At 50.9% G+C, this 69,819-nt stretch overlaps 2 protein-coding genes across 8 annotated transcripts; both read left to right on the top strand.

The window, feature by feature from the left end:
* Nucleotides 1–13,078: 13,078 nt before the first annotated feature.
* Cabp1 (calcium binding protein 1) lies at nucleotides 13,079–38,516 on the top strand. Of its 2 annotated transcripts, none has more exons than XM_059249114.1 (6): nucleotides 13,079–13,675; nucleotides 32,326–32,356; nucleotides 32,848–32,991; nucleotides 36,292–36,401; nucleotides 36,602–36,749; nucleotides 38,075–38,516. In XM_059249114.1, exons 1-6 carry the CDS (start codon nucleotides 13,079–13,081, stop codon nucleotides 38,098–38,100), a joined length of 1,056 nt encoding a protein of 351 aa, XP_059105097.1. In that variant the 3' UTR covers nucleotides 38,101–38,516. The 2 variants fall into 2 exon arrangements, with proteins under 2 accessions (XP_059105097.1, XP_059105099.1); XM_059249116.1 differs by lacking the exon at nucleotides 13,079–13,675 and adding an exon at nucleotides 26,819–27,223.
* An 8,839-nt stretch (nucleotides 38,517–47,355) lies between these two features.
* Mlec (malectin) lies at nucleotides 47,356–63,091 on the top strand. Of its 6 annotated transcripts, none has more exons than XM_059249871.1 (5): nucleotides 47,356–47,380; nucleotides 55,169–55,347; nucleotides 55,829–56,005; nucleotides 56,087–56,144; nucleotides 57,828–63,091. In XM_059249871.1, the coding sequence occupies exons 2-5, from the start codon at nucleotides 55,183–55,185 to the stop codon at nucleotides 58,055–58,057; spliced, it is 630 nt and encodes a 209-aa protein (XP_059105854.1). In that variant the 5' UTR covers nucleotides 47,356–47,380; nucleotides 55,169–55,182; the 3' UTR covers nucleotides 58,058–63,091. The 6 variants fall into 6 exon arrangements, with proteins under 6 accessions (XP_059105854.1, XP_059105848.1, XP_059105850.1 ...); XM_059249865.1 differs by lacking the exon at nucleotides 47,356–47,380 and adding an exon at nucleotides 47,912–48,365; XM_059249867.1 differs by lacking the exon at nucleotides 47,356–47,380 and adding an exon at nucleotides 48,907–48,983.
* The last annotated feature ends 6,728 nt before the right edge of the window (nucleotides 63,092–69,819 follow it).

Genomic DNA, 69,819 nt, shown 5'->3' with positions numbered 1-69,819 from the left:
GTATACCATCATACCTGGTTTAGACTGCCCCTGCATTTGAGAGAGGCATTGCGCGGTGCCCTTCCGGGGCCAGAGGAAACCCGACCACGGAGGGAAATGGCCCCCATCAGGCAGCGCGGCAAGCCCTTCGCTGGTGTTGGACATTAAGGAGCCAGTGCGGTGGGCCCAGCTGGCGAGACAGACATTCCCCGGGAAGTGCAGATTGTGTGGAGATGGCAGGGATCTGAGTTTTAATGTGGAGGAGAGTGTGCAGCAGGGCCAGGGAATGCTCAGGCCTTCGAGGCAGAAGCAGCAAGGAGGCTTGAGAATACGGATGCTTGAGGAGCCAGGCTGTGTGAAGAAATCTGGACTTGATCCCAAGAGCAGTGGGGAGCCACTGAAGCTGTGGATGGGAGCTTTATAATCCTGCACTGAGAAGTGTTTTCACTTGGCTTTCTGCTTTGAAAAAAAGTGGATTTTGATTTGTATACTTGCCAGGCTGATTTTTTTTTGTGTGTTTTTTTGTGGGTTTTCTTTTTCTTTTTCTTTTTTTCAGATATAGAAAATAAGAAAGCGATGGAATGTGTGTTTATTTTCAGGGTTAAATGTGCCTAACAGATGCAAATTGCCTGAGTTTTCTGTGTAGTCTATAAATGGCAATTTCCTTATCTTTCCTCTAAATTCCATTCCATAATTTCTGCTATTTCAGGAGCATGGAAGACGAGCAAGCCTCCCTGCAGACTGAAGATAAATTCCACTGGAAGGACACTGAGTCGATGTGCCTCGCAATCTGATTGGCTCTAAACATCAAAAGGTGGTTATTTGACTAACTTATTATGCAGATAGCAAGCTTCCTCATGATCACGAAACATACCGTTTGATTTATGGAAATGAAATTTGCATCTAACTTTTCAAAATATTGTTTTTAAATTATGGTGTGTGTTGGCGGGGTCTGTGCACATGAGAGGAGCCAGAGGCACCGGCGTCCCTGGAGCTGGAGTTGTAAGTCCCTGGGAGGGGTGCCGGGAACTGAACTCGGATCTTCTGAGAGCTTCCTAACTGAGCCATCCCCTCTAGCCCCAGCTTTGTTTGTTTTTGTTTTTTGAAAGACAGGGTCTCAATATGTGGCCCACCCAGGCTGCAAACCTTCGCTCTTCCTGATTCAGCCTCCCGACTTCGGGAGTACACCTGTTAGCACCACATCCGGCTGCATCCGCCCTGTTGAGGTCTTGTTTGTTTTCTACATTGCTTCCCGTGTGTGGGTTGGGGTGTTGGGCACGTCTGTGGGGGCCAAAGAACAGCTTCAGGGAGTTGGTTCTCTCCTTCCTTCCACCGTGTACTGAACTCAGGTCAGGCTTGGTAGCAAACGCCCTTACCCACCGAGGCCACCTCACCAGCCCAAATTTACCTCTTTGAAAGTACACTTATTTAATACAAAGAAGACCAAACCTGCTCAGCTCACGTTCCTTGTTGCTCACACACGTACACACACCCCAACTTACTGGCCACATAGACTCTCGAATATTAGTGGATTGGTTTAAATACTGGAATATATTTCCCCTTAAATCTTGACTCAGGGGCATCAGTTCTGGAGTTTTCTCTTTATAGTTGTTAACATGAATTTTGATGGCACGAAAAAGCTTGTTCTCCGGATTATATTTAGCTCATACAAACTCCACTGCACAATTATGTTGTAAAGAGAAATTAGACTTTCTCTTTACGTTGTTATTATAGCTTTGGGAAAAGGTGAATGCATAGACGGAACTACACAAAGCTGTAGCATGCTGTATTATTAATGTTGCTTTTTTTTTAAAGTTTAACATGGTGGAGGGCCTACGACAGGCTGATGCGGTGTGGTCGGTGTAGACAGGGTCTACATAAGAAACAGATGGCATGCTCAAATTGGATAATTAGAGGAGGGTTTAATCAAGGGACGATTGACAAGGTTTGGGTAGGGTACAAGGGAACTCTAGGATGGGTACAGTGCCCAAGGAGCTAGAAATAGCCTTCTCCAGTCTTAGATGTGAAGTCTAGGAAGAAGTTACAGATCCCAGAAAGAGAGCGTTCTGGGGACCAGGCTCCTTTGGGGAGGGGGAGACCTGCTATATGAAGACACCACCAACCTGAGGCACTGTGGGAGGGAGGGGGCTGGGGGAATTCATCTCCTCGTTTATACCCTTTCTGCCTGCTGCTCCCAAGGGCTGGAGGGTGAGGGAGCAGAGCCCCAGGGCAGAAAGCAGCATGGAGAAGAGTGGGCAGGTGGATCCCATACTAGAGGTTTAATTTCCATGTTGAATAAAGGTGATGGGGGGTGGGGCGCTACAATGGCTCCGTGGGTAAAGTGGTTGCCGCCAAGCCTGAAGACCAGAGTTTGGTGGCTAGTGCCCTGAACACATCACGGTGGAAGGAGAGAACCGACGTTAATTTTGTTGTCCTTTGTCCTACACACACACTTAGACACACACACACACACACACATACACACACACACACAATTAAAAATAAAATAAATCTTTAACAAAGGAAAGCTTGCCTCCTCTCTCAAAGCACTTGTTTGGAGTTCTGCATAGTAATATGATCGCATGGGTCTCAGGATTAGATGTTACTTCCCGGAAAGCAAGGGAGGCCAGGCAAAGCAAGCAGGTTTCGAAGCTCGAGAGGGCCAGTGGCAATTACGTCCCTTGCTATGGCTGTGCCCTTTAGTTAGCAGGGGAACAGTCATTTTTCAAGCAGAGAAACCAGAAAAGGATTTGCCAGCACAGCTCTGGAAATGGCCTTGCTTTTATGAATGGAATGAATTGTGGTCTTGCATTTTTTTTTTCTTATGCATCTATTTATTCCGCAGGGGGAAGCTGTGTGCCTTTGCCTCTGTATGCACATGTGGAGGTCAAGGGACAATTTGCTGAAGTCAGTTTTTTTTTCCTTCCAGCCTGTGGGTCCCAGGGGTCCAACCCAGGTGGGTCATCAGGCTCCAGCACAAGCGTCTTTACCCTCTGAGCCAACTGTCCCTGTCCTGGTCTTGTGTGTCTGGAAACACTCCCTTCTTTGCTGAGGTCCTCCAGGAGGAGGAGGGGACCGATCTCCTTTAGTGACGTGACTTTGACAAACAAATCAATCCGTTCCATTTGCTTCCTTCTTTTGAAAACAAGCAATCCTCCAGCGTTACATAATCGCATCTTCATGGCTCGCTGGCTTGTTCTGTCCTCCTGAGGAATCGGCAGATGGTGCCAACGCGGAGACCCGCGCACACGCACACGCCTCGCCAGCCTCTTGAGAGTGGCTCTCTCGCAGTGTCTGTCTCTCTACTGTGGGGTCCCTTGCTGGCATTTTTTTCTCTGGATCAGGCTGCACTTTCTCCTTCCTTAGGCACCGCGGGCTTCTTGCCTTTGGCGACCATTCCAAGATTAATTGAAAATGCGGAAAGCTTGTAAAAAGGGAACAGAAAAAGCAAAGTGGAAAGGACAGAGAATATTATGTTCGATCCCCCCCTCCCCAATACCACCAAAGCCCTCCTCTGTTTTAGCTAGAGATGTCTTGTCTTCATTCAGCCTGGTCCCTGTCGTCTGGATCCTTAAGCTAAAAGGAGGGTTGGAACAGGGCTGCCTGAGCTCAGAGGGTAGAGAGATCTGCCCAGGGGCATCTCAAAGTGTCTCCAGCCAGGCGGCGGTGGCATGCGCCTTTAATCCCAGCACTTGGGAGGCAGAGCCAGGCGGATCTCTGTGAGTTTGAGGCCAGCCTGGTCTACAGAGCGAGATCCAGGAAAGGCGCAGAGCTACAGAGAAACCCTGTCTCGAAAGACCAAAAAAAAAAAAACCAAAAAAAACAAAAAATAAATAAATAGATAGTCTCGCAAAGCCAGTCACATCCTTGTAGAAATGGTGGATCCCTAGATAGGGCAATGACTTGAGATCCACCCTTACATCCAGTGATGTCAGCGTTGCTTTGGAGAACTTCTCTCATGACTCTGCGAGGTGAGAAGCTCCCAGCTCGGCCCAGACAGAACCACAGTATTCAGATGTTCTTGCGGAGGAAGCACTGTGGTCTGTGCCAGCTCTCAGAAGCAAAGCCCCCCCCCCCCTCCCGCTTCCTGCATGTTTGAATACGGAATGCTTCCCTGCCCAGAGGTAAGCACACCTTTGAGTTTCTAGGTGCCTCAGTTAATGCTTCGGTCTGTGGAGAGGCTCCAGCTGTAGGAAACTTCAGGCCAATCTGCCTTTCCACGCCGGCCGCGCCGAGGGCTTCTTTGTTACCAACCGTGCAGAACCAGTAGGTCGGCCGGCTGGGTGCAGGGCCAGGCGTCGCTCCAAGAGCCACAGATGGAAACTCCAGGCAATTAAAACACAGAACCCTCCTGCCTGTGGCAAAAACATGGCTGGGCCTTGAAGGTCATCTGTCCTATGCTTGGAGGCCACTCAGGGTCCTGGCTGTGTATACAGAGGAAATGACCTGTCTGAGGGAGAAAAATTAGCTATGTAGGATGGTCCTTTGGATTTGATCCAAAAACCTCTACTGAATCTAAGCACAGGGGACTGATTTTTTTTCCCCCCAGAGTTGAGGACCAAACCCAGGGCCTTGCGCTTGCTAGGTAAGTACTCTACCACTGAGCTAAATCCCCAAACCCTTGATTTTCTACTATTTTCCTTTAGAGACAGGCTCTCAGGTATCCCAGGCTGGCCTGGAACTTGTCATATGGTCCAAGATGACCTTGAACCCCTGATCCTGCTGCCTCTACCTAATGGATGTTGAGGTTGCAGGCATATGCCCCCACACCCAGATGTATACATTCTGGGGCTGAATCCAGGGCTTTGTGCGTGCTAGGCAATCAGTCTACCTAATGAGCTACATCTCAACCACTAAGACTAATTACAATTCTCCGTAATTTCTTTTGAGACAGGTCTCTCATGTAGCTCAGACTAGCTTTGAACTTGTTATATAGCCAAGGATGACCTTGGGCTACTTGATCCCCCCCCCCCCCCCCCCGGCCTCCACCTCCCAGTGCTGGCTTTACAGGTGTGTGCTCCCACTCCCACATTGATTTTGATTCTTTTCATTTGTTATTCTCTCCCTGAGAGCCGATGAGATCGCTCCGAGGGTAAACACACCAGTCGCCAAGCTAAACAACCCAGCTTAGATTCCCAAGACTCACATGGTGGAGAGACGGAACCCCGAAAACCAGCCTCTGCCCCCCTATGTGCATTGCCATGGCATGTGCTGTGTGCAAACATATACACTAGACAAATGTAATACATTTAAAAATAAATGTTAGGGCTGGAGAGACGGCTCAGCGGTTAAGAGCACTGACTGCTCTTCCAGAGGACCCAGGTTCAATTCCCAGCACCCACATGGCAGCTCACAACTGTCTGTAACTCCAGTTCCGGGGGATCTGACACCCACACACAGACATGACAGGTAAAGCACCAATGAACACAAAATAAAAAAATATCATATTTAAAAAATTTTTAAAATAGCATAAATATTAGATGAGTACCTATGATGCCATTAGGGTTAGTCCTTGTGCTAGGAGTTGAGTAGTGGCCAGAGGGGGAGCCGGACAGTAAAGGGGGCTGCTGTGATTAGGGTGTCAGTAGGTCATCTGAGCTTGGGTTGCATTTTGTTAAATGTACACGGCATAGATGTGACGGTGACTTACGTGTTGTCCACAGCTGTCGTACATGCTTCGCCGCTAGAGCAGTGGGGTATATGACATCAGCTTTGAAGAATTAAGGAGCTGGACATGGTGGTGTACATCTGTAATTCCCACCCCTGGGAGGCTAAGACATGAGAATCGTAAGTCTGAGGCTAGCTTGGCCTGTACGTAGCAAGTTCCAGGCCAGCCTGGGCCATATAACGTCTCAAAAGTTCTGGGGGATGGGGAGGCATTGGGGATCGTCATTTCCTGAACCAGCCAAGTTTCCAGACAGGGTGAGAATGGTTCTCCTTAGGGAAAAGGATGAGGAATAGTCAAAATATAGGGAAATGATGGGGATCTTTCCTGAGAGTTGGAGATCAAGTGTAAGTGCTGGGAGGAAAAAAAAAAGAACCAGCGCCAGCAAGATTTGCTTAACGCCAAATCTGTTGGCCTCAGTTGGATCCCCAGAACCTACACAGTAGAAAGAATCGACACCAACAACTTGACCTCTGACCTCTACATGCACACATGGTGTGTTGTAGCCGGTATCAGTTCAAACTCTGGGAGTCTGGCCCCAAGTTGTTTGTTTTCGGTGTATTTAAACACAGCACAACCTGGCGGAAACCGTTCTTGTGGTGATTAACTCAAGCCCGAGTGCACAGCAAAGCATACCTAAGTCTCTCTGCGGAACAGAGTAAGCTGAATTCTGATCCGACGTGGCTGCATCGAAACTCTGGGTGAAGCACACGAGACACCTTCCGTAAACGACAGGTTCTGTAGATTGACTGAGGAAAACCAAGTTTACAAGAACAGGCCAGAAAGTCCCTGGCCACATAGACTGCACAAAGGTCACCAGGCTAGAAAGCACAGCTGCTTTAGCCTTCTGGGCAGAAAACAGGTTTTGCATTCCTTCCCTTGAAGGAACCATATACTATGTGCTTAACATTCTGGGTTCCCCTGGTGCCTGTCTGTGAGCACAAAGACCTCCTTGCTCCCTACAATAAATAAATGTAATATAAGAAAAAGCAATAATCTGTACGGAACAGAATTTCCTCCATTTGATAGATTTTTTTTTTTTTTTGCTTCAGTATAAAAACAAAAACAGGCTTTTCTCTCCTTCATCCATGTAACAAATAGGTCCTGACGCCACCATTTTGAAAACCGTAGTTCATACCCTTAGGCTGTTCCAATAGTTTGTTCTTGTCGGTATTAATTACTTTTGCTCAATCTCTCCTGCTCATTTGGTGGTTTTCGTTGAATTATTTACGTACAGTGAGGTGCTTGGCTTTAAAGTGTGCCATTTGGTTTTGACCCAAATATGCATTCTTATAGCCCACACTCTTTTTCATTTTACTTGAAAAATCTTGAAATCCTCTTAAGTGATGAACATTTATGACCAAAGGCAGATTTTCAGAAGGAATCCTCTATTTAGCACACCGACTGTCCCCTCCGCCTCCCAAGAGAAAATTCTCCTGTGCTCACCAATCAACTCTGAGGACTGAGAACCCTGAGAACAGTTTGTAATCCCAGATTTCTGAAACCTAACAGAGAGATTTGTGTGATCTGGAAACAAGGGGAGATTACGTGCAGAATTTGATTCCGACCACAGAAAGAAACAAGCGTCGACGAGGGCCAGCACCAGAGGATTAGTCCAGGCACCACTGTGCCACTGCCAGACGGCCTTGCGAGACTCCAGCAGCCACGAGCCATCTCTGAAGGAGTCTGCTAACTGCACAACATCCAACAGCCACGTTCCTTGAGAGACGGACCCACGAACACATCGGGAGTGTGGCCCTTCACCCTGCCAAACTCTCCCGTGGGTTCTCTTGAGCCACAGATGCCATGGTCCAGCCCCCTCTGCCCTGTCTCACTACCCTGGCATGGTGAGACGTCTCCAGGAAGTTCCTCTTTTGCATACTTCTCACCTGGTGGGTTGTACGGTCAAATGGCAGAGTAATTTGTAATGACTTAACCACTAAAAGGCAATACCTAATGGAGCATGCAAGGCTTTGTGTGAAAGTACTTTGGAACCGACCGAGGTATGTATAACCCAAAGGGTTAATTTTAAACGGTTTCTACGTGGCCGGGTACCTCACAGTACCTACATTTCTATTACATCTCACCATTGGTGAGGCAAGTCATTTTAGTTTTCCACATCGACACTTTCCCACAGCTTCATGATATGTCTGCAATCTCCCTAAATCTGAACTAAATTCTTCTCGAAGGTCACGGTACCTGCCGGTCAAACTTTTAAAGATCCATGAAGCTAACTGGTTCGTCATTCAAATCCCAGCTCTCAGGAGGCTGAGGCAGGAGGATTGCTACAAGTTTGAGTCCAGCCTGGGCTACAATTCAGGGAATTCTGGGTCAACTTGGCCGGCAGTATGAGATACTGTCTCAAAACAAACAAAACAGTGGTTAAGATGGCTGGACAAGCTGGGGGTGGTGTGGCACACCTTTGATCCCAGCACTCGGGAGGCAGAGCCAGGAGGATCACTGTGAGTTCGAGGCCAGCCTGATCTACAGAGCGAGATCCAGGACAGGCACCAAAACAACACAGAGAAACCCTGTCTCAGGAAAAAAAAAATGACTAGACAAATCAAGGCTCTTGCCTCCAAGCCTCACAGAATGAATGCAATGGCCCGGACTCACATGGCGGAGGGAGAGAGCTCCTTCAGCCTGACCTTTGACCTTTAATCAAGCGTGCACCCTGGCATGTGTGTGCTCCCCTTTATATAAATATGTAAATTGTGGGGCTGGAGAGCTGACTCAGCAGATTAGCGCACCGGCTGCTCTTGCAGAGGACCCGGGTTTGGTTCGGTTCTCAGCACCCATGTGGCGGCTCACAACCATCTATAGCTACAGTTCTAGGGGACCTGGTGCCACTTCTGAGCTCCACAGGCTCCTGCGTGCATGTGGCGCACGTACACGCACTCAGGCACACAAGCAGTAAATAACTAATTTTTAATGTAATCCCTAGTACAAAGTCTATGAAGAAAGGCATGATATTCGCTTGCTGTTTTATTCCCGGCGCCTGGCACACAGTGGGCGCGCATTAATGCTTTGTTGTTACCGGCTTCTGCGCATCTCAATGAAAACATTTTACTGGCCTGCTGGGAACCCAAGTCCTGACATTTAGAAGTGTGAACCGGCCTCTGATGGCTGAGTTACCTCTCCAGCCCTTTCTTGACCTTTTGGAATATAATTTCTCCCCTCCCCCCTCCGCACACCCCACCCCACCCCACCCCACCCCCGGAAGGATGACCTATCGTACTGGAACCAGCGCTGCGCTTCCTCTTTGTTGATTCTGTTTGGCCTCAGCGGAGCTTGTCTGGGCTTCTGGTCTGCTGTGACGAAGCCTGGCCTGCTCGTCACCACATGGAACGCTTGGGTCGTATGTGATGCTCAGGTGACTGTCTTCCTGGGTCCCCAAACCAAAGCTTATTCTTTCCCAAGTCACACTGTGAACCTTGGGCCCCTTCTCCACGGTCTCTCCCTTCCCCCACCCCACTGCTTCGCAGTGTGAGCGGTAACCTTTTCATCCTTCCTGAAGCCACAGTGTATCTAGCTTCGGAGAACACGGGGTCTGGCCCTCAGTCTGTCTGTGTGGCCCACAAGCTGTCTGTCTGCCTGCACTGTCCTTCCACATAAGACACCAAGGCAGAGTTCACCCTGATCTGCCCCCGCCCCATGGAGACCAGGAGCATCCCCCATTAACTTCTGTTAGATGAACAAATCTAGTTGATCTGATCCTCTTGTCTTGTTAGCCGCTTCCCAAAAATAGCTGCACTTTCTTAGAAAAACAAAAACACGCAGCTCTGCTAGCGTCATACCCCCACATCAGCTTCTTCAAGAATTCGCCATTGCTTGTGAGATGAAATTCAAACTCTCCAATGTCACATCCCAGGTCTTTCCTGGTCTGGTGCCAAACCACTTCTCCTGGCCTGTGCTACAACCTTTATCCTCCTCCTCCTCCTCAGTCGCCAGACACTTTGCCAAGAGCACTCAGCCGTCCATGTACGCTATTCCCTCTGTATGGAACGACCTTCTCCTGACCCTCTTTATTCAGATGATAGAATTCACTTTCCCTTAAACACACATACACACACACACACACACACACACACACACACACACACACACACACACCCCTACCCCTCAAATGTCACTTCTTCAGCAGCCTTTTCTAATCCCCCTGATGATTCTGTTTCAGGCTTCCAGAGAACCGAGCCTGTAATTCCCTAATTGCCCAGTTCCCATTCTATTACAGTTGGCTTTCTCTTTTCTCTGTTTGTTTTGTTGTATTTGGGGGTTCTTTTTTTGCAAGTTCCTGGAGCACAGATTACATTTTTGTTTGTTTTGCCTTTGAGTCAGGGGGTTTTTTTTGTAACTCAGGCTGATCTTGAACTCTCTGTGGCCAAGGATGATCTTGAGCTCCTGGTCTTCCAGTGTCAGCAGCCTCCAGAGCGCTGGGATGACAGGCATGTGCCACCCTGCCTGGCTGGATCTCACCTCTTCCTTACCACCTCCACCAACTGCCACCCCAGTTCCGGCCATCATCGCCTCTCACCTGTGCCTGCTGCCGCATTTCCACACTCACCGCCCACAGTGACACCACCCACGGCGATGAGGCTGTGTCGCGGTGAGCCATCCTATGATCAGAGGTCTCCGAGTCTCTGTCCCCTATCTCCCTTCCATAACTGTCCTGCTCACCGTAGCCCTTCTTGCCTCTTGGCCTTCCTGAACACAAGCTCTCTTCTCTGTGAAAACTCTTTTCATGAATCGATACATGAATTGCTTTTTTTTTTTTTACTTCATTTTTGTTTTCTGAACAATACACACACACACACACACACTCTTCCCTGCAGAGATGCCTTTCTTGATAGCTGTCTAAACTGGGGCATAGTGCATGTGCTTGCCCAGCATACGCTAGGCCCAAGTTCTAACCCCTGCACAGTTTAACAAAGAAACAGGTACTTGTTGAACGGGTGCATCTTTGTACAGCAGATGTGTACCACAACACCTGGTCACGTACATATGTATCGGATACCCAGCAAATTCACAAATTTTACAAATGAAACGGAGTTCTAGCCCACATCCAGGATGATCTGAGGAGTGAATACAGATGTCTCAGCCGTTTATTCTGTGAGCTTAATTCTGGTTTATTTCATTTGCTTTAATAATCGTGAGATGGCCGGGTTCTTAGGGTTTTCCGAACAAGTGGCCGACAAGGGTCTTTTTTGGGAGCGGTTAGGTTTCAGAAAGGTTAGTGAGCGGCACAGCAGGGCTTTAGTCGGCCCTTTGCTGCTGAGGGGTTCCATTCTTCATCTCCTGAGGTTTGTGTTGTGTGTGCATTGTACAGAGTCCTCCAAACACTGGGTATTCTCGGGTCTGGAGCAGGTTAGATGCTGCCCAAGGGTGGGCCCTTTAGGCCCTGCATTTCCCAACAGATGTTCCAAGAGTCTTTAGGGTTGCATTCCCTTCTTGTCTCCCCCCTCCCCTCACCCCTACCCCATTCCTCCATATTGATTGTTAAGAACCTGAGTCATGGCCACCAGGCGGTGGTGGTGCACACTTCTAATCCCAGCACTCCGGGAGGCAGAGGCAGGTGAATCTCTGAGTTTGAGGCCAGCCTGATCTACAGAGCGAGTTCCAGGCCAGCCAGGGCTACCCAGAGAAACCCTGTCTCAGAAAACAAAAACAAAAAACAAAACAAAAAACCCAAAAGAACCTGAGCCACTTTGATAAGGGAAGTCTATTCCTCCTATTAAGTGAACTGGAAACAAACTGTAAAATTTTCCTCGTTCAATTGGTTCTGTGCAATTGCTTTCCCGGGCCATCCTGGTTTTGTTTGTCCATTTGCTTGCTTTGTGTTTTGTTTATTCGCTTGCCTGCCTGTTTTGAGACAGGGACTCACTATGTAGCCCTGGCTGGCCTGTGACTCACTATGTAGACCAGGATAGCCTCATAGAGATCTACCTGCCTCTGTCTTCTGGGCATTGGGATTAAAGGTGTGTGCCACCGTGCCGCCTCCTCCTCCTCCTGATAGGGTCTCATGTAGCCCAGGCTGACCTGGAAATCTTTACGCAGCCAGGACTAGCCTCTTCTCAGTCTTGAGCATCGAATCCTCCTGTTTGCATCTCCCAGGGCATGTGCCACCACACTCAGCCTTTTTCCCTCCAAGGGGAAGAGTTGGACAGGGTACTGCTCTTTAGCCCAGGCTGGCCTCAAGTTCACAGCAGTCCTCCTGCCTCAGCCTACTCAGTGCTAAGACGACAGGAATGCACCACCACATCCAGACCCATTTCTCTTTCTCGAATGCGCATAAAGGAAAGTACACCATGCAGAAAAGAGGGACCTCCTCGAAGCCTGTGCAATATATTGGGAGTCTGCCCATCTATGGCAATGAGGGATAAAGCAGGGACCGAGTGGAGAACAGGGAGAAGTCCCCACCTCCGAATCTTAACTCTCCCACTACTAAACACGGGTGGAAGATGGGCCTCAGGAGATGCAGAAGGAAGAGAGCCCGCTCACGGCATGTGTGCCCTGTCCAAGCACCTGGTCCAGCCTTTCGTGTATACCGTATCTTCTGGTTGTCACGAAGAAGTTAGTTTGGGAGAATTTGCATTTCACAGAAGAGGGGAAACAGGCTCGGGGAAGTTGATGACACTTTGCCCAAGCTACCCAGATGGCAAACTGCAGAGCTGGGATTTGAGACTGAAACCAGCCCCAGCGTGACTTCCTGGCTGCCTACCAAGGGCAGGAGTCTCCCAACAGCTAGAAGGGCTGGGGGTGGGTGGGTAGGAAGACAGACGCAGCAAATGGGTCCTACCTGGAACTCGATCACCCCCAGGCACTTCCGGGACAGGTAAGCCGCAGCCAGATGCCACCTGGCTCCTCTTCTGTTGTGACAACTGTGAATTCTGTGGCTGACTTGCCGGGGCGGTTATCGTCCCACTGCGCTCCGTGGAGGGTGGATGGAAGGATGCATAGATACGTTCCTTCTAGCATTTGCCCTTCCAGGTCATCTGACTCCTGTGTGTGGGTGGTGTCACAGAGTGCCCGCATCCCGGTTGAGTCTCTAGTGTCCTGCACCCCTTTGGTCCTAGAGCCAAAGTTGTTCCCTCTGAAGAGTGCAACCCTTGCTTGCGTTTGGGGGCGACGGGCTGACCCCGGGCACGGTGGATCCTGCAGACATGAAAATAAGGGGTTCCTCCAGTCTCTTAGGGGAGGTTCGCCTGCCCCTTCCCTAGCGCTCGTGTTCGGTGCCGCAGCGCCCCCTTGGCCACCAAAGGCACCCGGAAGCGGGACTCCCCGAGCGCGGGGCGGGGCGAGGGGCGGGGCGCAGCGGCACCTGGGCCGCGGGGAGAGCCGGGGGTGGGCTCTCGGGGGACAGCAGGCTGCCCCCCCAGATCCGCAGCGCCGGCCGCCGGGAGCTCCGGGCTCCGGGCGCAGAGGCTGCGCTGTCACATGGGCGGCGGCGACGGGGCCGCATTTAAGCGGCCGGGGGACGGCGCCCGCCTGCAGCGCGTCCTCGGGCTCGGCTCCCGCCGGGCGGCCCGCTCCCTGCCCTCCGGGGGCCCCGCACCACCCCCGCCGGGCCATGCGAGCGCGGGCCCCGCCGCGATGAGCTCGCACATCGCCAAGAGCGAGTCCAAGACGTCGCTGCTCAAGGCGGCGGCGGCGAGCGGGGGCAGCCGGGCTCCCCGCCACGGCTCTGCACGGGACCCCGCGCTGCGTGGCCGCCGACTGACCGACGGTCCCTGCCCCAGCTCGCCGCCACCGTGCGGGGATCCGAGCTCGCGGAGGCCCCTGTGCCGGCCCGTGCCGCGCGACGAGGGCGCGCGCGGGAGCCGGCGTGGGCTGCCCCAGGCGCACTGCAGGCCCCGGGAGACGCTGCCGCCAGCCCGCGGGAGCGATGGGGAGGAACGGGGGTTGGCGCCGGCGCTCGGTCTACGGGGGTCCCTGCGATCGCGGGGTCGCGGGGACCCGGCTCCCACCGGTGCCCCCGAGGCGGACCCGTTCCTCCACCGGCTGCACCCCATGCTCAGCTCCGCCTTCGGTCAGGTAAGGGCCGCGCCCCTCGCCCGCGCTCCAGGCACCGGCGCTCGGGACCCTACGGCGGCAGCGCGTCCCTGGCCCTGCTCGCTCTGCCCGGTCCGGGCGCACCACGACTCAGCTTGTCCTCCCGCGGCCCTGGTGCTCCTCCACCCCCGTGTCTGATTCAGCACCCTATGCGCTGTCCACACTCCGGGCCTCTTCCTGGGCATCACTCAGCCGAGTCTGCCTGGCACCTGCAGGAGCGACCTCCGCAATCCTCCTGGAGATTTTCCCGGGTCGTGAGCGGTGCCTGGAGTAGGCGGTGCCAACCCGCTCCTCTGGCCTCTGGCTACCCAAGAGAGCGAAGGGCTTGGGGTCTGGTAGGCAAAGGGGAGGAGGGCCTGGGAGTACACGGACTTGCTTGTAGATGTGTGACACTAGCGGTTACCCAGAGTGTCCTCAACGGTCTGAGAAAAGTTAGAGGGTTGGAAAAATGGGGAGGAGAAGAGATGCCTGGGCAGGCATGGAGGGTCTGTCCAGAGGTACAGCTCCATCTGGAACTTTGGAGTGTGTTAAGGAGGATGGTATTCCAGGGATGCCATCTGGATGTCAGTAAGGCAGTTGTGGGATCAGACCCAGAAAACACAAGCCTGAGTTGGTGTGCACTCTAGGGCCAGGGAGGCCACCGAGGGTCACCAGAGACCCCTTTTGTTTCACTCACACCTTTGCCCGCGAGGATTACAGTCAGCCGGGCATTGACAAACAGCTTCACCCTCCAGTTCAAGGCTACAGTGTGGGATTGTGTCATAGGAGCCTGTGAACTTCTGAGCAAAGCTAAGATTTTCATCGAATCGAACTCGCGTCCTCGCGTCGGTCAGTTCTGCAGAGGCGCAATCGGGATGCTGGCATGGTTTCAGACTGGGGGGGGGGGGGTGTCTCAGCGTTCCTGTGGTAGGATCTGGTGCCAGGAAACTACCTCCAGCTCGCACCTGGCTGTGCTGGATCAGCACTACAAGGAGGAGGCCGCGTGTGTGTTTTGCTTCAGATCAGCTCGTTCCTTTTCAAAATACTACTCTGCGGTGGCTTGTGCGGGTGGGGCTCTGCCATGAAGGCGGCTGCACGTGGGTTCGGGATGCACGGGACTGCTGAGATGGTGTGACAGGGCCAGCGGCGCGCGGCTTTGTTCCTGCAGGGAGCCCTCGTTAGCGGTTCTCTCAGAGAACTCGCACCGGTGCTCAGGAGTAGAGGTCTGGATGCAGAGCCCCGAGAGAGCCTGGCTACATGCCGAGTGAAAAATGTTCACTGCAGTGGCTCGGAGCGGTAGCGTGTTAGGACCGATCTGCGGGTCTGGCCTGGGTTGTGACCCAAATACTATGTTGTTAGCGGGTGATTGCGAGTCACTCAGTTGCCACGCATTTACGAATACCTCCCGTACCTGGGGAATTGGTGGTACACTAGGTAGGAAGAGAGCACTGGGAATGATAGCCAAGATTTGGACTATTTTGGAGCTCCATGACCTAGCAGTTTGGAAGGTGCCCAGTCACAGACTGATGATTCAGTTTGCCAGTAATCTGGGAAAAGGACCCTGGCTCCCTGCTCTTGCAGAATTTGCCCACACAGGCCCTCTCTGGGCTCAGAGCCTTCCAGCACCCTGCTACTCTAGTCTTCCGACTTCCCAGTCATTAAATAGAGACTATCCTCCAGCCCCACCATCTGAAATGTCACAGGGTCACTTGAGTCGGGAGGAGCTGGAAGGTCCCATGAAATATTTACTACCTCCCTCTGGAGGCGCAGGCCTCGCGGAGCTGCAGACTCCCACCCCCACCCTCACCCCGAGCACATTCAATTTGAGTTTCCTGGTGACACCTCCCAGGCATCCGCGTGGACGGCGATCAGCAGCAACCTGGGACGACACAACCAGTCTGGAGTTACTGTGTCAGACCCTCCAGCCTCCTGTGACATAAAGGAATTAGTCTTTCCTTACTGTCTCTTTTCTGCATTAGAGAGACAGCATAATAGGGCCCGAATACAGAAATTTTCAGATGGATCTGCTTAGGGCAAAACATATTTTGTTCATGCCTCTTAACTTATTTATTTTTGGCCTTGGGTGGATTGCTTTATTTCATCAAGGCTTTTATTTACTTGAAAAAATAGAAATCAATCATAGTGTCTCAAGGAGAATTGGGGAGGTCAGATGATTTATGCGGGCACGTGTGCAGAGCTTAGACCATTGCGTGGTACAGAGCTAAGGCTGTGTCTGTGTTTGGTATTATTACTGTTCTTGTTGATGACGATGAACTCCAAGGATGCATTCTTTCTGTTGGTAACAGCGGCAGAGAGAGCCGGGATTAGGCACACTAGAGGTATCCAGATAGATTTTGGGAAATGAGAATTAAGATTCCTCCCGTGACAAGCTGGGGCATCTTTTCTGTCTGCAGGGAGACAGTGTGGCTTTGAGGCTGAGGTGTGGGTATGGTGGCTGGGAAGGTACTAGAGCTCTAGCTTCCAACCCTGCCTCTGTCACTTGGTGTATTTATGACCTTGGCATCATTTTCTCTCCATGGCCTTGGCTTCTTCATGCAGAAATGAGACCGGGGGAAAAAGTACCTTGCAGGGTCTCGACGAGGCTCTCACAAAATTAAGGCTATCAGAGGCCTAGCTCACAGTGAGTGCTGGCTAGAGAGCAGCAGCCTGCATTAATGGGACTGCTCTCATTAATAGTCATTAAAAGAGCGTTGTCTGAATAAGTGCTGTGTAAGGGAAGCAGCCTCGGTGCCGCGCGAAGAAAGGCTTTAAAGGGCTCAGAGCTCAATGTCAGTGAACTGTCCCTGGTTCTGCCGGCTCAGGACGTGTCACCCAGCCGCCTAGGCGGACTCTGTGGTGTGAGAAGTGACCTCCGTTAAGCACGATCCGGGGCTTTGGGTCTCGGAAGACACATTATGAACAAACAAACCTTCTGCTCGAGCACTCAGCTTGAGAAGAGACAGATGCAAATAAACCCCACAGCTCTGGTCCCATCCTAGAGAAACATCTCTCTTGATCTGGGGTGGGGGTGGGGGGGTCTGGCGGGCGCAACCAGCCCAGTGTCCATACAACATGTAAAGGGATCACAGTGTCCATGAATGGACGGGTGACTAATGTCACCTGTGTCTGGGTTATGTAGGGCTCCTAGTTCCCGTGGTACGGATGAAGAGTTCGGCCAAGGTCATGATGGTTTGGGCCCTATGGGTTCAACCGCACCAAGCCTGTGTTTTGAAGGCCTGTGAAGATTCATTCCTGCCCCACCAGCTCCCCTCTGGGGCCTGGGGATGAGGGAAGAGAAGGCCAGCTTGTGGTGTGTATCAATCATGGATGATAGATATGGCTGAGTCAGTTGGATGAGCATCTTCTGGGATGTCTGGGTGTCTGCGTCTGCCTCCAGCTGTTTCCAGTGACCATCGAGGGTACTCAAGACCTCAGTCCAGAGCCCCCTGCACAATGACCAGAGTCTGTCCTCATTATTGCCACAGCAACCTGGGAGGGTTGGCATTGTCCTCCCCCATTTTAGAAATGAGGACACAGGCTCTGGAGAGGGCGGTGCTTGCCAGAGGTCACATAGTAAATAAACCGTAACACCTGCCACCTGAGTGGCCCTGTGCTGGCTGGGAAGGGAAGTTGTCAGGAGTGTCCACAGAGCACCTTCATGCTGTACCCCGAGCTTCCACCCTGAGTGTCCTGGCACTAGGGTGCCACCCAAGTTTATTTGCCGCCGACAGAGCTGATCAAGATCCAGGGCCAGTCTCCCTGCTAATCAGGGATAACCAGTGATGAGCTCATCCCTCTCATCCTATTATTTCATTCCAGAGTTCAAAGTGTGGCTCCAGAGGCCATTTTATTGATGGATTAAAAAATGGGGGTACGAGGTGCTCTTTGCTTCTCAGAGGAAGCCCCCCCCAACCTTCAGCCAGGCTGCATTTTCTAGGGAAGGTCAAGCCATCTGTGTCTCCTCCTGCCCTCTGCCAACCCAGTTCAGTTTAAGGAGGGTCTAAAACCCCAGGTCTGGCCCCCCTGAACCTCTAGCTGACCTTAAACCTCAAGCTAGTGTCAGTCCTATTCTTACCCCAAAGCAGAATGGACTTCAAAATTTTTTACATTTACTTACTTAAAATGTGTGTATTCCAGGTGTGGTGGCACACACCTTTAATCCCAGCACTTGGGAAGCAGAGGCAGGTGGATCTCTGTGAGTTTGAGGCCAGCGTGGTCTACATATCGAGTTCCAGGCCAGCCAGGGCTGCACAGAGTAACCCTGACTGAACAAAAAGCAAAAATGAATACATAAAGTATGTGTGTATGTGTGCTTCTGTGCATGTGTGCGTATATGTATGTATGTATGTGTGTGCATATATTGTGTGTGTGTGCATGCATGTATATGTATGTGTGCATGTGTGTGTATTTGTATGTGTGCATCTACCTGTATGTGTATCTGTGCTTGTGTGTGTGTGTGTGTGTGTGTGTGAGAGAGAGAGAGAGAGCGCGCGCACACTCAAATGTATATGTGAGTGTGTGTATAGGTCAGAAGACAACTTTCAGATGATTCTTTCCACCACGTGGGTCCCAGGGATCCAGCTGGGGGTTGTGAGGCTCATCAGGAAGCACTCTGACCCACTGAGCACGCCCAGAATAGTGTTTGGTTGGTTTTACCATAGTCTGCCTCCTGTTTCCAAGGACAGAGGCATTGTCCAAGGTCGACGGCACCTGCTATGGCTGGGATTGGCCTGCAGGGGGCAGGAGTCACCAGGGCTAAGAAGACACTGAGTGGAGGCTGCGTCTAGCCCTTTAAAACAGATGCTAGGCAGAGGAAGAGACAGTTTTCAGAGGCCAGACAGTGGTGGTGGTGTGTGTTGGGGTTGGGGGGGGGGGCTTGTGTAAGTATTGTTTCGTGCTCTGAGTGAGCCTGAGACCCCCAAAGTCCAGCGTGAATCCGGTCCGCAGCAGGTCCTTCTGCCTCTGCATCCCAAGCCCGGACCCCTTTCTCCGTGCGTCTTTTATCTTTTTTAAAGATTTACTTATTTTTATTTTATGTGTATGAGTGTTTTTCCCGCATGTACGTATGTGTACCACATGTGTGCCTGGTGCCTTCAGGGCTCAGAAGAGGGACATCGGGTCCTCTGGACCTCTGGAGTTACAGAGGATTGTGAGCAGCCACGTGGGTGCTGGGAACCAAACCCGGGTCCTCTGCAGGAACAGCCAGTGCACTTAACCGCGGAGCCCTCTCTCCAGCCCCTCTCAGTGGGTCTTCAGGCCAGGTTAGAGTTCCCGAGGGAGTAGAGGACAGCCTCGGTGCTCAGAGAACCACCTACACCCACGGAACGGGGATTTCAGAGCAGGCTCCAACAGCCAGGGCTGAGAACCGGTCTTAGTCTGTGCTTTTCTCTCCGTCTAGTCAGACCTGAGGCCCAACGCAAGCCCTGCTGCTGGCTGGAGCAGCTTTGCCGTTTCAGAAAGAACTTATAGCAGAGTGTGACGGCGCATGACAGCACCACAGAGGGGGAGCTCTAGGAGGGTCCAGGGTGCAAGGTCATGTCAAGGTCATAATCAACGACGTCTCGAGCTCCAGGCCAATGTGGGTCTCAGCAGGTAAAGGTGCTTGCCGCCAAGTGTGACGGTCGGAGTTCAAAACTCAGGATCCTCGTGGTAGAAAGAGAAAGTTGACTCCAAAAGGTTCTCTTCTGGCTCCCACACACTGCCTCTCCTCACACAAATCAATAAATGTGATTTTAAAAATCAACAAACAAGCCAGGGCGGTGGTGGCGCCCACCTTTGATCCCAGCACTCGGGAGGCAGAGGCAGGTGGATCTCTGTGAGTTTGAGGCCAGTCTGGTCTACAGAGTGAGTTCCAGGGCAGCCAGGACAGTTTCACAGAGAAACCCTGTCTCAAAAAATAAATAATAAAAAAATAAAACAAACAAATGAAAAAATAACAAACAAAAAGAGTTTACAAGCCAGGCATGGTGGTGCACACCTATACACCTGCACCTGGGAGGCAGAGGCAGGAGTCTCCTCCGTAAGTTCGAGGCCAGCCTGGGCTACAGAGTAGTCCAGACAATCTGTCTCCTCGGTTTTACAGGAAAACACTATTTATTTATTACCCAGTGTAGCCCATGTCTCCTTTTCTACATTCAGTCTGCAAGCCTCTCCCTATCTCCCCGGACTAAGTCAGTGCACTCTCGTGTTGTTTATCAGGGTTTGTGGGTCTCCTTCTTAGCGGTTATCTTAACTGTGGGAAATAGCCGTGCTCCTCACTACCTCTTGCCCACCAGCTAGGATGTAAACTCCCACTGTTCCTCCTCCTCATTCGCGGAGCCAAGCACAGCACCCGGCGCATGAACGCTGGGCAAATGATACTTCCCTCTTCCACTTGAATAATTACTTATCAGTGCCTATTATGTACCACAGGCTTTCCTGTACGCACTATATTAGCCAGACAGGGAAAGTCCCATTTTCTAACGGAGGAAACCGAAGCTCAGGGATGGAAGGGGATCACAGGCAGGGCTGAGCCTCCACCTCAGACCCCAGATCCTTTCCCACTCATCAGAGGCCACTGAACCTGACCCCTGGTCCCAGCATAGTGCTTCTTCCTTCCTGGGTTTTTGCATTTCTGTTAGCTGCCTGTTCCTCCCTTCCCGGCATCTTTACCCTCTCTCCTGCCCTTTAGCTGTTCCCACTCGGGCTCCTCCTTTTGTCCTCGGGGAGTGGCCTCCCCCCCTTTTTTCCCTCCCCCTGGAGTAGGGCCCAAACTAGGCACCAAGAAACTGCCTTGGCTAAACCAGTCCCTGGACAGCCACGGTCCACGGTGAACTGGCCAGCGGCCTCCCTTTCAGCCTCCTAGGAGGGAGTCTGTGCCACCCACGGGGCAATTCACCCAGTCATTTTCTCTAATGAGATTTCTGACCAGACACCCAAACAGGACAAAAGTCCCCAGGAGAGGAAGCAGTCCGGGCTGAAGTCTGTGATTGCATCAGGGGCCTGGGCGTGGGTCAACCTCCTGGGCTATCTCTGTCGCCCCCTGCTGGGGAAAAGCTGGATGCAAGGAAACAGGAATCTCTGGGTACCGGCCACAATCGCCGCTCTCCAACATCTGAGGCTTGGGAAGAATTCTCATGCCAAAGCAAGAATGTGGAGGCATGAGGAATATCCAGTCATTTGTAAAGTCCCAGCTGTGGGACTTCGAGGATCATTTTTAAAAGACCAGCCTCCCTATTCTGCACTCCAACGAAGCCAGTAAAAGACCCTGGGTCAGGATTAGGCAGAGGATGAAGAGGACCAGAGACCTTGATCGTGTCCTCTGTGCCAGCACCGCCTCCATCCCGCCCCCCTCAGGGCCATCTCTTGCCTTCCCAAGGGTCAGGGAGCAAAGAGAGCAGAAGGAAAGAGTTGATTACAGCTGTGGGTTCAGCTGCTGCCAGCCCTGGAGCCTCATCCCATGTCAAAAATGAGGCAAGTGTGAAAAATGGAGCGTAATAGAGACGTCACAAGATCTCTCAGGCCCTCAACCGAGAACCACCTCGCTGTCCATCCAGCTGGAAGTGCCAGTGGCTGATGAAGCATGCTTGCCCGGCTCACTGCTCTTCAGAAGAGGCATACATCTCCCTGGGGTCCTGTGTGTGCATGCATGTGTGTGGTGTGTGTGTGTGTGTGTTTGTGCGAAGATAGCTTTGCAAGCTGTGAGGCACCCTGGCTTTGGGGGTCCAAACTAGCCAGCTTTCCCTTCTGGATCTGCTGGCCTACTTCCCAGCTGCAGCTGCCACCTTGGGTCCCCCTCCCCAAGGCAATCTCCCTGCATATTTGGCGGCGTGGAAAGGAGGGGCTGAGGGAAGGGGAGAGAGAGAGAAGCAGAGAAGGGACTCTGGCTAATCTGATGTCGATGATCCGAAAGGCTTCCCAGCGCCGGTGCCCTCTGCCATCAGCTCTCCAGGGGATTTTTTCGGTGCCACGCACTCTTCTCTTCTGCCGTTGTCTCCTTAAGAAAGTTAAACCTAGATACACAAACACACATACGAACCACCAGGAAAGAAAAAAAAAATCAGCAGGAGCAGGCAGGCGAGCACGCGCGCACGGGCTCAGCTCTGTCCTGGAGGAGAGCGGCGCAGGCAGAGAGACGCTGGGGTTGGCAGTGACCCAGACTGAGGTCTCCTGGCCCCCCAGGAGCCTCCTTCATGGACCCCGAGATCGCCAGAGGGGCTGCATCCGTGTAGGATGGGCAATTGCGTCAAATCCCCACTGAGAAACCTCTCGAGAAAGGTATGTTTGCGGGGCGCCCAAGTCCCGGTTGCTGGGGTCGGGGGGCATCTTGCTGCCTGCCCGCAGAGGGCATGGAGTGGGTGGGCACCTGATGCTCGCTACCCTTTCTAGGGTGTCTGCCCAAGGTTGTGTCCCTGTTCCAACTTCAAGATACCCTCCCTTAGCAGATTCTGGCGTCCTAGGCGGGCTCTGAACTAAAGTTAGGGCTTAAAGCTGCCTTGGGTGGGGGTTGAGGGGGGCAGGGTCCGGGAAGGCCATATTTGGGATTCACACAAGAGCTCGGAAAGAAATCATGTGACTTTGGGATTTCTAGGGTGTAACATGAAAGTGTGGATTCGTAGGCTGTCAGTGTATAGCCATCCTAGAGCCTTAAAGAATCAGACATCCTTCAGGAGAAGGCCTGGGGGCTTGTAGGGGGTCTGTGCTCTTTGCTGGTACTCTCTAAGCCTTCAAAAACTGGGGGGCTTGAAGGAACCCCATTAACCAAGCACATTTCTCCTTTTGCTTCTATCCACAACCATTCTTGAGTCAGGTGTGAGTGTGTCAAAGGACCAGGTCTTAGGGACCAGGGTGGCTTCTTTTGAGAAATAGCGTGCCCAAGAGATACATGGGTCAGGAGTGTACCTGAGTGTCACTTTCCTGAGTGGATTTATTGCTTCTATGCTAGGACAATATCCTTTTGCAAGAATTCCTTTGGGGGAGCGAGGGTTCTCCCCTGTTGTCTTTAGGAAGGTCTGGGTCGCATCTGCGGCAGGTTCCTTTCAGGCGGGCTTTGCCTAGATTGCCAGCCCTCTGCTTTCAGGTCATAGACCCATGCGTCAAAGACGACATGACTGATAAAGATATCTGCCTCCCGGATTTTCATTTTCCAAATAAGAAATGATTGCCAATTGAGGGGGCGGGGACTGGAGGGTCAGGTGACTCGTGTAAGGTTTTTGGATTGGTTGATGGCGCCTTCACTCAGGTCCCATCCCCTCTTTCCCATTAGGTTTCTGACCTCTCAATTTAGGACACTTGGGGCTTTTTAGCCTATCCTCATTTGGCTAAGCTGCTCACATCGAATTCCATTTAATCTTCGCTGTTCCTTGGATTGCTGGGAGGCCTGGCTGGCGTTTCTATTGTGCATCCCCAGTGCCTCATCGTCTCTGCCTCTTAGGGAGGTGATTTGGGGAAGCAGACACCGATCTGAATTAGAGAGGCTCACAGGCAAACATCGACGCCAACGCTCCTAAGCTTGGGGAGGCGAACTGAGGAACGAGCCCTCTCCTCTGCCTCCTCCGACCATCTTCCCTCCCACAGCGGAGCTTAAGTCAGAGCACACAGGTCTTCTCTTTCAGGCCATGTGATCTTGGACAAATGACTGAACTTTCTGTGACTTAGTTCCTTGGCCCATCAATCAATAAGGAGGGCTAATGTCTACCTTCCTCTTCCAACGTGTGTGTATTAACGGGGAGCAACCCCAGAGCCTTACACATCCCCCAGGCCGGATGCGTAGCCTTTTTTGCTGTTGTTATTTTGCTCTACCTTTTAGAAAATGGGCTTATGCTGGAAGCTACACCTCAGCAGCTTGCGTCCTGGGATTACAGGTGTGAGGCAACACAGCTGGCTGCTAAAACTTGACTCTTTTCTTTTTTCTTTTCTTTTTCTTTCTTTTGAGACAAGGTCTCACTGTGTGGCCATGACTGGCCTGGAATCCCCTAGGTAAACTAGGCTGGCCCCAAACTCCAAGATCCCCTAACTCTGCCTCCAAAGTGCTAGGATCAAAGGTGTGCATCACCACACCCAGTCCCTAATATTTAACACTCAAAACGACTGTGTGCTGTGCACAGTGCCAAGTGTGTGGTACCGGACACATGTTAAGATTTCGTCAGAGATAGAGGGTGGAGTAGAAAATCGGGAAAGATGGGGATGGTTGCCACTGCTCTCAGCTTTTTTGTTTGGTTGTTGCTGCTTGTTTATTCTATTTGTTGTTTTGTTTTTGAGGTGAGGCCTCTGTTGGTAGCCCACGCTGGCCTGGAACTTGCTCTGTAGCCCACGCTGGCCTGGAACTCAAGATCCTCCTGGCTTAGCTGCGGCAGGTTGGAAATATCGTATAGGCATGAGCCACCATACCCAGGCGGAGCTTGTTACCCAGAGCCTCGTACATGCTAAGCCTGCGCCTCTACCACCGAGCCACGGTGCATGCAGCCGGCGAGGGTCCGGGTCCACGGGATAAGTGATCTTAAATCTTAGGAGTGATTTCTTTTTCTGGGTTATTCGCAACATATCAGACATCTTCCATCTCACTTGCTCTCTTCCACCAAATAGTCCTCTTGGCTAGTTGGCAGGGAAGGGAGCTGGAATCAGAGATAAGGGTTTCCGAGGTCACCCAGTCGCTAGCAAGCAGAGCTGGGATTTAGAGCCTGCACAGTGTAAAGTCGGAGCTGGTGTTTTATGTGTGCTTTTTCTTTCTCCCGCTGCCAGAAACGTTATTCATGAATTCCCAAATATGACCTTCGAGATTGTCTAGTCCAGCTCCCTACTCCGTGCAGCAAAATGTCCTCTTCCCATCTCATTAAGCCTGTGCCCTTCAAACTCTCCCTGGCCGTGAGCAGAGGGGGGAGTTTTGACCTGTGTGCCCTCGGCCAGCTTGCATTGTTAGGGAGCCAGAGGTCATGGTGTTCCCTAATAGGCTGGCCTCTCCTGGTTCCAGGCCAGACGTTATTGGCCCCTGGTTCAGACTCTTGACTGGAAGCCGAGGAGCTGGACATGGGGATAGGTAGCCTGCTTCAGGCCCTGAACTGGGCAGGACCAGCCTGTCAGGTGCCATCATGGCTGACTGGGGAAGAATGGCTGCCTCCCGGGGCAGCTTGGTGCCAGGCAGAGTTATAATCAAAAGAGGCAGTGGAAATTCCCCAGCCACCGCTGGTTCCTTCTTCGTGGGAGCAAATTCCTCTCCATCCTTCTCGTTTCTTGGCTGATTGGCAGATGTTCCCCCACATCCTCTGGAGCCAGAAGTAAATGCCTTCTGGCACCCAACATCTCTTAACTTGCTCTACCAACATCATCCTTGTCATCATCATCACCATCGCCGTAACCACGGCAACTTCATTCATTTGGCTCTTACGGTGTTCTAAACACTGTGCGGAGCACTTTATAGGCAGTAGCTCACTCGTTACTCACAAGAACCTTGCGGATACAGATGATGACCCCCCCCCCCTTATGTGGAGGATGCTGGGGCACAGGGAATGAACAGAGCTGCACGAGGTCACAGAGCGAGCAAGACGGTGGCCGGAGCCAGCACATTAAACCCTCTTCCGATCCTGTGCCACCTGCTGCCGCCTCCTTCCTTGGACTGTGCTTCTCCTGAGCCAACATGTGTGAGATTCAGCCAGAAACGGAAAGTCTGCTTTTCCACAAACATCTCCAATAAGATGGCTTCCTGGAGTTAGCCCCCATCCCACCCCCACCCCACCCCATCTAGTCCTGGGCTTCTCTTGGACTCCTTCTTAGAAGGAGAGTCTCTCTTTTCTTTACTAGTTCCAGCATAGGTTCAGAGGTATGAGTGAATGGATCAAAGACTCAAGCTAGAGTGGGCCTTGGTCTGTCCAACATCCCTCGTGTTCAGAGATTTCCTCCAATCGCCCCTTGAGCCTTGGGCTGAGACATTGCGTCTCCTTTGAGGAACTGACATCCTGTTCCTCCCTCTCTAGGTCTGGAAGGGGCTTAGGGTGTTAGAAGGGGTTGGAATGGAGTCTCCATCAACAGCCCCTTTAGAGGAGGGCTTAGGGGAGAAGCATGAGAGGACAGGAGAAGAGAGGATCCTCTGGGACAGGCTGCCCCGTCTATACGTGGCCTTTGCTCAGCTAGTGGCGGCTAGTTGGAAGAGGGCTGGATGGGGCAGAGAGAATACAGCCCTGTGTGTCTCAGACAGATAGTTCTCCGGGGAGTCCAGCTACCCTGCCTGTCCTTGGGGAAGTTCTGCTACAGACGTCCACACTGAAGAGCGGCTGTCCCTCGCAGGGCTGGGACTTGGATTCTTGAGAGGCACTGGCATGCTGGGAGGCCTGGGTCCAGCCATGTGTTGTGTCTGGGCCCGGGAAGGTCTGTGGGGCAGTGCTGACTTTTTATAACTGTGGGAATCTGTGGGGAGGACGAAAGCCTGGCCGGGGCCTGAGAGCGCAGCTATATTCAGTCAGCTGGCGAGGCCCCAGCCTCAGCCTCTTAGAGGTCAAGCAGGCCAAGCCAGCCTGGGCATGGAGCCAGGGAAAGAGGGAGGGGTAGGCAAGGAAAATTGCTGGAAGACTGCCCAGTCATGCTGTCATAAGCAGGTGGAATCCGGATACAGGTGGGTCTTGTCTGACCCACCGGTGCTATCAACCAGGTTTGGCACCTGTGGGCTGGAATGCAGTAAGTAGAACCACCCATTTAGTGTGGGCACACAGCACCTATTCCCCCCACACACACCCCGTCCTCACCTCTCACAGCCTACCTGCCTCATTTGTCAGCGATGGCATCTACCTTTGTGACCTTTAGTCAGCAGACTCAAGGAGCCTATTCTCGGTATAACCAGCTCTGCTCACCCTCTGGGCCTTCCAGTATGTGGGGGAAGGGTCCAGCTGGGGCAGGGTCTGAGTCCATGAGAAAGCTGGGAAGACAGGAAGTAGGTCCGAGGGTTAAGTTGAGCTGAGACACTGGGAACACTTAGGGGAAGGACGTGGTTCTGTGAGGCACTCAGAGTGAGGGCAGAAGCTTCTGCTTCGCGCTCTGAACTGCATGCACCCTGTGTATACGTGTGTGTGTGTGTGTGTGTGTGTGTGTGTGTGTGTGTGTGCGCGTGCGCGTGCTTGTGCGTGCGTATGTGCACGCTAGCCCGTGCGTGAGAACACCCTACTTCAAGCATCATATCTATAGAATGCTCCATGGGACAACTCTTTCAGCCAAGGATTGGAGTCTCCATCTGTTGGATCAATTATATGCTGTCCTTGTACACGTTAACGCTCTCAGAACTTCGTCATGTGACTCTCAAGGATCTCCTAGAATCACCAGCCAGGCCGGGGCTGGGAGGATCCAGATGAACAGGGAGGTGACACCTCACCTCTCTTTTTATTTGCTTGGTGTTGGCTGAAGATGCGCCAGGAGGAGAAGACCAGCTACATGGTGGTGCAGACAAGTGAGGAGGGACTGGCCGCGGGCAGTGGCGGCGAGCTTCCGGGACCCCTCATGATGCTGGCCCAGAACTGCGCCGTCATGCACAACCTGCTGGGTCCCGCCTGCATTTTCCTTCGAAAGGGTTTTGCTGAGAACAGACAACCTGTACGTAAGTTGGCCCAGTGCCGCCGGCCAAACCTGGCTTCATAGGGCATGAGGGGGATCCTGGGGGAGAAAAGGGGTTTTCTACACAGCAGGCCCTGTCTTCAAACACCCAACTTATGAATCTGATTCTTGAAGTCTCCCACTCATGGATCCAAAGTGAGTTTGTATCAACCAGTAAGAAATAATTCAAGTGGGGGGCTGGAAAGATGGCTTAATGGTTAAGAGTACTGGCTGTTCTTCCCAAGGACCTGAGTTGGGTTCCTAGCACACACTTGGTGCCTAACAACTGTCTGTGACTCCAGTCCTAGGGGATCTGATGCCCTCTTTTGACCTGCATGGGCATCAGGTATGTACATCATACACATATATTCATACGGGCAAAACACTCAAACAAAAATAAAATAAGTGTAAATAAAAGGTTTTTTTTTTTTTTTTTTTTTTGGAGACAGGGTTTCTCCGTGTAGTTTTGGTGCCTGTCCTGGATCTCGCTCTGTAGACCAGGCTGGCCTCGACCTCACAGAGATCCACCTGGCTCTGCCTCCCGAGTGCTGGGATTAAAGGCGTGTGCCACCACAGCCCGGCTGGTAAATAAAAGTTTTTAAAACAAAATAATAAGAGCAGAGGCTGGGAAGATGGTATTGATGTAGTTCCCATCACCCACTAACATGCTGAGCATGGTGATGGGTGCTGAGGAATCAGAGACAGGGGCTCCAGTGTTGGGCCTCACTCTCCAGCCTAAAGCCAGTGAACCCCAGGCCCCAGTGAGAGGCCTTGTCTCAAAACGTAAGGTGAATGGGGCAGGGAACAGGCTGGTGAGATGGCTCAGTGGTACTACTCTTTCAGGGGACCTGAGTTCAGTTCCCAGTACCCACATCAGGCAGCTCACAACTGACTCTAAACCCAGTTCTGTGGAGATCTGCTGCCATCTTCTGGCCTCCAAGGGCACCTGCATTCATGTGTGTGCACACACCCCATAAAAAAACAAACGAACAAAACAAACTAACAAAAAACAGTAGGAGACTAAGGAACATCCAAGGTTGAGGTTGACCCCTGTTCTCCACATGTATACTGCTCATATGCAAGCACACATACCCCTGCACACACACACACACACACCCTGCACACACACCTGCACACACATAACAGCACATACACCACTACACACACACACCTGCACACAGACACTTGCACACACACCCCTATACACACACACATACCCACACATACACCCCTACACACACACTTGCACACATACATACACATCCACCCCTACACACACACCCACCTGTACATACATCTCTGCACACACACCTCTATACACACACCTACACACCCACCCCCATACACACCTACACACACACACCCTATACATACATCTCTGCACACATACCCCTGCACACACACCTACACACCCACCTCTACACACACACACACACCCCTGCACACACATAGATAAATAAATAAGCATATACAATCCTTTGGGTGCCTTACAGCATGCCCTCAGTATGCTGAGGAAGCCAACACTATGCTAAGCGTCTCGGTGAATTGCCTCACAAAAGCCCCATTTCACACGTGGGGAAACTGAGTCTGATGCAGTAGCACATTTGATGTCACACTAGCAGGTGTCAGAGGTGAGAATCAAACTCAGGCAGCCCAGTTCTACAATTGCTGTGCTCTTACCAGCAATTCTCTGTACTCAGAGGGTCTCCTGGTATTCTACACTGTGACATCCAGTGTGGAAGCCACTGACCACATGCGGCTGTTGACCTGTAGGGATGTAGCTAATGAACAGAATTGTTTTTGTTGTTGTTGTCTTTTTTGGTTTTGGTTTTGGTTTTTTTTGAGACAGGGTTTCTTGGTGTAGTTTTGGTGCCTGTCTTGGATCTCACTCTGTAGACCAGGCTGGCCTCGAACTCACAGAGATCTGCCTGGCTCTGCCTCCCGAGTATTGGGATTAAAGGCGTGTACTACCACTGCCCGGCTATGAACAGAATTATTAATTTTTATTTTATTTTAATTAAAAGCTCTGTTTTTGCTGAGGATTGAGCTGGGGTCTTGTATATGCAAAACATGTGTTCTATTCTGAACTATACCCCAGCCCTCCAATTCAAATGTAAGTAACCACGTGTGGCTACTGTACTGAACAGCCTCCTAAGGTGTCTGAGTTGTCACAGAGAAGCGGGTAATGAGGATGTTATGGATACAAACATTTGTAGATTGCACTGATTAAATTTCAGATGCTAAATACTTGCCTTGAGGAACGCACACAAAGGCCCTATGAGGTAGGTACTGGCATGGAGCCATGTTACAGATGAGGAGGCTGGCTTAATGAACAGGAGTGATCCTCAACTAGGAGGCAGCAGCTACTAGTTTCGCCCCTGGGTCTGCCTGACTCTAGGTTCGGGGGGGGGGGGGGGGCTTTTATCTGCACAAACTGGGAAGGAACTATGTATGTTCCCAATGCTGCCTGCTCCCCAGCCCCACCCCGGGATTAGTGCATATATCAGTGTGTAACCCTAACTACTCCAGACACAACACGTGTTCCTCCACGGCCCTGCCTGGGGTTGGGGGGCATTGAGTGAGCCTGGGAACGGCTACCAGGGCTGCTGTTGCAGGCTCACCATGAGGCAGTGAGGGCTTCACTTTGCCTCTCCTTGAAATCTGGGAACACCACAGAGTGGAAGGGTCTGCAGTGTGCGCTCCCTCCCCAGACCTGCAGAACTCGGCCTGGAAGAGCAGCAAGCCGCTTAGGGTCTGGGATGGGAGAGGCCCAATTCTAGTGAAGTAGCTTGTCCCACTGAGGAAACTTTGCATACTTGTGTACACATGCGTACATCCAGTTCCCCATTTCCTTGGGGAAATCCCACATTTGGGGATTCAAGCAACAGCAGATCAAGACATAATTTTATTTATTTATTTTCGAGACAGAGTTTCTCTGTGGAACAGCCCTGGCTGTCCTGGAACTTACTCTGTAGACTAGGCTGACCTCGAACTCGGAGATCTGCCTGTCTCTGCCTCTGGGATTAAAGGCGTGCTCCACCACCGCGTGGCAAGAAATAGTATTTTTAAAACTGGCATCTGAGGCTGCTGAGATGGTAAAGGTGCTTGCTGCCAAGTCTGATGACCTGAGTTCAACCTTCAAACTCGAACAGTCGAAGGCAAAAATTGACTCCTGCAAGTTATCTTCTGACCTACACACACACACACACACACACACACACACACACACACACACACACACCACAAATAAATTGTTAAAAACCTTCCATCTGGGGCTGGAGAGATAGCTCAGTGGTGAAGAGCACTTGCTGTCCTTGCAGAGGACCTGAGTTCAATTCCCAAAACTCAGCTGAGACTCACAACTGTCTGTAACTCCAGTTTCGGAGGATCTGATGTCCTCTTCTGGCCTCTTAGGGCACCAGGCCTGCAGGTGGTGCACAGACACATGTGCAGGAAAAACACTCACACACATCAAATAAAAATAAATCTTTAAAAAATTTTAGGGTAAAAGATAAACCCTGGTACCTGCACTGAAAAACACCCAGATTATTTTTTTTTGTCCTCATTTTCTAAACAATACAACACAGCAACTATTTGCATAGCATTTCCGTCATATAAATAGAATAAGTCATCTCGAGATGATTTGAAGTGTACCAGAGGAGGTATGTAAATTATATGCAAATAGCATGCCATTTTATGTAAAGGACTTTGGATTTTGGCATGCCTGGGGTTTCCGGAATCAGTCCCCCACTGATAGTAAGGGGTGACTACTCTTCACTTATTTTCACTTGCTGGTGCTAGGATACAGAGAAATACATCTTTCTGGCCACCCAAGAATGTCCAGGAGCGTAGGTTTCTGTCTGGGGGCAGGAGTGACCCTTGTGGCACAGACGCTGTGCCAACCTTTTAAGGGGAAATCCTTGCATCACTGTCATGGAGACTGGCACTCCCTGCAAGGAACTCTTTGCCCTCAGCTGGAAATGCCCCCTGGGAGGACCCGGGAAGTTTGTAGCCTGCTCATTCCAAACTCACGCACTTTGAACAGCAACACAACCCTTTCCTTTGGACAGGTTCCTCAGACTGGGTGCCGGTATCCGGGAGCCCTTGTCTCCACGCCCCGTTGTGTCCACACACCACTGTCTCCACCCTTCTTGGCCCCACTGACTGAAACCTTTGCGCACAGCTGAGATGCCTCGTACTCACTAGAGCGTTCCTATACGTCTGCATTAATGGGTCTCTGTCCCTGCTGTGAGCCTCCTTGGGGTCACAGATCTGCCTCGTACTCTTCCCATCTGAAGGCAGAGAGCTGGAACATGGGCGCCCGCCCATATCTGTTCTGTACCTGTCTGCCTCCTTTCTCGGCAGGCCTGGGGTGATGGCTATCACCATCAGGGCCCTTCCCCGGATTTCCCTAAATTTGCTTTTTGGGGACTTCTCTGGTACCAGTTTTAATGCCAAGTTTCTATGGTTCCCTGTAGAGATATGGGCCCTGCTGGAGGTTGCAGATACCCTGCTGTGGACATTGGCAGCCCCAGGTCCTAGGCTGTGTCCTATAATGGGCAGGGTTTAGGCATGGGGTCACATTTGGGGAAGGTGGGGACAGTACCCAGGATGCAGGACACAGCTCCAATTCTTCCTCACATAGCCTGAATCCCCCTTTCTCTTTCTGGAACTGCCTATGTGGTCCCTGTCTGCTCTCCTCCTGTGGCCTCCCATCTCCCATTGCCCTGCAGGCTTCTGATGCCTGGCTCCTCCTGGTGTCCTTGGGTGGTGACTTCCCCTGGCCCTGTTTTATTTACAGGTTTTTGCCTCTGGACCAGCTTTGTTCCCAGCTTCTTCTTGTGTCTGGAGAAGAGTGCAGTGCTTTGGTGGCCTAGTTTCTGTGGGGACTGTTAGGTTCGGGGCTCCTCTGTCAACACTCCGCTGTGACTCTAAGACTTGGGGACTGCATCTTCTCCCCTCAAGGTCCAGAGAGACCTCTGCTCAGGTCCTATCACTTCCCACCTAGAACCTGCTGCCACTTGGATGGCCCCCATTGGATGGGCATATTGTGAATTCTAGGTCCCTTGCCACTGCTAATGTGACATGTTCTCTTGTTTCAGGACAGATCATTACGACCGGAAGAGATCGAAGGTAAGGTCAAGCCCCCAGGGGAAAAGGTCTGCTCAGCTGCACAGGAAGGCGTGGGTGGGTTTGGTTTTGGTTTTCCGAGATAGGGTTTCTCTGTGTAGCCTTGGCTGTCCTGGAACTCACTCTGTAGACCAGGCTGGTCTCGAACTCAGGTAGATTCTCCCACCTCTGCCTCCCGAGTGCTGGGACTAAAGGCATGTGCCACCATGCCCAGCTGGCTTGGTATTTTGAGACAGGGTTTCTCTACATAGTTCTGGCTGTCTTGCAACTCACTATGTAGAACAGAATAGTAGGCCAGCCTTGAACTCACGGAGACCCACGTGCCTCTAGGTGTTGGTGGGAAGAGTCCCTGGCACAAAGCAGGACACACTGGGCAAGCAGGAGCCCTAGAGGACTCCAGGGTCTACTTCCCTGTGCTGGCCCGGGGCTGTCATTGCCTGAGATGTTCTTTGGGTCCTCTCTCTGACCACATCTACCCTTACTCACTTCCCCAGAGCTCCGAGAGGCCTTCCGGGAATTCGACAAGGATAAGGACGGCTACATCAACTGCCGGGACCTGGGGAACTGCATGCGTACCATGGGCTACATGCCCACCGAGATGGAACTCATTGAACTGTCCCAGCAGATCAACATGAACTGTGAGTCCCTGTCCTCCGGGTCACACAGGCCTGGGGCCAACTTCTGTATCCAGCTCTGTGGTCCAGTCCAGATCACGTGTCCTCTGAGCCTCAGTTTCCTCCTGTGTGAAACAGGGTTGTAATGAGACAGGAGACGTGAGTTAGAGTATAGTTGAATAACAGCCCAATAGTGGCTCCCAGTAAGAAGTCAGGGGATGCTGTTAGCATTATGAGGTCCTCTGTCTTTATCTGAGTTCTCCAGAGACAGGGATCTGGGTTCAAGGCATCTATTACATAAGGAAAGTGCAGGAAGGGGAGGGACATGGGGAGGGAAGGGGCCCACACGGGGTAGATGCACACCAGCTGCCACAGGAGGCAATGGAGTGTCAGCCCACTCAAGAAGCTGATATAGAATAGGCACTGAGGGCAGAGGATGAAGCTCAGTTGGTAGAGTGCTTGTCTAGCATGTTCAAAGCCCTGGGTTTGGTCCTCAGAAATGCATATGATTTGGCTAGAGGGATCTTCCTGTCTTTACCTCCCCAGTGCTGAGGGCACACGTGCACAGACTGCCACAATCAGCACTCGGAACATGGAGAGAGAGGATCAGTTTTAGATGGGGGCTGGAGAGATGGTCCAGCAGTCAAGGGCACTGGCTGTTCTTCCAGACAACTCCAGTTTGATTCCCAGAACCCACATGGTGGCTTATAATTGTAACTCCAGAAGGCTCTGACCCTTTCTTCTGGCTCTGTGGGCACCAGGCGTGCACATGGAGTGTAGACATGCATGCAGGTGAAAAACTCATATACATAAAATAAAATAATCTTTTAAAAAAATGTTTAAAAAGAAGAAGTTCAGGGTCACCCTCAGCTACACAGTAAGTTTGAGGCCAGCCTGGAATACATATGATTCTGTCTCGATGATGATGGTGATGATGCTGGTGGTGATGGTGATGATGGTGGTGATGGTGATAGTGATGATGGTGGTGATGATGATGATGATGGTGATGGTGGTGGTGGTGATGATGATAAGATGTGATGATGGTGATGGTGATGATGATGATAGTGATGTTGATGATGTGATTATGTGATTATGGTGATGATGATGTGATGTGATGATGATGGTGATGGTGGTGGTGGTGGTGGTGGTGGTGGTGGTGGTGGTGATGATGATGATGATGGTGGTGATGATGGCTGGAGTTTTGCTGTCTGGGGGGCCAGCCCCCATCAGCACAGGGCTCAAAGGGAATCCACGGAGTTGGCATACTATGACTTCTTTATCTGAGGGAGTTAGGGAAAAGACACCACACACTCTCTTGATGATTTCCTTCTTTATTCTTCTCTATTCTTCTACTATATATTTTTTCTCTACAGCTTATATACCCCCAAAAAGTTTTTCTTTTTTCTTTTTTGGTTTTTTTTACGAGACAGGGTTTCTCTGTGTAGCTTTGCGCCTTTCCTGGAACTCGCTTTGGAGACCAGGCTGGCCTCAAATCACAGAGATCCGCCTGCCTCTGCCTCCCGAGTGCTGGGATTAAAGGCGTGCGCCACCACTGCCCGGCCTCAATTGTTTTTCTTAATCATTAACTTAAGCCACAGTCTATATGGCTCCTCAATAGAAACTCATGTGCTGTAGCTGTGTGACACTTCCTTGTTTTATTTTCAATCATCAAAGCTCTATTTAAACTAACATTATTATTATCAATTAGACAGTACAGCTTAAGAAGAAATCATCTTCATAATAAGCCACAGGTAAAAATGCCCAGTATGGTGAGATGTTTCCATGAGATAAACACACTACATTACAGGCAGTGGGGGTCTCCCCACACCCATTCACACCATGCCAGATACCAGAGAAAGATAACAGCAGCAAACATGTGAAGGCACAGCAGAAGCAAAAGACATTCTGGAGTCTGTGGTCTCGGGGCCTTGCCTATCCATGTCACCCATCAGGGAGTCGCCTCCTGGTGGGGTGACACCCTGAAGTCAACTGCCATCTGCTGCTCCTCTGACATGGCCGGCACCGGGGAGAAAAAGCCAGTGAGGCAGTATGTACCTATCACTCCGGCACTGGAGAGGTAGAGCTAGTTTTGCCTTGCTGGTCTAGTACTGTAGCTGAATCAGTGAGCTACGAGTTAGTGAGAAACCCTGCTTCAAAAAAATAAGGTAGGAGCTGGGCAGCGGTGGGTGGCACACGCCTTTAATCCCAACACTCAGGAGGCAAAGCCAGGCGGATCTCTGAGTTCGAGGCCAGCCTGGTCTACAGAGAGAGAGATCCAGGACAGGCACCAAAACCACACAGAGAATCCCTGTCTCGAAATATATATATGGTAGGAACAATGGAGGAACATGCCCGACATTGACCTCTGGCCTTTATAGACGGACATACACCTGCATACAATAGGCACAGGTACACATACACAAATAAGTGCTATGCTGGAGTCCCCAGCCCTCATCCCTCCAGCCCCGTATTTCTTCCTCATGCTGCATTCGGTCCCTGCTGAAAGTCCTAGTCAGCAGCCCTGTCTCCTTCCACCTCCTGAGAGTTCCTTGGAAGTTGAGTTTGTATTTGCACAGCTAACGTAAAGTAAGGCTCTTTTAGCCTTCCTCCGAGAGCGTCTTGGCCTCTCCATCTCTGAAATTCTTCACCCTGCTCTGTGGCCCAATGCTTCTTTCTCCTATCCCTGTTTCCTTTTTATCCACGTTGTGACTGTTCCCTTTCCCTGGCCACTCCTCCAGTCATTCTTTGACGAGCCACCTGTCTGTGGTCTGTCCTCACTGTCCTCAATCACCCCCTGGGCCTGGAGATGGGGGATTGCTGTGGGATAATGCCCTTGTACACTGGTTTAATAAATCGCTGATGGGCCAGTCGCCAGGCAGGAAGTATAGGTGGGGGTGAGCAGACAAGGAGAATTCTGGGAAGAGGAAGGCTGAATCAGGAGTCTCCAGCCAGACACAGAGGAAGCAAGATGTGAAGGCAGAACTGAGAAAAGGTAACAAGCCACATGGCTAACCATAGTAAGAATTATGGGTTAAATTAAGTGTAAGAGCTAGTCAGTAATAAGCCTGAGCTAATGGCCGAGCAGTTATAAATAATATTAAGCCTCCGTGTGATTATTTTATAAAAGGCTATGGGACCGTGGGTAAGAGATTTGTCCCAACTGCAGAACCCGGGCAGGACCGGAGAACTCTTCCTACAGGGGAGACCAAGGAGGTTGCTTGGAGAGAGATGGGCAATGCCGTGGTGTGTGTGTGTGTGTGTGTGTGTGTGTGTGTGTGTGTGTGTGTGTGTTGAGGATGACCTACTCCCTTCTTTCTGCTCCAGTGGGTGGCCATGTGGATTTTGATGACTTTGTGGAACTAATGGGACCTAAGCTCCTGGCGGAGACAGCGGATATGATTGGTGTAAAGGAACTGAGAGATGCCTTTCGGGAGGTGAGTGGCAGCTGGCGACAGGCAGGGGTGGGCAGGCTGAATCCCAGTCTCAGGATGACCATGAAGAGTTCTAAGTCCCTGGGTCCCCGGCCACGGGAGGGAACTTGGCTAGCAAAGGAACCCTGGGATGGGGGGCACTGCTCACTCTTGAGGTCTGCCCTCCATCGATGCCGCTCTCCTCCTCCCTTCACCCTCTCCAGTTTGACACCAATGGTGATGGGGAAATAAGCACCAGTGAGCTTCGAGAGGCCATGAGGAAGCTCCTGGGCCATCAGGTGGGTCACCGAGACATAGAGGAGATTATCCGAGATGTGGACCTCAATGGAGATGGAAGAGTGGACTTTGAAGGTAGGCGGGTCTTAAAATGGGTGAGAAACAAGCCAGCCAGGGAGCCCCCTGACTGCGCATGCCCCATGCCCTCACCAATCCAACTCAAGCTCTCACGCTTCGTCCTTGCCTTTCTTCCATGTTACCTGTGCATATGCTGGTCCACCTCCCACCCCCACACCCATCGGTACAGCCATCTACTTGACCATCACCCGTCCATTGCTTCTGTCCGGATGCCTGTTCAGTTTTTCGTCATCTCTCAAAGCCACCCACACAACCATTGATGATCCATGCATTTATCCATCCATTCATGCATCCCTTCATTCCGCTATCCATCCATCCATCCGCGCACACATCTCAGCATCTTTTCTCTGCCCACATCTCTCTGTTCCCCCATACCTTTGTACTTTGTCCATATAGTCATACACTTCCCGCTGCCTGTATTTCTACCCATAATTCCATCGGTCTCTCTGTCTGTTCAGACATTTCCCTATCCATTTTATACCCATCTGTTCATACATGTATCCATCCTTGTGTCCGTCTGCCCCATCTGTCTGTTCCCCACTCATGTGGTCCTCAAGGAGGACCACACTCCTTGGCCTGACCTCAGGCCTCTGACATCTGACCACAGCTCACTAGCCCAGCCATCTTCCATTCCTCCACTCTGAAATACTCGAGATATGTGAACCTGTGAGGCCGCCCCGTGAATACAGTGTTCTTTGTGCCAGGTGCCTTTCGTTTTATTTTCCACTTGGGCTAAATTGTTTTAATTGCATCTATCTATCTATCTTCTATCTATCTATCTATCTATCTATCCATCCATCTATCTATCTATAATCTATATATTTATCATCTATCATCTGTCTATCATCTATTTATCTATCTAGCATCTGTCTATGTAGAAAGTGTGTGTGTGTGTGTGTGTGTGTGTTCTATGCCGTGAGTATGGAGGTCAGAGGATAACCTGCAGGAGTTGTTTTTGTTGTTGTTTTTGGTTTTTTTTCTCCCATCAAGTGGGTCCTGGGGATCAAACTCAGGTCTTCAGACTTGGCAGCAAGCACCTTTACCTCCTAAGCCATCTCACCCGCCCTTGAGTGAAACCCTGTTCGTTTTCCCAGACCCAGTAGGAGGAGTTCTTCCCAGAACACCTCTTCCCTCTTCCGCAGACTGAGGCTCCTCTTTTCTGGCCCTTGTAGCCCTTCCCAGAGCTGCCTCACCAAGACGCAGGGTGGAGGCGGGGGACAGCGCAGCCTGGGAGCAGGGGCGATGAGGAGGGGCCTTGGCGGCAGTGTTCTGTGCTGGCTCCTGACTGCCTCTGTCTCCACCCGCTCCTGTGCCCTTCCCAGAGTTTGTCCGGATGATGTCCCGCTGAGGCCGCCAGGGCTTCTCCAGGACTGCCAACTCCCACAGGCGGGGGGGAAGAGCCGAGCTCGCCTCACCCCGCAGTAGATGCCGAGAGCCCAGGATGCAACTGGCGGATGGGGCCTGCCTGCACCCCGGGGAGGTGCCCACCCCGGACCCCCACCCCTCCGCACTGTGAAAGACTCACAACTCCTGCAACTGGAAAAACGGGGGCGCCCGCCGGCGAGGAAGCCGCAGTGCCAAAGCCGGTAGAGGACATGCAAGGCGCCAAGTGCCATGTGCCCAGCCGCTGCTGGCTGGGTGGGCCAGGGAGCCCACCAGCAGACCCCACACAGCATGTCTGCCCCGGGGCAGAGCCTTTCAGCGCCCTCCTGAGCTCTACGCCCATCCGTCCCAGCTCGCCTAGCCCTTTGATCTCAGAACCAATAAAACACGCGAATGACAGCCAAGGTGTTCTTTGCTTTGGGCCTGGTTAGAGGATGCATGGATATTCACCTTTCCCCAGAACCCCCAGCACGTCCAGTATTGGATGGAATTTCTTGCCCGCCACATACGCTGACTGAGTAACTGTTCTGTACCCAGCGATTTCCATTCTCATCTATGACATAGGCCAGAATGTGGCATTTTTCAAGACAAGGTTTCTCTGTTTAACAGCCCTGGATGTCCTGGAACTCTGGACCAGGCTGGCCTCAAACTCGCAGAGATTCGCCCGAGATTCTAAGAGAGACTGCTATGGTTAGCTGGGCAGCTGCCCCAAATAAGACCTGGATCTTTGTTTCTTGACAGAGTCTGGTTGACCTTTTACTAAGCCAAGAATAAGCTTGAATTTTCTTTTAGAAAAATTGTTTTATTTGTTATGAGTACAGGTGTTTGGTCAGCATGTACACCTGTACACTGTGTGAGTTCCTGGTGCCCACAGAACCAGAAGAGGAGGTCAGATGCCCTGGAACTGGGGTTACCAGACAATTATAAGCTGCCATGTGGGTGCTGGGAATGGAACCCAGGTGCTCCTAACCTCTGAGGCATCTCTCCAGCTCTGGCCTTGGCTTTGATCCTTCACCCCTGACCTCAGGAGTGCTGGTGTTACTGGAGCACATTATGGCCCCTGGTTTATGCAGGGCTGAGGATCAAACCCAGGGCTTCACCCATGCAAAGCATTCTGCCAACGGAGCCAGATCTCCAGCCCCCCCCCCCATTCTCTTTTGACACAGGGGACAGGAGAGACACAGTTATGTAAGGAGAGGGAGGGTGAGTACAGGGGATGCACTGAGTAGGGCAGCAGCACCTCCTGACCTCCGGGCGGTTTCAGGCTGCTCAGGGAGAGAGACGTGGTGGATACACACTCATATATATGACTATAGAGCCTGACCCTGCAATGAAGGAACAGACGCAGACCCTAGGCAGGGCGTACGGAAGCCTGGCCTGCTCTAGGGAGGCAAGAAATGCTCTCCTTAGGAAGTGATGTCAAGGGCTTTGCTCTGGAGGAAATCCCAGAGTGTGCAAATAGCCAGATAAAAACCCGCTGAGATGGACAGCTGCTGTGTGGCCGTCAGGCCTTGGACTTGTTTACCGTGTGGCACTGGGTCGCGTGTGCCCTCTCAGAGCCCGTTTCCTCCGGTGTGATGTGGGGATAATAAAGAACAAGGCCAGTGCACCCTGGGGGGACGTGGCTTGTGCATCTTTAGGAATATCGTTTGCAGACTGCCGTGGAACCACGTCGCCCGGCAATGTGGAATGGACCCACTGAGATCCCTGTGTCAATCTCCAGAGCTGGCAGGTGGAAGGACCTCCAAGGAGATATCTGTTAGTAGAAGTGATCTGGAATCTCTCGGGCAGGCTTGGAGCATGCTTGGGTGGACGTACGGGGATAGCTAACGGCCGCAAGCCTCTGTTTTCCTCCTTCAGCATGCTGAAGAATCACCTCAAGCCGGGTGTGGTGGCGCACGCCTTCAATCCCAGCCCTCGGGAGGCAAAGGCAGGTGGATCTCTGTGAGTTCGAGGCCAGCCTGGGCTACAGAGTGAGTTCCAGGACAGCCAGGACTATGTAGAGAAACCTCGTCTTGGAAAAAAAAAATCACAAGTTTTATTTTTTAAGAATAACATTAGTTTATTTATTTTGCATGTACGTGTGTGGGCCTGTGTATGAAAGCCAGAGGACGACTTTGGGGAGTCAGTTCTGTTTTCCCACGTGCTTCCTGGCCCTTAAACTTGAGTTCTTGGGCTTGTCAGCTGGAGCCCTTATGCACTGAGCCATCTCAGCAGCCTACCTGAAGGATTCGCCGCTACATCACAGATCCGGACCCACCTCTGATTCTGGTGCCGTGTTTGGGGGAAGGTCCAGGATTTCCCATCCTTAACAAGATCTTAGAGGATTCTGAGGCTGACGGTCTGTGGACCACAGAACTCCTCCACAGTAAGTTCCAGAAACGTGTGTGCAGATGTGCTTCCGGGCATCTGAGGCAGGCCGGGGCCGGGGTGTGTGTGTGTGTGTGTCTAAAGGCGAGAGTAGGGAGGTAGACGGAGCATTCTGTGGCCCCAGGTGTCACAGCGGAGGGAGGGAGGGGCGCTTGTTCTCAGACCCGGCAGGAAATGTGGGAAGGCCAGTGGGCCCCAGCCAGACGCCTGGGTAATCCGCATGTCCCAGAGGCCAGCAGGGCTGGGAGCTCCAGATTCTAATAATCCAATTCTGAGACTAAGCCCTTGGCTCCGTGCCCCACCAGGCAGGCCTACAGCTCTGCTTGTTCCTATACTGGCTTAGCGCTGCTCAGGGACTCCAGATCCGTGCTTTTCAGAAATGTAATAGCTTGTAGCTCCATTTGAAGAGAAAGGGTCTCTGTAGACAGCCCAGTCGGCTGGCAGAGAGAAGCCCGCCCAGGAGAAAGAGGAGCAGACAGGGAGCTAGGGCACCTCCGTAGCTAGTGTGTGGCCTCTTAAAGCCATAGACACAGCAGCTGTGATAAAGGGACGTGAGAAAATAGTCAGCCCCCTGCTGAAAAGCCTGTGAGTGCTCACTCAGGCAAGGGGCGGGGGCGGGGCTCCTGTCCCCTCTGATGCGGGGACTCCGCCTTTGCATCTTAGCTCCTCCCACTCATAGGATCTTTAAAGATTAGGGTTCCATGACTTCTAGACCCAGGCAAAGGTTCCCATACATTTCCCTAGGCCAGGGTTCCCTCTGCTCCCCAGAGCACTCCCTGTGGGAGCCGCAAGTGTTACCTGGGCAGAGCTGGGCAAGCCTATAATCCTAGCACTCAGGGGATGGAGAGGGGAGGATTGTGAAATGGAGGCCAAGCTGCGCTCTACAATCACGCACACACACACACACCACCCCCCCACACCACGTACACACTCTAAACAGACAAATAAAATGTAATTTCAAAATTAAAAAAAAAAAAAAACGCTAGGGTCTGGCTTAGTGGTTGGAGCACTCCCTTACCATTCACAGAGGCCACAGGTTCATGGATTGCTCCCCAACCCCAGCTCATCAAAACCAAACAAATAAACAAAAGGGCACTTGCCACAGAGCCTGGTGACCTGAGTTCAATCCCCGGGACCCAAGAGGTCAAAGGAGGGAATGACTCCTGAAAGTTCTCAGACTAGCGCCAAAAAATACTCCCTCAGAACAAACAAAACAAAAAAACTATAAAGAGCATAGTTAAAAAAAAACAACAAAAAAAAACGAAGATGAGCTGGGTGTGGTGTCGAATGCCTTTAATCTCTGCACTCCAGAGGCAGAGGCAGGAGGATATCTGTGAGTTTGAGGCCAGCCTGGTCTACAGAGCGAGTTCCAGGCAGCCAGGGCTACACAGAGAAACCCTGTCTCTAAACACCCCCCCCCAAAGATTTTATTTTATGCATATGGGTGTTTGCCTGCATTAATGCATGTATGTGCAGTACATGCATGCTTGGTACCATCAGATGCCAGAAGAGGGCGTTGGATCCCCTGGGACTGGAGTCATAGAGGGTTGTGAGCCACCACGTGATTGCTGGGAACCAAACTCAGATACTCTGCAGGAGCAGTAAGTACTCTTAATCACTCTCTCAAGCCCTAATTTAAAAAATTTTTTAAATTATATGTATGTGTGTGCATGTGTGTGTGTGGGGAGCAGGTGGGGGTGTCTGTACATGAGCGAGTGCTGTGCCCACAGGGTCCAGAAGAGGGCATCAGACCCTCTGAAGCTGGAGTTACAGTTGGTTGTGAGCTGCCTGACCTGGCTGGGTGCTGAGGACCAAAACTCAAGGGCCCTCTCTCGGTGCTCTTCCCTGCTGGTCCGTCTCTCCAGCCCCAGTGGAATTAACATCTGTGCAGGAATCTCCCGTTGACAAAACAGTCTCAGCTCAGATCCGGGATCTGGCTCGATTATCTGGAAGTGGTTGCCCATGCCTCTCGGTCCTGAAAGGTGGTCCTGGTCCTGTTGTGCCTGGCAGGCTCAGATTGCAGACTCAGACTGTGCCCCTCACTCATCGAGGTGTGGGCCACCTGCTCCTGCTCTCAGCTGACTATCACTTCTAGAGTGAGGACAGAGTTCTGAGTTTTGGCTGACATATAAAATGCTCCTTGCAGGACACAACACTTGGTCTTAGTCCTACCTGGCGGCTCTACTTCTGGAAGTGCTGGGAACTTTGGGGGCAACAGAAAGAAGTTCAGTGGGGGCCGTAACCTGTTCTGTCTTCTCTTTCTCTGCCTCCCGCTTCCACCACAGGGCAAGGAAGCTGTCAACAACACGTTCCCTACACCATGATGTTTTTCCCAAGCTTGTCGGGCTGTGCAACCATGGGCCGACCTCTCTGAAACCCCGAGTCAGACTAAACCTTTTTCCTCTTGGAGTTACTATGTCTGGTACTGGTCACAGCTATGCCAAAGGAACTAACATGCCCTCCGTTAGTCTCATTCTCTATCCTTAGCAATACCTAACCAGTCGGTGGTCACAAGAAAATAGCTCCTTCAGGGGCTGGAGGGATGACTCCACAGTTAAGAGCATTTGTTGCTCTTAGAGAGGGTCCTGGTTCAGTGCCCAGCACCTACATGTGGGCTCACAACTGTCTGTAACTCTAATTTCAGGGATCCAACACTCTCTTCTGACTTCTGAGGGCACCAGGCATGCATGATGTACCACTTATACACACAAAAGGAAGGAAGGAAGGAAGGAAGGAAGGAAGGAAGGAAGGAAGGAAGGAAGGAAGGAAGGAAGGGAGGGACAGAAAGAAGGAAGGAAGGAAGGACAGAAAGAAGGAAGGAAGGAAGACAGAAAGAAGAAAGGAAGGGAGGGAGAAAGATAGGAAGGAAGGAAGGAAGGAAGGAAGGGAGGAAGGAAGGAAGGAAGGGAGGACAGAAAGAAGGAAGGAAGGGAGGGAGAAAGATAGGAAGGAAGGAAGGAAGGAAGGAAGGAAGGGAGGGAGGAAGGAAGGAAGGAAGGAAGGAGCCCCTTTAATCCCAGAACTAGGGAGGTTGAGGCTGGCAGATCTCTGTGAGTTCCTGGCCAACCAGGGCTACACAGTGAGACCCTGTCTCAAAAAAGAAAAGAAAATGTCCACGCATGGTGCTTAGTGTAGGGTGTGGCTCAAGTCCTTCACACAGACAGTTCTCTCTGGAATTTTCTTTGAGCTAGGGTCTTCCTCTTGACTTAGAAGGACGGCTCAAAGCGCAGCTTTAACCTCTCCTAGCTGGAGTGCCATGTGTCACCTTAGAAGTGACCAGAAAGCAAAGTATAACGGTGAACTCCTGTAACTGCAGCACTCAGGGGACTGTGAGTTAGGTGGATCACGGTTCTGTGCCAGCCTGGGCTGCATGGCAAGGCTGTGCCAATATACAAAACAAAACAAACAAGATTGCCCTCGGTGCTGGGGATGGAGCTCTGTAGAGTGTTTACCTGGCATTCACAGAGCCTTGGGATCGATCCCCAGGTCTCTGGAAATGGGGCACAGTGGAGTATGTTTGCAATTGCAGCACCTAAGAGGTAGAAGCCGGTGTTCAGTTATCCTCAGCTACAGAACAAGTTGAGCTCAACCTGGGATACATGGGATCCTTTCTTAAAAGAAAAAAGAAAAATCTCCTTGGCATTGCCGTCCCAATGCATTTTGTCACTTAACCCAGGGAAAAAGGCAGTTGTCTGAAGTTTTGCAGTCTGGTTAAAGACATGGACTTCTCAGGTGAGGAGAACCAGGCACAGTGGAAAGTGACTTGCCCAAGGCCACCCAGAAGTTTGCTCTTTCTGTCCTCCAGCTCCTGCTGTGAGTCATATCCTCGGCAGGGGAGCAAAGGCCTGCCAATCCCGCCTCCTTCCCCTGAAGGTGGAGACCGGTCAGGTTTCCCACCGCTTGAGTTTCCTACTGACTGGGAGCTGAGGCTAAGAGGTGGCCATGGGCAGGTTCTCTGCCTCTCTGGGTGGCTCTGATCCCTCTTCGAACTTCCAAGAGGCCCAAGGTGAAGACACTTGGCTTTGGGACCGGACCACCCACCTCAGCCGCCGAGGACTGCTTGGGTGACCAAGCAGCCAGCAAAGTGGCCCCCACCCACCCTCTGTGTTTTCCTCTAGAGCTTTTATTGTGAGCTTATCCTTAAGGGGGAAAATATCCCATTAACTTAAAATAGACCAGACTTAATTAATAGCATGCTTTGTTCTCAGGATTCTTATCTGTACCGGAAGACACACCTCTTTTTGGTTTTGTGGGTCAAGGTGAAGTTGCCTCTGGGGGCTCATAAGCAGCTGCTCCGTTTTCCACTTTTGAACTCTGGTTCCCTTTGGCTTTTTCCTCCCATGGGTAGAAGGGTTTTTCCCAGCTCGTTAGCCTGGCCTGTTCACCAGGGCCTTTTCTACTCTTAGATTGCCAGCATGACACGTTATAATTATTTCTTCTTGTATGATTAATAGCTACTGTGTACTAAGTACCTTAGCCAGGCCCTCTGCTGAGGGTTTCTCAAAGTTCTGTGTGTGGCTATTCTAATTACATCTATTAGATGAGGAAGCTGGGGACTCCCAGTTTCCACAAAGCTCCAAAAAGTAGAAGCAGGCTTTGAATCCCGGTCTCTGTGTCTCCAAACACTCAAGGCTTACTTATCGACATCTACCTATGCACTCAATGGCCACACAATGCTAGCTTTAAAAAACATGCTCTTGCCTAAATGAAAATGAAAATAGTTTTCATTATTAATTGTAACATTTTGAAATCACTTGCATGTTGACTATCAAATAATATACTTTCAATTTTTTTCTGTGAAATAGATTTTTTTTTTTACAATAATAATAATAAAAAAAACATGCTCTTGGGCAGGTGAGGTAGCTTAGGAGGTACGGGTCCTTGTTGCTATCCTCAGCTACAGAGCGAGATTGAGGCTGGCCTGGCCTCGGCGGGGGTTTGTCTAAAAAAACAGGACAAAAGGAAGAGGACAGCAGGGCTAGCTCAGGGGGTAGGGGCACTTGCTGTCAAGCCTGATGACTGGAGTTCGATCTCTGGGATCCACACGATGCAAGCAGAGAACTGACCCCTGAAAATGGTCCTCTAACCTCCACACCCACGCTGTGGCACACACCTAAGTGCCCCCACCCACAAATAAATCTGCTTTTTCAAAAAGCTCTTTTTATTCTCTTAATTTCTCTTTTATCTCTCACAGTCTTAGGAGATAGGAACAATTATTCTCTCTATATCACAGAGGCTGAAACCGAGGCACAGCGAGATGAATTCCTTTCCCCAGTACCACCAGGATACTGGGTAGAGCTGTAATTTGCATCAGATATGGCCTCTTAGGGAACCGGGATCACAGCATAAGTAGATTAGAAGCTAAACATCGTTGTTCGGTTTTACCCGAATTACTTTACCTTCCTCAACTTTTTTAGTTTCTCATCCATAAAACTGGGGACATTTCCTGTTTTTCAGCTTCTTGAGGTGGCTGTGAGATTCATACGCGTGGGAACAGGACGGCTGTTGAGAACCTGCTGTCGGGGCCCGTCTTGGCTACAGTCCTAATCTTGGCTTTGGATGGCTGTATGATCTTTTTCAAGTTCCCTTCCATGTTGCCTGCATTTTTTTTCTATTTTGTAGCTCGGCAAGGTAGCAGAGGCTTGTTTATCCAGATACTGATCCAGAAGGCTGAGGCAGGAGGCTCACAAATTTGAGACCAGCCTAGACAACTTAGCGAGAGACAGATGCAAAGAAAATAACTGGAGTCTGGAAATGCATCTCGGGGGTAGCACATACACAGCGCTCAGCCGAACCCTAAAGGGAAAGAGAAGTACGGGTGGGGAGAGGATTTTGTGAGTAGATGGTGTCATTTGCACTGTGGGTCAGCAGAGGCTCAAAGATAGGATGGTAGAGCTGGGAAGTCACTGAGAGAGGAACTGAACCCAGCTGTATCTCAGCCCAAAGTGTGTAGCTCCTGTCACTCCCTGAAGGTCACCTGTCTTGAGAGGGTGCTGGGGAGTTTAAGGAAAAGTTTGACCTGGGGCTTGGCAAGCCCAAGCAGGGGGTTTAATACCTTTTTGTGTGTGCACCATAGGCATAAGGTAAAAAAATGCAGGTCAGAAGAGGGCCGAGCTATTCATCCCTTGGAACTGGGTTAGCAAGCATGTGGGTTCGGGGAATTGTACCCAGATTCTCTGCGAGAGCAGGTAGTGCTCTCCACCGGTAAACCCCCTCTCCAACCTCCTGCTTAATTTTGAGACAAGCTCACACCCTGTAGCCCAAGCTGGTCTTTAAACTCATGGTAATCCTCCTGTTTCAACCTCCTGAGTACGAGTACTGGGGATGCAGGAAATGTGTCGCCTGGTGTCTCCACGCCCAGAAGAACTGTGTAATACATGTTCCTTTCTTTCTGAACCACAAAAATCAAATTTAACCGGGCTTCCTATATTTTTGTCGGCACAAGCTGACAGCCCTAGCAGTAGGGAGAGGGTAAGCGTCTATGGAACAAATGATGAACTTCCTCCACTCGGCCGTATCGGAAACTTGCGGTGAAACTCAAGACTCTCTCTCGGCCCGTTTTCCCGGAGTGAAAACGGGAGTGCGGGCCGACACTCCAGGGCAGGGACGCTGCTGCAGAGAAGCGCTGGGGAGCTCGGGTCGCGCCCGAACGGCGGTCGCCACCCACGATCCCTCGCCCCAGCGGGGGAGGGAGGAGGAAGCCCGAGCGCCACTCACTCCCTCCCCAGGTTCTCAGGCCTGCCAGACACCGTCGCCATGGAGACGCAGGCAGCCTGGAGCCCCGCCCCTAGCAGGCCACGCGTTTCCGCTGCGTTGGAGCATTCTGATTGGGCGGCCCCGTGGACGCTACCACACACCACGCGCCTGCTAAGGGGGTGAGGGCGGGACCTGATCCTCGTGGGACGCGTGTCCTGACACCTGTCCATGTGGCAGCTCGGGGACAGCCTGGCTCCTCTGCCTCACACGGGGGGCGGAGGGTGGGGGGAAATGCACTGCTTCTCCTGCTAGAGTCCGTGCTCTCGCCTTCCGGAGGGGGGGGAAAAAAAAAAAAGAGGGTGATGGAAGAGACGGCAACGCCCCCTTCAGAGCCGACTCGGTCCCCAGATCTAGAGCACCGGAAGTGCTGGCGACGTGTCAGTGCGCCCTTCTTTAAGCCTTCCCCGCCCCAGGCCACCTTTCCTAGTCTGGTGTGGGATTCCGGGGCGGCCTGGGCGCTGCACCCGCCACTTCCGCATGGAACCGCCGCTTCAACCGAACTCCCTCCCTTCTGCGCGCTCTCCTTCTCGTGCCCGGCGGTTGGGCCGGCGCCGGGGCGCGGCCACGCCCCTCTCCGAGCACCGCAGCCAATAGCGGGGCCGCTCTCGGCGGGGTGGTGGGTAATTAATGAGGGCCGCGCTCTGATTGGCTGGGGCGTCCAGGCGGAGGGCCGGGCGGCCGGGGTAGGTTGTTCCCGTGGTGGGAGGCGGCACCCGCGGCGGCGGCGGAGGAGGAGGCCCGAGAGCGACATGTCCCGGGTTGCTGAGGCAGAACGGTCCGTGGCGCTGTTTTACTGAGTCGGGGGCGGCCTGGCGTCCGGCCGAGGACGAGGGTCGGCGGCAGGGGCTGCCCCCGCCGTGGTGGCCGCCATGCTGGGGCCCCGGGCAGCCGATGCAGCCGCGGTGTTGCTTCTCCGACGGCTGCTGCTGCTGCTGCTGCTGCTGTTGCCCGAGCTCCGGGATCCGGGGCTCGGCGTGGTCGGAGCGGCTGGGGCCGGGCTGCCGGAGAGCGTCATTTGGGCCGTCAACGCGGGCGGCGAAGCGCATGTGGACGTGCACGGGATCCACTTCCGCAAGGACCCTCTGGAAGGCCGGGTGGGCCGAGGTGAGAGCCCCTCGGCCGAGCCGTGGGACCTGGGGCCTGCGAGCAGGGGCGCCGCCGAGGGGACATCCCCCGGCCCCCGAGCCCCTTCCTCTCGACCGTGGGACCACATCCTCCCCGGAGCGAAGTTTCTCTCTGCAGTGGCCTCCCCCAAGGGACCTGGCCGGAGCCCAGGGCCTAGCCCCGCGGGGCGCGAAGCTACCGAGAGCCATCGAGGCAGAGAGTTGGCGAGAAGTTATATTTAGATCTCTCTCATCCAGCGTGTTCTCAGCCTCTCGTGCCACCCAAGCTGGGAAAGGAAAGACGAGAGAGTGGCCTTTTTGAGCCCGGCACCTGGAGGCCCCGCAGGTTGTAGGTCATCGATTCCACAGCTTCACTATCGCGGCGATTCCGGGTCGATTCTCGGCCCAGCCCTAAGTCGGCCGCTTTCCGTGCCTTTTCTCCCCAAGAGTTGGGGCTTGATTCTTAAGACAGAATACCAGGGCCTCTTTTCGAAGGGGATGGTCCGGGAAAGTTTGATTGTGACATCCTCCTCTGCCTTCCTTCGGTGTGCTTAAAAGTAAAAGCCACCCATCGGGTGTTGGTAGATGGAAGCCTGCCCTGCCCGTGAGGCAGATGGTGGTGTGTCCGCCAGGTCAACCTATGGAAGATTTGAGTGTTCCATTGCGCCCCCCCCCCCAGGCGATCCTAAGAAGTATGATTGCAGCTTGGGGGCTGGGGGGACGTGGTCGAGACTTAACCGATGAAGCAACAGTGGTTTTTACAGTTAGTGGCAGACTGAGAATTGCTAGGGCAGGTGGTTAAAAATACAGGTCCCTGGGCCCTGGCTCTAGACCCAATAGACAAACTTTTATCTGTTAACTAGCAGGGGCTCAGATTTCTGCAGCAGGCGCTCCTGTTATAGGTCACCCCAACCCGTTCTTTGGAGATATCTGCTCTAGATTTTTCTATAAGTAGGATTGAAAAAACAGGTTTAAGAAGGCAATTCTGGGGCCTGGAGAGATGGCTTAGCGGTTAGGAGCACTGATTGCTTTTCCAGAGGACCCGGGTTTGATTCCCAGCACCCAGAGGATGGTTCATGACTGACTATAACTCCAGTTCCAGGGATCCAGGGCTTCCTTCTGACCTTTGTGGTCACCAGGCACACATATGGTGCACGGACATACATGCAGACAAAACAACCATGCCCGTAAAGCTTTTTAAAAAGTTTTTAAAAAGGGGTGGGGAATTTCCTTGTGTCATGTTCTGGAAAATGGATGCTCTATGCTGGGTGCAGAGGCTACCAAATTGGTGATGTGCCTATCTGGACAACTAGGAGACAGTTTCCTATTCCACAATGTCCACATGTGGCTCTTGACTTTACTCAAGGGTTCGACTTAGTTTCTCCCAATTTCTGTGTCTGATAGTTATGAGTGTGTTAGGCAGGTGTGGTGGCTCCCGCCTGTAATCCCAGCACTTGGGAGGCAGCGGCAGGCGGATCCCTGAGAGTTGAAGGCCAGCCTGGTTTACGTAGGGAGTTCCGGGTCATCCAGAAATCCAGGGCAACATTGGGAGAGCTTGTTTAACAAAACAAGCTAGGATTTGCTGCTTTCATACATGTGAGGGTCTTGACACATGGGGCTACTTTCTGAAGTTCTGTGTCCTGGAATTTGTTTAGCCCTGGCATGTAGGTCCCAGGAACCAGGTTTCAGCTGAGTCAGAGCTCCAAGTTGTGGCAGCCAAGGCCAGACTTTGTAGCAGCAGGTCGTTACTGCCTCCGTTATGGACCGTTCCTCTTTCGTCATGGTTGTGGGCAGAGAGGAAGGAGTCCCTGGGGAAACTAGACAGTTGGTGGACTTTGCCTCCTGAGATAATGATGTGGTAAGGTCATTGTGCAGATGGCTTCTTGCGTTTAGATACCCTTAAACTGGCTCCATTGTCTCACTAGGTGCCCAGTACAGAGGATAGAGGGGGCTAAGACTCCGGGTTCAGTCCCCAGGTACTGCTCTTCCTCAAATTCTGCTTTGAAGCTGCTGCTGCTGCTGCTGCTGTAGGTGGTTTAGTTGTCTGGCCTCGTCAGCAGCCAGCCAGGCTCTCTTGTCCTCGGAGGCACAAGCACTTGGGGGTGGTTGGGGACAGTAATTGTAGCAAATACAACTACATGAGGCCTACCAGAGTCCATTTTTGGACACTAGCATTTGGGGACAATGTAGAAATGAAGCCCCCTGCTGTCCCCAGGCTGTCTGCTTGTCTGGGTGGGGCCAGTGGGTTTGTGTGCTCATTAGGTTCCTGAGAGTAGTGCTTTCTGGCATTAGGTCTGGGACCAGATAAGTTGAGGTTCCTCTCAACAGTCAGCTTTTGAGCTTCTTGTGTGCTGAGGAGGCAGCCCTGCCCAGGGAAGAGCAGCTGCTCACACTGCCCTTCTTCTCTGTGGATCAGGGTGTGCCAGGTATTAGAGACCCTCGTCTCACACAACTATTCATGCCTCATTTCTTTTTCCAAATGCTTGTAACACTGATTGTGGCCCATTGAGGAAAGTTCGTTTCCTGCTGAGTGAATTCAGGTACTTGTTGCCAACTTAGTCCAGATCAGGGTTTGGCCTGCTTTTGAACTTGCTGGTTCTCCACATTTTCTTTGTAGTTCAGCGTTCTTGTAACCGAGTGGCCTGGGGCACCCGGTGGCTTATGCTTCCAAAGGCACTTCATAATGTTTATTGAATTTCATTTCTGCCTTGGGATAGCTAGTGTTTGCAGCCTGGAAAAGACATTTTATATCCGTGTGCTTCAATTCAACAGATGGGAACACCACTATAGAAAGTGCTGTGCATGGTGTGCATTGCAGGATGGGGGTGGGGGGCGGCTTTTTTTTTCCTGTTTTTGGTTTCAGTTTAAATTTTATATGTATTAGTGTTTTGCCATGGCAAGTTTTGGGTCCCCTGAAACTGGAGTTACAGACAGTTTTGAGCTGCCTTGTGGGTGCTGAGGCTTGAACCCAGGTCCTCTGGAAGAGCAGCAGCTCTTAACTGCTGAACCATCTCTCCAGCCGTGTATGTGTGTGTGTGTGTCTGTCTGTCTGTCCTCTTTGTTGTTTTGTTTTGAGACAGGGTTTTGTATTTCCCAGGTTATCCCCAAACTTACCATGTAGCCTAGGATAACCTTGAACTCTTGATTATCCTGCCTTTACCTCCCAAGTGCTGGGATTCTAGGCTTGTTAAGGGCACAGAGCTTGGCTTGGTTCAGGGAAACTCTTTCCTTTCTTAGAGAGATCCCTGCTAGAACTTACTGCCCTGGGCCTTGTCTTCCTTCCCGATAGTACACCTCGTGTGTTAGGAACGTCTGCTGGGACTGCTGTCCAGAGGAGGGGAAAGTGCCACCGTCTCTTTTTTTCTCCCTGCTTGATGACCTTTTACATGGAATTAAAAATAGGTCAGAATGTGTCTCCAGAGGGGAAAAATGCTGTCAGGTGACCTGAGCTTGTCAAGTGACTTTTGTTTAACCCTAAAGCAGACCCTTTCTTGGGCTGCCTTTTGACTGAGGTTTGGCCTTGAGGAGGTAAGAGCTTGGTAAGGGCGTGAGGAAGAGAAAGGAAAGTGGAGAGACCATTGGCCGCTGCTGCTCTGCTTTGCTCTTGGCCGTGAGATTTGTTTAGAATTCGATTCCTATACTGTCTTAACAGGAATGTTCCTTCTGTGAGCCCTCCCAAGTACTGGAAGTACTTTACAAGTACAGCTTAGATCTGAGCCTCCTTACCTCTATCATCCAGGATAATTCACTAGAAACTAACCTCACTTGAAAAAGAAATTGTTGAGAAAAATAATCGAGTCATCAGGGGGCCTAGAAGAAGTAATCCATGTATTCGTTTTGAACCGGTCTCACTCTGTGGTCTAGCCTGGCTTGAACTTGTGGCAGTCCTCCTCCCTCAGCCTCCTGAGCGCTGGGATTGCAGGGGTGAGTGCTGGGCGTGTACTTCTAGCCACTGAGCTCCCTCTCTCCTCGCATCCTTGCACTTTACGGTGGGTCTTACCTGGAACATGTTCCTGCTCGTTCCAGTTTTCCCACTCTCACTGTAGCTTTCTAATTCATTTCTTTACAATCCATTTCTCATGTATTTATTAAGACAGGAACTCACTATGTAGTTCTGCTTGCCTGAAACCTGCTCTGTAAACCAGGCTGACCTCCAGCTCAAGGAACTTTGTCCACCCCTGCCTCCTAGGTACTGGGGTTACAAATGTGCCCACACACACCCCAACCCCAGAACTTGCTAATCTGTTTTCTAAACTCCCAGCGTCGAGGTACTGTGTTTAGTGCTTACTGTTTGAATATTGAGGTATTTTATTCACTGCTTATTGTGTGCATGTCTCTGCCCAGTGGGCATCCCTACATAGTTATCTTTTGTTTGTCTCCATGTACAGTCATCTGTTAAGATTTTTATAGGATGAGGTGTCTCATCATCGCCATAGTTCTGTGGAGTGGGTGATAGCCCTTTCTATAGTTGAGGAAATGGATCTGAAAGAGATAACTAGTTTAGCATGACTTAACAGGTGGCAGGGCCAGGATTCAAATCTTACTCTGAAACTGTCTTACTCTGAAACTGGGTTGAGTTTTCCAAAGAGCCTGGCCGCTCTATTGTCTAGCGCTCAGAAGTAGCAGATATAATGTAGACCCTTTGGCCTCCTTCCTTTCTGGTTAACTGTCTGAGCTGTTGTGTGCCGCCTTGAGCAGCGTGCTGACTGTACTTTCATTCTAGCTTAAAGAAACCCGTAAAGGCTAAGGAGGGAAGAGGAAGACATACACACACACACACACACACACACACACACACACACACACGCTTTTTTTTTTTCTTTTTCTTTTTTTGCTACTTTGTCTCTTGGGGCTTAAAGGGAAAGCAGTTAAAGGTAACCCCAGATTGTTTAATTCTTGTTCACATGCTGTTTTCTGAGCTGTGGAGCTGAGAGGGCTGCAGATAACATTGCTGTTAGCTTCTTGAGTTTTCCATTCAGTGAGGGGGGAAAAAGCTCTACACATGTACAAGAATTTCTGTGGCTCTATAAATGAAATCTAACTAATGGTCCAAGTTTGCAAGAGTCCCGGCCTCCTGGGAGGAAGAAATTCTTAGCACTCAGTTGGAAGAGAAATGGCCTTTTAGGTTTCAGAGGTGTGCGTCCTGGGGCTTTCAAGCTTGGGAAAGGGCTAGGGCGTGCAAGCCCCACATCCTTTGTAAGCCGTGCTTCTCTGATTTCCTGAGGAGATACAGGGAGAAGAGTCTGAAGACAAAACTACAATGAACTTCCTGTTCCATTGTCTCATGAGTGCATCTGATCACAAGGCTCATGTCGCTTACAGGAACTGTTAACAGTTATGTTTATTTTTTTGAGGGCTTGACCTTAGTCATTGGGTCTTCCAGCTCATCTTTCACCTTTTGCCAGGTCTGCTCCTTTGAAATGGTGGTGATTTGGAGGATAGAGCTCTTGGGAGTGAGTCAGATGAGTTTAGACACGATCAGGGTGGTGTGGCCGTGGCTGAACTGCCTGTGTGTCCAAGGATCTAGGTGCCAAATGTCTTCAGGGTCCCCATGTTCAAGTGGAAGATAGTCTTAAAGTCTTCACTCCTGTCTGTAGTTTGGGAAGGCGATTTTATGGAACGCTGGGAAGTATTGTGTGTGTGGACTGAAAGAGCCCAATTGTTCTCCTCAGGATGCGTGAGTATTCGTCTCTGGGGACTGGATGTGGTATATCTGGAGAGACTCGCTGTTAGGTGGAAAGACACTCATTTACAGCTTGTCACCAGGAGGACGAAGGGCGTAGAGGTTTTCTTTTCCCCTTGTTGTCAGTCTGTGAAATGGGAAGGTGGCTTCTAGAGCATCTTAGCGGCAGACCCTTGCCCGGGCTGCAGTGGTCCTCAGTGAGCCTGGCTGCCTGGCTCTGCTGTGCCGGCACTCTAGTCTTGTTTCTTTCTTTTCTTTTTTCTTTTTTTTTTTTTTTTTTTGGTTTTTCGAGACAGGGTTTCTCTGTGTAGTTTTGCGCCTTCCCTGGAACTCGCTTTGGAGACCAGGCTGGCCTCGAACTCACAGAGATCCGCCTGGCTCTGCCTCCCGAGTGCTGGGACTAAAGGCGTGCGCCACCACCGCCCGGCTAGTTTTGTTTCTTTAGGAACTGCACCAAGTGGCTGCTGAGCTGGTGTTCTGGTAGAACTTTTCTCCTGTTGGATAAAAGAGCAGTGGCCATAGAGTCTGTGGGAAGTGAGATAGTTACATGGAGAGGAAGCTGCAGAGCACCCTCCCTCTCTTATGAGTCTGTTTTTCTTTGCCAGCTTAGGAACTTTTTGAATAAAAATTCTGAAAAAAAAAAAAACCAAAAACAAAAAAGTGCAGCTAGTGTATTATTTATAGTGAAGACAATGAACAACGACTTTCCTGGCCAGACAACCTGTTCGGTTTAGACTGAGAAAAATGCACTTGAACGGATTAGAGTTGCTGCTGTCCCCTGGGTTCGGGAAGTGTTCTCTGAAGGTCTTCTTCCCAGGGAGCTTTGCAGCGTTTCACTCCCTTTACATGGTGAGCTAGGTTCCTCGTCTCTGTCCTTTTCCAGCAGGCCCAGGAAGTAACTTCAGTGTGCTGCTGAGCTCTGGGCTTGTCCTTTCTTTGCTGATGCTCTTCCGTGTCAGTGGCTGTCTGATTGTCCTTGTGTGAACACTGTGGAACCAGGTGCAGAGGGAGTGGCACCTTGTTGGCGTTGCCCTGGAAGCACCACGCCTCTGGTGGTTCTGTGGGATCTCCACTCGTTATGGCTTGCCTCTGATGTGCTTTCTCTTTGTGTTGGTCCCCAGCCTCAGACTATGGCATGAAACTGCCAATCCTGCGTTCCAACCCCGAGGACCAGATCCTGTATCAAACAGAGCGGTACAATGAGGAGACCTTCGGCTACGAAGTCCCCATCAAGGAGGAGGGGGACTATGTGCTGGTGTTGAAGTTTGCAGAGGTCTATTTTGCACAGTCCCAGCAGAAGGTGAGGCATGCTCAGGCCCCTGCTTGACCAGTGGCACATTGCTGCTTTTGAGCAGTTGGGTACTCTGGGGCCAGAGCAGAGGCCTGTGAACCTCCTCAGAAGGGAGGGACACAGTTGAGCTCTGAGGGAAAGTTGGGTCCTCCTGCCCTAGAAGCTGGGTCCCCTTGCCCGTAGGCTGTTACCTGTCTTGGGGTTGGTAACAGATTGGTCCTTTTAGGTGCTTCCTGCTTACTTCATGCCCCTTGATTCCCTCCCTGATACCTCATCCTTTTCCCTGGTGCTCTCTTGTAAATTCCCCCCTTTCTCCCCACAAGGCAGTAAAGGATCATGGTTTGACTCAGATGAAGGACTCCAGCTACCTTGGATTATATCCAGAGCCATAACTTAAGTTATGAATACCAAACAGGTGCATAATGTCTAACTCCTTGAAGGGATGTGAAGCTGATGGTGTTGACATTATCTTTTTTCCTAATCCTGGAAGGTATTTGATGTCCGATTAAATGGCCATGTTGTGGTGAAGGACTTGGACATCTTTGATCGTGTTGGGCACAGCACGGCTCATGATGAAATCATCCCTATGAGCATCAGAAAGGGGAAGCTGAGCGTCCAAGGGGAGGTGTCTACCTTCACAGGAAAGCTCTACATTGAGTTTGTCAAGGTAACGGTCACCATGCCTCACATCTGAGGGAGGTGAAGATGTTTGCTGCCATGTGGCTGACTGTGCTTTCCTGTTTCCTAGGGGTACTATGACAATCCCAAAGTCTGTGCGCTCTACATCATGGCAGGGACAGTGGACGGTAAGTTAGGGTTAGGATATGATTGAGGAAGCTGGTCATTATGGGAAATGTTGAAAGCCAAATTATAGGGAATTTATTCCGAGTCCCATGGATAAGGACAGCGTCTTACATGATGCTGGCCACAAGGTTAAGGTCAGATCTGTGTTCCTACCTTCCTGCTGCTGTTTAATGAGCGCTCGGGCTCGACAAAAGCTTGTGATAGTCTCTCTAATTCTGACTGTCCTGCAACCCATTAAGTAGACCAAGCTTCCTCGACTCACAGAGATCCTCCTGTCTCAGTCTCCCTGATGTACAACCACACCTGGCCTTTGACACATTCTTAACTGCCCTATGACGGCCTGCATTTGATCTCCAGGACCCATATGGTAGGAGAAAAGTGATTCCCACAAATTGTCCTCTGACCTCTGTGGCGCAGCGTTCATGCATGAGTGCGCGCGCGCGCACACACACACACACACACACACACACAAACACAGAGAAAATAAATGTACTAGAAATTACGTGAAATGTGTCTAAGCTCCATTTGAGGGATGGGCTCTAGTCCTTTGGAGAAAAAGATAAGAGTAGGAGTTCCCTTGGGTGTTGGTAGGTATTGCTACACTACACTTAGATAGAGTTAATTTGTTAATGTCTCCTTAGCCTTGGAGCTCAGCTTCTGTATATTTTATGCTTGGGGTTTGGGTTACCCTGGCTGCCAGCCTCCCAGACTGATTTTCTATAGAGAAAATTTGTATCTTACTCATTTTTCTTCCCCATATTTTCTCTGTGCTATTTTTCATTTTGAATGCATGGAAAGTCTCCTTTTTTTTTTTTTTTTTTTTTTTAAACTTATTTTATGTGTGAGTGTTTTTTCTCTGTGTGGGGGTTATATATGCATCACGTGTGCAGTGCTCTCAGAGCTCAGAAGAGAAACTGGAATTGTAGTTATACATGGCTGTGAGCCACCATGTGGTGCTGGGAACTGAACCCCAGTCTTCTGCAAGAGGAACAAGTGTTCTTTTTTTTCGAGACAGGGTTTCTCTGTGTAGCTTTGCGCCTTTCCTGGAACTCACTTGGTAGCCCAGGCTGGCCTCGAACTCACAGAGATCCGCCTGGCTCTGCCTCCCGAGTGCTGGGACTAAAGGTGTGCGCCACCACCGCCCGGCTGGAACAAGTGTTCTTAACTGTGGAGCTGTCCCTTTAGCCCATCCCCGCCACGGCTCCGTGCCGGTGCAACTTGGAGGAAGGCGGCACTTTACCCCAGTTCCACATGAAACCTGTAGGAGGAGTCGGACAGGAGGAGTCGGACAGGTGGAGTGAGGCTGGAGCCAAAGCCTCCTGGATCAGCCTCAGTGTCTGAGTCAAAAAGCATGTGTCTTAGAGAGGAAGAAGAGGGTTTGAAAGAAGTTTTAGGTGTTGGGTCACTGTTCCTGCCTAGTGTGGGCCTCTTGGAGCTTTGAATTGAGACAGGAGAGGGAGGTAGCCTCCCTGTGGGGAAGGCCCTGTATTCCTTTTTTAATGAAATCTGAATATGACCACAGTGCCTATGTTCTGCTTAGGTTAGAGACAGTGGCTGCTCCTCCCTGTGTGGACCCTGGTGAGGTCAGAGAGATCTCTACTGTGGCTCATTCACTGCTCTGAATGGTCTTATGTAAATGCTGTGGGTCTTAGTATACTTAAAAGGTATTTTCTTTCTTCTTTTAGATGTACCAAAGTTGCAACCTCATCCAGGATTGGAGAAAAAAGAAGAAGAGGAAGAAGAAGAAGAATATGATGAGGGGTCTAATCTCAAAAGACAGACCAACAAGAACAGGGTGCAGTCAGGCCCCCGTACGCCTAACCCCTATGCCTCGGACAACAGCAGCCTCATGTTTCCCATCCTGGTGGCCTTCGGAGTGTTCATTCCAACCCTCTTCTGCCTCTGCCGGTTGTGAGAACAATGGCCATCCTCAGCAGGGTGGAGGGGAGTGGGGGAGAAACCAGACATGTTGGTTTCTGTATTCTTGACAGTGTTTAGCAAAACAAACAAACAAATCAAACAGAACACACGCGCGCGCACACACACACACACACACACACACACACACACACACACATGCATAAATGAAAAGACATAAGAAGCAGAATGGGTGGGGGCAGCGCCCATCTACCACTGGTCCCAGAGCTGCTCAGTCCTACTCTGCTCTTTGTGGCTGGCCCCAGCTCTCTTTTTCTCTGGGGTCCGTAGGTGAGTGGATCCTTCCACTCCAAGGATCCTTATTACATACCTAGCAGGAAGGACTCTGAACTCAGCAGTCACGGTTGTTGTCTTTAGGGTAGACATTAACAGCAGAAAAATGTCATAACCTGGAAAACCGGCACTGGGAGTTGGTTGTGTTCTGAATTTCCGTCTGATGTGATTTCAGAAGTCATGGTATTCAAAGTATGTGTGTGGAGGTAAATAAGTTGGATGGTAAAGACAAAGGAAAAAGGGAAGAATTGGAAAAAAGAAAGTCAGCACTTCTCTACTTGGAAGGCTTTCTGGGTTCATCTTTGGATGGCTCCACCTGAGTATCTCCATTGTCATTTCTCACCTCCTCAACGTGTGTCAGTTAGAGGACTGTCCGGTATCCAGGACGACGACGAGTTATGTCAGGTCCTCAAATTGCCTACAACTTGTTGCCACAACAAATCATTTTGATTTCAGTGCCTGTTGAGGACTTGATTTCTTCTTGATTTTTCTGTTAATCTGGTTCATTTGAAGTCTCTTCTCAATTCTCACTCTTCAACCATAGAGCTAAGTTATTGTCAAAATGGGCAGGAGACCGGAGATTAGAGTTCTGTCTGTTGAGTGTCTTCCCTCCACCGTGACCTCACCTTGTTGGTACCTCCCTCCCTGAATCCCTGAGCCAGCAGCCAGGAGGACCTGACCCAGCAGCTCTCACTGGCCCCTCCATAGGGCCTTGCTGCCAGGGGACAGGGATGCTTTCCAGCCTGCAGCAACAGAACACTTGACCTTAAGAGTCTCTTCTGGTCTTTGGATTAGAAAAGGCTTATGTTAGCAACCTCAGAGACTTGCCCGCTAAGTGACTGACCACTGTTGAGAATGTCCAGAATTTGATGTTCATTTATCCCCGTGTCCTCTGTCCTACTTGAGCTAGTTTGGGTTTATGCCTAGAGTCGCCCCAAAGAACTAAGACTGGCTGCACCAGCCCAGCTGTTTTCCTCGTTGATCGTAATCAGATGCCCCCTAGCAAGTAGCAGTCAAGGTCTTCTTACAGGGGGACTGACTGAAAGACTCCGAGTCAGCCATAGTTCTGGAGGCTCTGAATGTCTAACTTTAGCATCCAAGTGTCTGTCTCAGATTCCCAGTAAACACTCTAGGGATGACGTTTCCCTGTTCCCCAACTTTGGATCCCCTTCGTCCATTTGTCAGTTAACAACAGTGAGGGACAACCCGGCTAAGCTTAAAGGGATTTTCTAGGTCAGAAGCAACAGGCTTTGCTTCAGCTCAAGTTGGAGCGATGTAGAATCTCAGGCCAGGCCCAGGTTTCTAGAATGTGTTTAAATTTTGAGTCTGCCTTATCAGATATTTGAACTCTGTGACGAAGTAAGTCACTCTTGGGCTTCTAATGATGACTGCGGGTCAGCATTTAGTCATCTGAGAACTGTCCTTTATTTTCTCTGTGGTTAGGCCAGCCCTAGATTACTGAGTGGGCGCTGGACGGCTGCGGCCTGAGGTTGCTGTCAGGAGCACTTCCTGGAGTGCTTCCAAAGTTCCTGCTTTCACAGGACGAGGTACTGCCATGGTCTTGGGGACCACCTGCCTAGGGCAACGGATGTCCTGACTAATGGGCTTCTGACGTGGTTCTGTTTCCTGGTCCATCTCTATTTACAAACCTGTGGGCCCCCGTCAGCAGATTAGACAAGATGAAGAAGAGCAGCTGCCTCTATGTTGCCTTGTTTGCCTGGGTCTCTGAGGAAGGAGGGTCCTGCCTCCTCACCCCAACTCATCCCTTTGGTGACTCAGAGCCCCAGAAGGAAACCCTGGCTCCTGGGGCTGTTTCCTAATGGTACTGTAAGCCAAGCAGCTCTGCTTCTGCCTCTGTTTCCAAGCCCACCCCTTCCCGTAGGGATAGGGATGGGTGCTTTCCTCTCTAGTTGTGTCCGAACGGAAGGAACATCTTTCTGTGGCTAACAAAAACTGAAAGGGAAGTGAGGAAACGGCAGGGAAGGAGTGTGGTGGGGGCTGGGGTAGACTCCCCTGAGCCAGGCCTGCCCAGCTAATAAGAGCTGCTTAGGGCTGGCGACAGCCAGCTCACATGTTGAACTTGAAAGCTTTTCCCCTCCTCCAAGATGATATGATGTAGGTACATGAGGTTTAGGTTAAAGGGTTGGGTGGGGCACGCTTTATTTTTATTTTTATATTGTGTGTCAAGAGTTACTCCATTGTTCATCCTGCTTTTTGCACTGTTTGGTCCCTTCTGTGTTTTGAGCTAGTTCAAGGAGTCTGCCTGGGACTGGACTGTGAGTGGTCCTGGTTAGGGAGCTGGGCAGCAGAGGCCTAGGTGTTCTGTTTGAGATGCAGTCTGACCCAGGGTTTTAGAGCCCACTGACGCAGCTGGCAGAGGGAAGGGTAAGGGCAGGAAGCTCTTCTTTGCTGGAAGGGTGGTCCTTTAACATGGGTGGGCAGAGCAAGCAGTGCCGCGGGGCTGAGTCCGCAGGTCCAGCGTGGTTTCAGTCGGGCCAGCTGGCCTCCGACTGGGTTGCTTTGGGTCTTATTCAAACTATCTTAAACATTGTGCCAATAAGTGATTTGTGGGATTCATGTCTCCCGAATCAAATCTATCGTTCTGGAAAGTCTCCACTTCCGAGGAGGAGCTGCTCGTGGACACCCACAGTTCTGATGGGTTAAAAGTTGTCTTTAAGTACCCATGGTGTAAGGGGCCGCCTGTTGATTAAAGATGTGGCCTTGTTTTCTTGCTCCTGCTGACTAGGAGATCCCAAGGTCAGGTGAGCCTTGATGAGTCGGGGTGAAGTTTGTGTTCTCTGAGGCCCTCGTTCTGTGCCTGGGGCGTCTATAGCTGTGACCTGACTCCTTTGATTTTGTTGAGAAGCTTCTGTTTTAAGGAATTTCTCTTCCTTGTCCTGTCCGCAGCCTCTCCTGGGAAGGCCTGGCCCTGGTCTAGAATCTTAGCTGAGAATCTGAGAAAATGGTAGCAGTATCCCCTCCTTTTAGCACTCAGACCCCTCTCCTTAGAAACAGGCTCACCTGGAGGAGTCCAGGGAGGCATCAGTAGTTCTCTTACTCCCTGGGAACTGGGGAAGGACCCACCCCGGTCAGCACAGTGCCTTTTTCTCCCCTGCTCTGAGTCAGGTGGGCATCCCTAACCTAGATTCAGGCCTGGGCAGGGGTCCTGCAGTCCCCACCACGGGGCTGTTTCCTTAGCTCCCTCTCCTTGCTGGCCTACGCTGACATAATTCAAGTGTCTTCTCGCCTTGAGGAACCTTAATGGAATCGTGGCCACCACATGTGACACTTCTCTGTGACTCTAAGGGCCCAGGAGAGCAGGTGAGCTTTCTCAAGTGAGAGACTAACACGTGCTCCTGCATTAAAAGACAAAGCTAGTTACTTGGGCCTCCTGCTGTGGCCTCTGAAGAAGGCAACTCAGGTAAGATCGACTGAGAATGCACAGGAGGAAACCACAGACAGGATCTGCTCAGAGATCGCAGAAGAGCTCGGCCTCTCTTCTAGGGAAGGTGTAATTAGGGATCAAAGTGTGCTAAGAAAATTGCAAAGAAGCCTTACTGCCCACACCAGAGAGCTCAGGATGGCTTTCTCTTCCAGCTGGAGCTAACACTATCTGTGTTTGGACTTCTCCTCGGACAAGGGCTAGATTTCTTCATGATGGTAGAAGACTAGTGTGGCACTGGTGGTCAGCTGCCCAGGGAGGCCTGCTTTCTTTGTACGTGTGTGGCTTGCTGCTGCCGATCGGTCTGTCCTTCCCCACCTGCGTTGGCCTCATTTGCTCTGGGTGGTGAGATCATCTTGATAAGAGCAGATTTGGGGACTGGCTCAGTTGGCAGGAAAAGAGCAGAGTGGATCTCTTGGGATGGGTTCCTCTCAGGAGTGTAAAAACAAGGGGCTGTGACTGTGCTGGCAGCCAGGGAAACAGTGGTGCCTGTTGAAGTTGGCAGAGAGGGCCTTGGCACGCTCGCCTCCAGGCAGTCTCGTGCGGTGGGAGCACAGCATCGGGAGAAGTAGAACTCCATCCGCACCTCTATTTTGAGCCCCGTGCTTTATTCGGGATGAGGGAAAACAACAACAAACTCAAGCATGCTTTCTGCCCTTTCCAAGGATGACTGTCAGGAAAGGGGAGGTGAGGTGCCAGGTGGGAGGGAGACTTGGCAAGGAGAGACGTCATGGCAAAACCAGGAAAGGAGGCATTCTTGACTCTTCTCTTCCCTGGTGTGCCACAGTCCAGGGAATGAAAAGCAATTTGACCCTGGATTAGTTCCTTTGTTGGAGTTAAGGAACATTACCTTTCCACAGTAGTCCCCTGGGACAGGATGGCTGTCCATTCTAAGCTCAGGGCCGCCTCTTCAACTACTGTTGGCCCAACCTGGCTTGTTAGGAAACCAACCCCGCCCCTCAGTATTGCACCTGGCTGCTTTGTGTGAAACCGAGTATTGGAGAAAAGGCATCGAATCATTAGCAGCTCCTGTAGCTCTTACTCTTCCCCGTCTTTCCCTGCGAGGCCAGGCTGACTCTGTGGCCATACCATGCATTTACAGCAGTATACTCGAGGGGCTTTGAACCTGCTGGCCAGGGAAGCAGTAGGGGTGAATAGAGCTGTCTTTCCTTATGGGCTGTCTCCATCAGTCTCTACCCCTTCCATGCCCCACCCCACTCCCACCAAAAAGTAAAAAAATCAGGATGTTTTTCACTGTCCATTGCTTTGTGTTTTAATAAACAATTTGCAGTGACACTCCGTGTTGAGATTGAATTTGAACTCACAAAGAAGTGATGGTAGGTTGGCTGTGGCAGCACATGCTCGTCATTGAACACTTGGCCTCCCAGGATCAGGAAGTGAAGACCACACTCAGCTGAATAGTGAGTGTGGGCCCCTCACCCCCACCCCCAAAAAAGACCAATGAGATGGTTCAGTTGCCACCAAACTCTGAGTTTGATCCCCAGAGTGTGGAAGGAGAGAACTGACCTCTACACACATGCTGTGGCCCCTCCCCAATAGATAAGTAAATGTATCCCCCCCCCCAAATAATAACAAAAGGTAGTATGGGAAAAGGGAAGGGAGACCAAGGAGGAATAAGGGAATGATATTCTTGGCCTGGGGCTGGCAAGATGGCTCGGCAAGTAAAGGTCCTTGGTCCTTGCCACCAAGCATAATGGCTTGACTTAGATCCCCGAGCCCACGTGGGGAAGGAGAGGACCAGTCTTCCCACAGGTTATCATCTGACCTCCAAACATAAGCCTCCACATGCTTCCTCACTCCAGCTAAATATGGAACAATAATAAGTCTTGGCCTGACTGCCTCATCCAGCAGGGCACTTGAGAACAATCATGTTAGTGTGTTTTGTTTGAATCTGACTGCAGTACCCAGCCCTAACTTGGAACACAGGCCTTCAGCTCTGTCTTGTCTTGTACCCTCTATTGGGGGTCACTTACAAGTGAAGCCATAGGATATTTCTCTTGCTTTCCCCTTTCCTGGCAGGTGGAAGACCAGAATGCAGGAAGGATTTTTTTTTTTTCTCCCTAACATTTATCAGCTATGTTTTACAGCTGTGGTACAAGAAGCTCAAAATGTCAAGAATTTGCCTCAGACCAGTTAGTAAATGGTCAAGCCATGGCTTAGACCCAGCCTTATCCACTATCAACGCCCATACTCTTTCTTGGGTTATGCTAATTATAGCTATCTCCAAGTGAGCCTTTGAAATGGACTGGGCACAGTGCCAGGCACTTTACAGATGTTACTCTGTACTACACTCTCCTTTGAGAGTGACTGGCCCAGGGCCACCCAGCAAGAAAAAGACAAAAACAAAACAACAGCAACAACAAAAATGAACAGGACTCTTGTCTTGATTGATTTACTTTTGTATCAGGTCTCACCGTGTACCCTGGCTGACCTGGAACTCTGTAGACCAGGCTGGGTGGCCTCTGATTCACAGAGAGCTCTGCCTGCCTCTGCTTCCTGAATGCTGGGATTAAAAGTGTGGCCACCATGCCTAGTCCTGGACTCTTGAAATGATTACTTACTCACCACTGCCTTCCATGTCCCCAGAATGTTGTGACATGTCTCCAGAACACACCCGCTGTTTCTCCAAACAGGAATGGAAGCTTCTGGCTCTGTGTGGTCCTGCCTGCTCGGTTATCCTTTCAATGGCAGGATTGTGCTCAGCTCTAAGAATAACGCCAGTGGAGTCTGTTCCCAGGGCCCGTGGAGACTCTGGCTGAGCCCAAAGAAGGGAGAATTCTTGACGAGTTCAGAGGTAGATGTTACTATTTAAGTGTCATACCAGCATTGACCTGCCACGTGGGGATGGGACCTGAAAAAGCACTACTCTGGGGACTAACAGGGAGGGAAACGGCCTGACAGAAGATCTTGGGCCAAGTGCCGCTTTTGGGTTGGACCACTCTGTGGGACTAGATACTAATCTTACTTAGGAAATCAGGCTCCGGGTTGGCTGGAGCCTGTATGTCAGACCTTCCTCCATACTTACACCTCGCCCCCGCCCCGTCCTCCATAGAGGGAGAGGTGACATTCTCACACTTACTGGAAAGTCTCTTGTAGCAACAGGGAGTCAGACAAAAGGGGCGGGGCGGGGCGCATACACTAGTGTGTGTGTGAGCCCCTTCCTCTTGGCTCAGGCCTTGAACTAAAAATTGTCGGAGGCGCCGTGGTGGCTCGGGCCTTTAATCCCAGCACTTGGGAGGCAGAGGCAGGTGTATAGATCTCTGTAAGTCTGAGGTTTGAGGTCAGCCTGGTCTACCTGGCAAGTTCCAGGACAGCTAGGGCTACATAATGAGACCTCAAAAAAATTAAGAATGTTTTTAAAAAGAAAACGAAAAGCCATGAAAAAGAACTGCTGCTGTCCTGAGTTCCCTTCTGTCTTCATTTGAAGCTGTTGTGTCTCCAAGATCTGGCCCCAGCTGGTTTCTCCCTACCTCTAACTGATGTAGGCACCTGCATCCTCCCATCCAGTCCACGTCCTCCCTCTGCCTTTGGAGCGGTCCCTGGGGAAGGACCACGTGTGAATGTTGACATAGGTCGTTCCCTGGATCCTCCTTGGCGTCTGCACAGCACTGTTTGCTGTTGTTTTACACTCTGTCCTCAGAACTAGGGACTCAGACTCGGGAGGAATGGCCTACCCAAAAGCCCCACAGCTGCTATAACGTTCTGACTGACCCTAGGAGCTGAATTTTCTAATTTTTTGAGACAAAAATCTAGCTGTGTAGCCCAGCTGCTTTGAACTTGTGATCTTCCTGCCTTCACCTCCCAAGTGCCCAGCCCAAGCCTGTACTTGAATACTGTGATAAAGGTGCCTGCCTCCAGGTCTGGAAACCTTCCCTGGGACCCACAGGATAGGAGAGAACCAACTTCCCCTAGTTGTCTTTTGACCTCTATGCAGGCTGTGAGATGTGTACACACATATGCACACACATTTTTGTTTGTTTGGTTTGGTTTGATTTTTCAAGACAGGGTTTCTCTGTAGCCCTGGCTATCCTGGAACTTGCTTTGTAGACCAGGCTGGCCTCAAACTCAGAGATCTACCTGCCTCTACCTCTGGGATTAAAGGTGTGCACCACCCCTGTCTGGCATACTAATATTAATTTTTTTATTTTTTTATTTTTTTGGTTTTTTGAGACAGGGTTTCTCTGTGTAGCTTTTGCGCCTTTCCTGGATCTCACTCTGTAGACCAGGCTGGCCTCAAACTCACAAAGATCCGCCTGGCTCTGCTTCCCAAGTGCTGGGATTAAAGGCGTGCGCCACCACTGCCCGGCACTAATATTAATTTTTAAAACATGAAAGCTATGGTCACATGGAGATTGTGTGTGTATGTGTATGTGTTTTGTTTTGTTGTGAGTTATACTCTGTCGAGGCCAGCCTGATCTACAGAGCGAGATCCAGGACAGGCACCAAAACTACACAGAAACCCTGTCTCGAAAAACCAAAAAAAAAAAAAAAAAGAGAGTTATACTCTATAGTCCAGGCTAGCCTGGAACTCACTGTATATCCAAAGTACAGAGAAATACATTCTTTTTCACCATAAAAAGTAACCTTGGACCCAGGGGGTGGTGGTGCATGCTTTAATCCCACAGCCATCTGTAACTCTAGTTCCACGGGATCTGGTTCCTCCTTCTGGCCTTTGTGGCCACCAGACATGCAAGTGGTGCACAGTCATACATGTAGACAAACACCCACATACAAAACCCCAAAGATTTAAAGGAAAGTGACCTTTTAAGATGTAGTGATACAGGAATATACAATACGAGGGCTGAGGAGATGGCTGGGTGGGTGAATTGTTTGCTGTGGAAGCACAGGGTTCCTCAGCACCCTGTGAACAGCCAGAAGTGGCGGTGTATACTTTTAACCCCATGCTGGTGGTGCAGACAGCTGTGTTCTGGGGTTTGCTGGCCGGCCAGTCTAGCTGAAATGGTGAGTGGAAGACCCTGTTGAAAATGGAAGTCCTGCCGGGCAGTGGTGGCACACACCTCTAATCCCAGCACTCGGGAGACAGAGCTAGGCGGATCTCTGTGAGTTCGAGGCCAGCCTGGTCTACAGAGTGAGATCCGGAACAGGCACTAAAACTACACGGAGAAACCCTGTCTCGAAAAACCAAAAAAAAGAAAAGAAAATGGAAGTCCTCCGTTTACATGAGCCTAAAGGAGACATTATCATTCAGGGCACCACACACTCCTTTCAGGAATTACTGGATCAATAGTACATGCTACCCTTCCACAAAACTATGTAAAGCTGTAGTCCCCAAGCATGGAGTATGCTAGAAATCTTTTTTGAGGAACAGGTAGGATATAAATAATGAATTGGTGCCTTTAGGAAAAAAAAAAAGCCCTCAGCCTGGGAGTGAAGTGACTTGGATACCAGGGTAATTACTAGTGTTTGGTCCCAGACCACAAGGTGTGCCTGCCATCCAGCCAGAGCTGGCCGATTTGAGGCAAGGCATCCTTAGGGAAGCAGCAGGAGGAGGACTTCCCCCCCCCCCCCAGCTGTAGAGAAAAGCCCTGTGATGTCTGCCTCACCTTGGCTGCACCAGCTCCTAGCCCCACCTGCCTGGCCTGAGTCGGGGCAGACTGCCCGGCTACTGTGGGACTGCCTTGGCCAGCGGCCACAGTCACACCTCGTACAGTGGCTGGTGAGACTCAGCACAGTGCTGGGGGTCAAAGGGAGGCCAGTTACTGTTTAATGCAGTAATTCTCTATCTTTTTTCCTTCTTCAAACTGTTAGTGTACATAATTCTGGAGGTTTTTCTTCTCTTTCTTTCAAAGAGAGCCTTTCATAACCTAAGAAAGTAGTGAGGAAAGTCAAATTGGGAGTCATGACTGGTTTCCCAACCTTGTTAAAAATGCAACTGAAGGGCCGGGTGGTGGCATACACTGGTAACCCAGCACTTGGCAGGCAAGGGCAGGCCGATCTCCGTGAGTTTGAAGCCAGCCAGGGCTATAGAATGAGAATATTATATAGTATAGTATATTTTCACTTTTTTGTTTGTTTGTTTTTTTTGTTTTTCAAGACAGGGTTTCTCTGTGTAGCTTTGTGCCTTTCCTGGAACTCACTCTATAGACCAGGCTGGCCTTGAACTCACAGAGATCCGCCTGCCTCTGCCTCCCGAGTGCTGGGATTAAAGGCATGCGCCACCACTGCCCGGCTTCTTCTTTGTATCTGTGAATGTGCTTTTCTCATGTTCTTTGTGGTTGTACATGCTTATATTCCTAAAGATTAGTCTATTCTTGTAACAACAGCTCATAGGCAGTAACCAGAGAACAGGCCCCACCTTCTTTATGTGACAGTATTTCACTTTACTTAGTAGAAAGTGTGATCAAATTTGAGGTTTTGGTTTTTGTTTTCTGGTGCCGCTGTGAGGCCTGGGTCTTAGACCTCCATACTTTTCCCTAGGCAAACACTAATATACATCGAACTACATTCCCTGCCTTCAAATGCTAAGAGAAACTATTTGTGTTTAGAGTCTGTCTTCCAGGCCCAGACTCTAAGCTTTAAATTTTTTTCTAATTACATTCATTTATTTGTGTGTGGGCACATGTACGCCATGATGCATGTGTGGAGGACAGAGAAGAAATCATGGGAGTCAGTTGTCTCCTTCCAACACGTGAGTCCCAGGGATACATCTTGGGTCACAGCTCGGTGTCAAAAGCCATTACCTGCTGAGACATTCAGTGGTCCTTTCCTCCTCCTCCTTACTTGCTTGGGACAGGATCTCAATATGTAGCCCTGGCTCTTCTTGAACTCAATCTGTTGCGCAGGCTGACCGTGAATTGTAAGAATGTACACATGGATGGGCTAAAAAGGTGATTCAGCGGTTAAGAGTGCTTCTTGCTCTTGCAGGGGACCCAGGTTTGGTTCCCAGAACCCACATGGCAACATACACAACCATCTGTAATTCCCGGTCCATTCCAGGGGCTCCAACACGCTCTTCTGACTTCCACAGGCACTAGGCATGTATATGCTACACAGATATGCATGCAGGCAAAATACACAATACATGTAAAAATTTAAAAATAAATCTTTGCTGGGAAAAAGAAGGTATTCAAAGACTTGGGTGTGTGCTACCACCATCCAGCTCTTCTACTTCCTTCTTATTTTTTTTAAGGATTTACTTTATTTTTATGTGCATTGGTGTTTGCCTGCATGCATGTCTGTGTGAGGGTGTTGGGTCCCCTGGAACTGGAGTTGCAGACAGTTGTGAGCTGCCATGTGGGTGCTGGGAATTGAACCTGGGTCCATCTGGAAGAGTGGCCAGTGCTCTTAAGCACTGAGCCATCTCTCCAGCTAAGAGTAAATAGTTCTAGCTACTTCTAATACTGTTTTTGACAGAAACATGAAGATTAGTATTTTTTGTTACATTTAACTATTGTTTTTCTGTGTGTGCGTGTGTGTGCTTGCACACGCACAGGCACACGCATGCATGCATGTGAATATACACTCTCATGCCATGGTGCATAAATGGATTTGAGAGGACAGCTGGTGGAAACTGGTTCTCTCCTTTTACTCACATTGTTAGACTCGGCCACAATGCCTTTAGCTGTTCAGCCATCTTGCCAGACCAGGATTAACATTTTTAAAGAGGGTTTCTTTCTTTGTTAAGGTGTATGTATTCTTCCGTGTGTATATGTGTGTGCACATGCCTGTAAGTGTGCACAGAAGCCAGAAGAGGATGTGGAGTAGCCTCCTCTATCACACCCCACCTGTTCCTCAGAGGCACGGTTCCTCTCCTTGAACTTGAATTTTCCTGGTGAGGCTGAAAGCCAGCCAACCTCAGAGGTCTTCTGTTTCTGCCCTCTCAGGGCTAGGATTACAGGTGGGCACGGATGCCCAGGTTGCTATCTGGGTGCAGAGACCTGAACTCTGTTCCTTATGATTGTACAGCAAGCCATCTCTCCAGGCCAAAAGTTAACATTTTAACGTCCCTCCAGACCTCTCCCTTAGAGTTGCAAAGGTCCAGG

This window comes from Peromyscus eremicus, chromosome 23 (assembly GCF_949786415.1).
Source record: "Peromyscus eremicus chromosome 23, PerEre_H2_v1, whole genome shotgun sequence".
Classification (NCBI taxonomy): Eukaryota; Metazoa; Chordata; class Mammalia; order Rodentia; family Cricetidae; genus Peromyscus; species Peromyscus eremicus.
This window is presented reverse-complemented; position numbering and strand designations above follow the sequence as displayed.

Coding starts and splice junctions, on each gene's coding strand:
- Mlec (XM_059249865.1), top strand. CDS start 48,131: ATGCTGGGGCCCCGGGCAGCCGATGCAGCCGCGGTGTTGCTTCTCCGA. Junction 55,348..55,828: donor TTGCACAGTCCCAGCAGAAG/GTGAGGCATGCT, acceptor TAATCCTGGAAG/GTATTTGATGTCCGATTAAA. Junction 56,006..56,086: donor TCTACATTGAGTTTGTCAAG/GTAACGGTCACC, acceptor CCTGTTTCCTAG/GGGTACTATGACAATCCCAA.
- Cabp1 (XM_059249114.1), top strand. CDS start 13,079: ATGGGCGGCGGCGACGGGGCCGCATTTAAGCGGCCGGGGGACGGCGCC. Junction 13,676..32,325: donor TCAGCTCCGCCTTCGGTCAG/GTAAGGGCCGCG, acceptor CTCTTGTTTCAG/GACAGATCATTACGACCGGA. Junction 32,992..36,291: donor CCAGCAGATCAACATGAACT/GTGAGTCCCTGT, acceptor TTTCTGCTCCAG/TGGGTGGCCATGTGGATTTT.